Source organism: Babylonia areolata, chromosome 3, assembly GCF_041734735.1.
Source record: "Babylonia areolata isolate BAREFJ2019XMU chromosome 3, ASM4173473v1, whole genome shotgun sequence".
Classification (NCBI taxonomy): domain Eukaryota; kingdom Metazoa; phylum Mollusca; class Gastropoda; order Neogastropoda; family Buccinidae; genus Babylonia; species Babylonia areolata.
Window position 1 is genome coordinate 16,198,901 of NC_134878.1, and position 60,000 is coordinate 16,258,900.

The following is a 60,000-nucleotide window of genomic DNA, read 5'->3' on the forward strand; positions in this document are numbered from 1 at the left end:
GTTTCAGTTTCAGTTGCTCAAGGAGGCGTCACTGCGTTCGGACAAACCATATACGCTACACCACATCTGCCAAGCAGATGCCTGACCAGCAGCGTAACCCAACGCGCTTAGTCAGGCCTTGAGAAAAAAAAAAGCAAAAAAAAAACAAAGCGGGGGAATAAATAATAACAACAACAAAACCAAGAAAACAAACACCAAGACTGATGCGGTGTTATAATTCTTGCGTCAAAATCATTCAGCTTCTGCTACAGTTGTAGGGTGGGGGAAAAAAAGAAGGGGGAAAAAAGAAAAGAAAAAAAGAGAGAGCAGCTTGCAAGTTTGGATATCATCGCTACAGACTGTGCTTTTTTTTTCTTTGAAAGTGACGTGCACTAGTCCTTCTGTCTGTCTGTCTGTCTGTCTTCTCTCTCTCTCTCTCTCTCTCTCTCTCTCTCTATATATATATATATATAAGCACACCAGTGCTTAGCTATCATCCTCGGAAATCAAGAATTCTATTTTGTCTTGTCTTGTCTTGTCTTGTTTCTCTCTCTCTCTCTCTCTCTCTCTCTCTCTGCCTCTGTCTGTCTGTCTGTCTCTCTCTCGCTGTGTCTGTCTTTGTCTCTGTCTCTCTCTTTTGTTGATATCATGCACAAAACTGACCTGATGTTAAAAGTAATCCTCCAATCTGTTAAAAAGAAATTGTTTGTATAAGGCTTACAGATAATAAAGAAACAGTTCGAGATTCAAGCTGTTCGAGCGTGCGGACATATCCATATACGCTGCATCAGATGTATAGGCCCTATTTCACCAGTCTCTAGCTCTCGCCACCTTTCTCAGCAAAAGTGATGTAAAACTGAAATAAAAGTAAGCCCTACATATAAAAGGTACACACTTGTGATTCTGGATGAGGTGCAGAGAGAGGAAAACTTTCCCATTGTGTGTGTCCAGAAATCGGCAGTACTGAGAAAATCTTTAAGTTAACTCTCTCCATACGAACGGCGAAAGAGACGACGCTAACAGCGTTTCACCCCAATTACCACCATCAAAATATTGCAAGCGGAAGGCTCTTATACTGAAGAGGTGAATGTTGACAAAGAATACCACAATTCTGACGACGGAAGCTAAAGGTTGGGTCATTGAGACATCCACTGGACATCCGAGGGGTCTGTGTAGAGGAGAAGAGAGGACTGGCCGTACTGAGTGAGTTAAAACAACGAATGTCCTTCTCTTCCATTCCTTTCATAGAAAGACGAACTGAAATGAAACCTCACTTCCTAGCGACAGAGACAGAGAGTATAAAGCCCATGAGGTGAAGGTCGTTTTGTGATAGAAATAAATAAATAGATGAATAAATAAATAAATGAATAAATAAACCCGCGGATCATCAGACTTGACCATTCTGTTGTGAACTGAGCGAAGGTGCGTCTGCTGGTCAGTGGGTAAGAGGATGGGGGTGGGAGTGGGGGAGGGGGGGGGGTGAGGTGTGACGTGGGGCGGGGTTTTTGTAACAACGAGTACATGATTTTTTTTCGGAGAGAGACTGAGGCTGACAGAGAGTGAGAGACAGACAAAGACACAGACGGAGAGAGAGAGAGAGAGAGAGAAGACCAGACCAGACCAGACCAGACCAGACCAGACCAGATGATTTAATTAGATAGGCCATAGCCCCTACTGAAGGGTGTAAACAAAGTGAAGTAATCAATCAACCCTTTGTCAGTATAAAAGCAAATACAACATACTTAAGGTGTGAATACATTCATAATGCGCGCGCGCGCGCGCGCGCGTGTGTGTGTGTGTGTGTGTGTGTGTGACAGAGAGAGAGAGAGAGAGAGAATTGTGAATGAAAGCGTTTGCTTTTAAAGATCACGATTCGATTCTAAGACTGAATAGGCTTCGTGGACTGTTATCAAATAATAATGAATAACACACACACACACACACACACACACACACACACACACACACACACACACACACAGTGTGACACACACACACACACACACAAACACACACACACACAAACACTGTGACACACACACACACACACACACACTGTGACACACACGACACACACACACACACTGACACACTGTGATGCACGACACACGACACACACACACACACACACACACTGTGACACACACCCTCCCTCCTCCCCCCCCCCCCACACACACAGGAAGAGTCAGTCAGTCAGTCAGTAAGTCAGTCGGTGTGGCCCACGAACCACCAGACACAACCACCCTGTGATAGATACCAACAGAAGGGGGTGCGTCTGCTGGTTAGCAGCTGCGGAGACTGGCATCGTCATCGACTAACTCAGTTGATTTCTCTATCACTATAACCACTGAGACACATGCTTACATCTCACGACATACGTCTATGATCACAACCACTTGTTTTGTTGCTGTGTCTCTTTCTTCTTCTCAGTTCTTCGTTCGTGTGCCTGTGTGTGTGTGTGTGTGTGTGTGTGTGTGTGTGTGTGTGTGTGTGCCGTGGAAGCTGCTATACGTAGCCTAGGAATGAGTGTGTGGAGGAGGGGGATTAGAGGGGATGCAGGGAGGCCCGATGCAGGGTAATGTGTGTGTGTGTGTGTGTGTGTGTGTGTGTGTGTTTTGGGGCTCATGTACATTTATGTGTATTTGATTGTGCTTTCATATCTGTGAAACTGCATGTTTGGTGCATATCTGTTATGCATATGTGTGTGTATGTGTGAATGTGTGTCTGCATGTTTTACATTTATTTGCTTATTTATCATCATTATTGTCTTTTTATTTTATCTTATTTTATTTTGTTTTATTTTATTTTAATTAATTAATCAATTAATTAATAATCTATTTGTTTATTTATTTATTATTTTATTTTTGTACGCTTATAGTTGACTTCATCAAGTTTTTGCGCCTTATAATTAATATTATTATTATTAGTAGTAGTTCCCTTTTTATGTATTTATCTATTGTTTATTTATTTATTTACTTATTTCTTTTTATGTTATTTTATTTCATTTTATTTATTTATTTATTTATTATTTAAAAAAATACTATTATTATCCTTTTTTATTATTATCGTTTTATTTATTTATTTATTTTCATTTATTTTATTTTGAAATTTATTTATTTTTTTTTTTTCTCAAGGCCTGACTAAGCGCGTTGGGTTACGCTGCTGGTCAGGCATCTACTTCGCAGATGTGGTGTAGCGTATATGGATTTGTCCGAACGCAGTGACGCCCCCTTGAGTGACTGATATTGATACTGATACTCTTCGTTCGTGGGCTGCAACCCTTTTCTGCGAGCTCCCTTTTCTGCTGCAGCAGCTGACAGTTAGTCCTCACCAATCCGTAGCTGATTCTTGAGAGTGCTTCTCCATCTGTTGCGGTCATCTGCAAGGTCCTCTCACGACTCAGTGTTGATCTCAAGTGCCTTCATGTCACGTTTGCAAACGTCTTTGTATCTCATCTGTGGGCGGCCGATGCTTCTCTGCCCCGTGGCGAGCTCTCCATGAAGGATGTTTTTTGGGATGCGACCATCTTCCATGCGGCGAACGTGGCCCAGCCAGTGCAGCCGACGCTGTCTCAGCATGGTATACATGGTCGGGAGGCCAGCGCGAGTCAGGACTTCGGTGTTTGTCATCTAGTCTTGCCAGGAGATGCCGAGTATGCGCCGTAGGCTTCTCAGGTGGAAGGTACTGAGCCTTTTCTCCTGACGAGCATGTGTGGTCCACGCCTCACTGCCATACAGCAAGGTGCTGAGGTTGCAGGCTTTGTATACAGCCATCCTTGTCTTCGTGGTCAGCTTGGGATTTGCCCACACTCTTTGTGTGAGGCGGGCTAGCGTTGTGGCTGCCTTCCCGATCCTCTTGTCGATCTCGGTGTCAAGGGAGAGGTTGTCGGTGATGGTGGACCCAAGGTAAGTGAATTGATGGATGGCTTCAAGCTCGTAGACATCAATGGTGATGGTTGGTGGAGATGGCGTGTCTTGGACCAGGACATTTGTCTTCCTGAGACTGATGGTCAGACCGAAATCTTTGCAGGCCTGGGAAAAGCGGTCCATTAGTGACTGCAAGTCCCGCTAGGTATGGGTCACAACTGCGGCATCGTCAGCAAAGAGCATGTCTCTGATGAGGGCTTCGCAGACTTTTGTCCTTGCTCTGAGGCGGGCGAGATTGAAGAGCCTGCCATCTGATCTGCCGGGTCCGCAGGTAGATCCCTTCTTGCGCTGTGCTGAACGCATGTCTCAGGAGAAGAGCAAAGAAGATTCCAAACAGGGTGGGGGCAAGGACAGCCTTGTTTGACACCGCTGCGTACGTCGAAGGGCTTGGAAAGGTTACCATTAAACTGCACCGTCCCTTTCATGCTGGAATGGAAGGACTCAATCAAGCTGTGCAGTTTGGGAGGGGGGGGGGGGGGGGGCAACTGTCTTTGGAAGAGCCCTGAAAAGGTCGTCTCTGCTATCTCTCTGCTCGGAAACCGCACTGTGATTCCGGGTAAACGCATTCGGCCAGTTTCTGCAGGCGAATTAGGAGGACCCGAGCGTAGACTTTGCCTACAATGCTGAGAAGTGAGATGTCTCTGTAGTTGTTGCAGTCGCTCCTTTCACCCTTATTTTTGTAGAGGGTGATAATCTTGGCATCCCTCATGTCCTGCGGTACAGCTCCCTCATTCCAGCACTGACAGAGGACTGTGTGCAGAGGATGCAGAAGAGTAGTCTTGCAGTATTTAATGAGGTCTGGGGAAATTCCGTCACTGCCAGGTGCCTTGCCTGATGTCAGGCTGTTAATGGCCTTGCTGAGTTCGTCCTCAGTTGGTTCTGCGTCAAGTTCTTCCATGACCGGCATGCACTTGATGGCATCGAGGGCTGAGTTGGACACCATGTTTTCTGTGGAGTAGAGGTTGGAGTAGTGTTCTGCCCATTTGTCCATCTGCTGGCTAGGATCGTTGATTACTTCCCCAGTGGAGGATTTGAGGGGGGCAGTCTTGCTCTGTGTTGGTCCCAGTGCCTTCTTGATACCATCATACATCCCTCGGATGTTGCCTCTTTCAGCAGCATTCTGTATCTCTTCGCTGAGCTCTGTCCAGTGCTCATTTGCACATCGCCTGGCGTTAAACTGAACCTTACTCCTGGCGGCCCTGAGGATTTGCAGGTTCTTCTCACTGGGTGACCGTTTGTACTCAGTGAGTGCAGCGCGCTTGGCCTCAATGCTGGGAGTCATCTCTGATGATTTGGCCTCAAACCAGTCATGGACTTCGCGGTTTTCTTCCCAAAGGTGGCCATGGCAATGCGGTGCATGGTGTCTCATAGCGTTTCCCATCTTTCTGTGGCAGAGTCTCTGGGCTGCAATACATCGAATTCTCTCTCAAAGGCCTCTGCAAACTGTTCTACAAGGTCTGGCTGAAACATCTTGCTGACGTCAATGCAAGATTTGCCTTGTTTCTTTGAACAGTGGAACTTCTTTGGTTGCAGTCTGATCTTGCAGCATACCAGAGAGTGGTCCGTGTCGCAGTCTGCGCTGTGGTAAGAGCGAGTGTGGAGAAGGTTTTTGATGGCAGCTCGTCTTACTAGGATCAGATCCAGTTGTTGCCGATGTTTTGAGTGCGGGTGCCTCCAACAGACTTGTTGATAGAGCGGGTACTTACGGAATGGAGGTCAGCACAGATAAATCCAAAACCATGGTAAACAGCATGAACATGGCTCATGCCACTATTTTCATGAACGGAGAACAACTGGAAGATGTCGGGAACTTCAAATATCTAGGAGCAACCCTGACAAAAAATGAAAGCAGCAAAGCAGAAATAAGAATTCGCATTGGCACAGCCACTGCAGCCATGACCAAACTGAACAGAGTGTGGAAAAGTAACATCCGGTTCTCCACAAAATTCAAACTCTACAAAGCCCTGGTAGTCTCCATTGTACTGTATGGTTGCGAGGCATGGACACTGACGGCCGAAACTGAAAGGAAGATCCAGGCCTTCGAGAACAAATGCCTGAGGAAGCTCCTTCAAATTCCCTGGATCGAGCACAGGACCAATGAACATGTACGGAGCAGAATTGAGAACCTTGCTGGACCTCAGGAACCTCTCCTTTCAACTGTGAAGAGACGCAAGCTGATATGGTTTGGACACAACACTCGACACACCAGCTTGTCCAAAACAATCATGCAAGGCACCATCGAGGGCGGGAGAAGAAGAGGAAGACAGCGGAAGAACTGGCATGAGAACATCAAACAATGGACCGGACTCCACACACGTGAGCTGCTGCCGGCGGCTGCCGACAGACAGATGGAGAAGGGAGGTTGCGTCTGCGGTCCTCAGACTTCCCCCAACGACTACTTTGTAGTTATGGGCCTGATGTGAGGTGAGGTGAGGTGCCTCCAGGAGACTTTGTGTTGGGGCTTCGTCTTGAAGAAGGAGTTGGCGATGCACAGTTCATGGCAGGTACAAAACTAAAGTAGTCGCTGTCCATTCTCATTCATTTTTCCCACTCCAAAGGAACCGAGACAGGAGGGCCACGAATCGTTGTCTGCACCCACTCTGGCATTGAAGTCGCCCAGGAGAACAAGTTGTTCTGTCCTGGGGATGTTCCTTATGGCTGATGCGAGATTTTCGTAGAACTCATCCTTGGCGTCTGGAGAGCGGACAGTGTTGGGGCATATGCGCTGACAAGAGTGACATGTCCTTCGGAGGTGTTGAGGCGGAGAGTCAATAATCGTCCTGAACCGTCGCTGCCTGGTTCGATCATGTTCAGCAGGCTGTTCCTGACTGCAAAGCCTACTCCATACTCTCTTGGGGCATCAGAGCTCTTTCCTTGCCAGAAGAAGGTGCAGTCCCTCTCCTTCAGTGTTCCTGAGTCAGCCAGCCGTGTTTCCTGCAGAGTGGCAATGTCCACATTTAGTCTCTTCAGCTCGCTGTTTATGACGACCGTCTTTCTGGCGTCGCTGATGTCTTGTAGATCTTGGGAGAGCCCAGGCATCATTGTCCGGACATTCCAACAGGCCAGTTTCATTGTTGATCCGTTTCTTGAAGTTTTCTTTTTGCCTGGTCCAGAAATTAACGACCTGCTTGTCGGATATTCTCCTAATCTTCATACACCCATAGAAGAAGGCAGGTCGTGGCGGGACAGCACCTAACTGGCTGGGGGCTGCCCACCTTGGGCGGGCGGTAGCTGTCCAGTGGGACGCGAGGGTTCCTCCCACCGTCAGAAGCAACCCCTGGCGTCGGCTCTACGCCAATTGAGCGCTAACTTATAACCGGTAACTGTTGCTTAACGTGTTGTTCCGACGCTAGTGCTAGTAGCGAAGCTGGAGTGTCCTCTCCAGGTTTTAGATGCAAGGTGCAAGGTGTTTGTGGATGGATGGACGGATATAAGCCTGGGCAATGTAATATGGAAGACAGGCTGTTGCCCATGCAGCTTGTCCCCCAACCGCGTTAGGGGCCACACACAGGATTTTGTGTCAGGGTTTACTCCCTTAGCTAGGTGGCCGCAGGTAGCTCTCCAGAGCTGGCGCCCTTTGATGGGTCATTTAATTCCACCAGGGTGTCTAGCCACCCTCTTCACCATCCTCCTGAGAGGACTGGTGGGGGTGCTGGTTTAGTCGCCAGCAATTCGACCCTGTGACAGGTAGTACTGGGATCCAGGTTACCAGTAGCAGGTATATCTGTCTGACCTGCCTTTGCACAGCACATACTTACACAGCGAGTCAGTTACTAACCATACACATAACAACAGGAAGCAGGGGTTAAGTGAAACGGCACATTTGTAGTGACAGCGGTGTTGAGAAAAAAACGGAAGGGGAGGAGAGGGGTGTGTAGGGGGAGGGGGGGGGGGAACTTGACACTGTGGGAGGAAGGGGAGGAGAGGGGTGTGTAGGGGGAGGGGGGGAACTTGACACTGTGGGAGGAAGGGGAGGAGAGGGGTGTGTAGGGGGAGGGGGGGAACTTGACACTGTGGGAGGAAGGGGAGGAGAGGGGTGTGTAGGGGGAGGGGGGGACTGTGGGAGGAAGGGGAGGAGAGGGGTGTGTAGGGGGAAGGGGGTACTGTGGAAGGAAGGGGAGGAGAGGGGGTGTGTAGGGGGAGGGGGGGACTGTGGGAGGAAGGGGAGGAGAGGGGTGTGTTGGGGAATGGGGGGGGGGACTGTGGGAGGAAGGGGAGGAGAGGGGTGTGTAGGGGGAGGAGGGGGACTGTGGGAGGAAGGGGAGGAGAGGGGTGTGTAGGGGGAGGGGGGGACTGTGGGAGGGAGGGGAGGAGAGGGGTGTGTAGGGGGAGGGGGGGACTGTGGGAGGAAGGGGAGGAGAGATGTGTGTAGGGGGAGGGGGGACTGTGGGAGGAAGGGGAGGAGAGGGGTGTGTAGGGGGAGGGGGGGAACTTGACACTGTGGGAGGAAGGGGAGGAGAGGGGTGTGTAGGGGGAGGGGGGACTGTGGGAGGAAGGGGAGGAGAGGGGTGTGTATGGGGAGTGGGGGGGGACTGTGGGAGGAAGGGGAGGAGAGGGGTGTGTAGGGGGAGGGAGGGAACTTGACACTGTGGGAGGAAGGGGAGGAGAGGGGTGTGTAGGGGGAGGGGGGGACTGTGGGAGGGAGGGGAGGAGAGGGGTGTGTAGGGGGAGGGGGGGACTGTGGGAGGAAGGGGAGGAGAGGGGTGTGTAGGGGGAGGGGGGGAACTTGACACTGTGGGAGGAAGGGGAGGAGAGGGGTGTGTAGGGGGAGGGGGGACTGTGGGAGGAAGGGGAGGAGAGGGGTGTGTATGGGGAGTGGGGGGGGACTGTGGGAGGAAGGGGAGGAGAGGGGTGTGTAGGGGGAGGGGGGGGCTGTGGGAGGAAGGGGAGAGAGGGGTGTGTAGGGGGAGGGGGGAATGTGGGAGGAAGGGGAGGAGGCGGGTGTGGAAGGGGAGGGGGAAAGTGGAGAGGAAGAGGGGAAGAAGGGGAGTAATAAGGAGAAGTGGCGGGGGGAGGGGGGAAATCTCTCTCTCTCTCTCTCTTTCCCTCTCCTCCTCGTCTTTCTTCTTCTCCTTTCTTTCTCTCTTTCTCTCCCTCTGTCTCTCTTCCTTTGTTCTCCTCCCTATATATATATATATGTGTGTGTGTGTGTGTGTGTGTGTGTGTGTGTGTGTGTGTGTGTGTGTGTGTGTGTGGCTGTGTTTGTGCGTGTGTGTCTGTGTGTCCGTGTGTCTATCTCTCCCCTCCCCCATCTCTCTCTCTCTACCCTTTTTCCATCCCTCTATTCTCTGTCTTTCTCAGTGTCTCTCTCTCTCTCTCTTCCACTCTCTCTATCCTAACCCCGCCCACACACCCCCACCCCCGTCTTTCTCTTCTTCATTAAAAAAAAAAAAAAAAAAAGAAGAAGAAGAAGAAGAAGAGGAACGGAAAACTCATCGCTTAACTGCAGAACCCTGGCGGTACGTCAGTGTCTGCCTGTGCCTGCTGACGACTATGGTTTTCACTGTCAGTGAAGGGTTGTTGCTTCACTGATAAATTATAAAGACTAAGCCCACGAACAGGTGAGGGCTGTCAGTCACCACGATTTACCTGGACTCTTTCCTCCGGTGTGTGTGTTTGGGGGTGTGGGGGGGCGGGGGGGGGGGAGGTAGAGATGGGGAGGGGGGGAGTGCATTCTTTTGGTTCAGCAAAATCGATCACACCCGGCGTGCGCAAGGCTTAGATCATTCGCTCCAAATTCATGCCGCTACACTCACTCTCATTATTTCCACCAGACTTCGGTACGTCAGTGGATTGACAACAGATGTCTGGTTCTGGCTTCGCTTCATGTCAGGAAGACCCACAAAAGACATGGCTTCTCTCAGACAGTACAGCGGCAAGAGAAAATATGTGAGCAAAATCTGAGAAAAAAAAAATCAATAAAAATATTTATATATAAAAAGAATACTAAAAATAAAAATGAATAAATAAACGGAGACGTCATTTCTTTGACAGGTTGCGCCGACCTCAAGGAAGCCGCTGATCGTGCTAGCAGCATCAGCAGACTTGTTTCCCAACTTTAAAGAAAATAGAAAACATGCATCGTTTTGACTCCACTGGTGTCGGCCTAGAAACACTGCCCTTGGAGGTATTTTTCAGGGCAGTTCTTTTTTCTGTACCCCATATTAATTTCAGTCCACCAGTTCCCCCTCCCACCCCGCCCCCCCCCGCCGGCACCCTCCACCCCCCGCCCCACCCCCCTTTTTTTTCTTTTCGTTGTGATATCTACATGTTGCTTCAACGTGTGTGTTGAATACATGACTGAAGTTTATTCCTTCCAAGTATTATCAACATCTATGCGCCTTTAAACCACTGGCAAATCTTCTGATATCACTATCCACTATATAAACAACGTGACGTACGCAATCTGTCATGTTTCTTACACAAAGCATCAAGTTCAAATTTAGAGAAATTGTAACCTCGTAATATTTCATGAACTACTGTTTCTTATTTCTAGCATCATTTTGTTGAAATTTGATTTTGTTACTCGAATATTTTGTAATGGTATACACGATGTTCACTCACCCCTTCACTGATGAGGGGCCATGGCCTGATGAATAAACCATTCGCATTCTCTCTCTGTCTCTGTCTCTCGTTGTTTTTTTCTCCTTTTTTTCCCTGTCCCATTTTATTCCATCTTATCTGTTTTGCACCGTGTTCGTCAAGTTCCGCTAATTTTTATCAACTATGTCATTTGAGCTTTACAGCTAATGACATCAAACATTTCAGTGTACGGTGTACAGTGTTCGGTGCTCTCTCTCTCTCTCTCTCTCTCACACACACACACACACACACACACACACACACCGTGGTTCACACACACACGCACACATACACACACACACACTCCGTCACAAACGCCATGCGCCTCTCTTATCTGAGAACAATTCATAAGTTTTATGCATCAGTTCGTGATTATGAATAGTGTGGTTTACTGTATTCTGTTTATTCTATCGATTTTTTTGTCTGTTTGACGAACACGAATGCTGTCACTGACACCGTGATTGCTCCAACCTTTTGTTGTTTGTTTTTCTGTGCAGCAAATTTTCAAGCCGATGAGTGATTTCCCTTGTTATGACGTCACAATATGGTTGGCCGAGGAGAGGTGTGTTCACAACATCCTTGAATGCAAAGTAGGTTTGTTTTGCTTCTCCTTTGCAGGTTTTGGAGTATGTTCGGGTTGACAACTGTCCGCATTCTGCGTTTATTTTTCAATAGTTAAACGACAAATATCGTTTTCACTTCCATAAACCTCTCATTAAATTACATTTTCGTTATTTCCTGGCCAACAACTCAGCACATTCTGGTTGATGATTGAATTGATTCTGAAACGCAAAAAAAAAAAAATGTCCAGGGAGACATTTTGAGAAGCTTTTTATAATCTCCTTTTATTGACATTTTAGATATGAACAAATATAGGCTAAGGTATGCGTTTTCCCCCCTGAGAGTTGCAAACCGATGCAGTTACTTCTACGCTTTCTAAAAGGTATCGAGACAATAGGAAACAGTGCACATGATATTAGCCTTAAAATTCCTTTTAACCTTTGAAACTGTAGTTTGCCATCGAGTCGTCAATGTAGCTGGTATATTTTTTTTTCTAGAGGGTTGATTAACTTGGGCGTTGTTTACCTTCGCATTTATAATGTGTTGAAATTAAGTTAGACGAGTTTGTCTTCAAAATAGGAAGTTGTTGAAGAGGACAGTGCACTTCGATGATACATAAATTCATAACCTGAAGAGAAACACACTGTACATGTAATGGAGCTTTGATTTTGGGAGTGGCTTATCTTTGAATTTGTGTTGAGTATAAAACTTAGAAACTTTGCAACCCCCCGTCCCCCTCCACCTTTACCAACCCACACCCCCACCCCCACACCCCCTGCTGCTTTCACTAGTTTCAGTTTCAGTATTGGTTGTTCACTGAAATTAGTTTGCACAAATAATGTTCTGTAATAAATGATATTCAATTAAATGGTACATAACACAGAATAAAGCATTTCATCACAGTAATTAGCTACAAGATGAATCTAGCTTTTTGTTTTTGACCATTTTGGGTGTGCTTTGAACATTACATATTCACTGTTTCAGGCATGTGTCACCAGTCATGAACTGACCTGATAAGTGCATAGACATCTGTTCTTTGCGTTGTGTGTTTTTCTGCTGTGCTACTTTGTCTGCTACGCATTACCCTTTGTCCCATCTGAGTCATCATCACCATGGCTTCTTACGGCAGAGGCTCCTTCGATGGCTTTGACTCTTACCAGAGCAGCTCCACTTATAGAGGTAATTTTTAAACGTTTTTAATTCTGTAGTTAAACAGCATTTGTTAGTAGGTAGCAAGTAGAAAACTAAAGTCTGATCACCATGTGGGGCCACCGAACACAACAAACTCAATAATGACATTTTTTATCACAATAAACATTCATGATTTTTCTAACAGCAACATTGTTAATCACAATAAACTTGTCTGTGAAGACTTGATAGAACTCCCTCAGCTGTTGGATGTGGGTGGTTGTATTTTTGTGTGTGTTTTATTTATTTATAATTTTTTGTTTGGTTGGTTTGTTTTTGGTTTTTTTTGTTTGTTTTTTTGTTGTTGTTTTTTTTGCAAAGGGTATGCAGGTCAAAGATGTGTTTGATGGTACTTCTACCATCATGGAATCCAGCCGGTTCTTCAGCATCAAATTAATTGTTGTATACTTTACTCCTTTTCCTCCCTACCAACTTCACACACACACACACACACACACACACACACACACACACACACACACAGACATCACCACCAGTGTCAGTGGGTTTTTGTGTTGTTTTTTTAAAAACTTTTCTTTGAAGTTGTGATAGTCGCTTTTTCTTTCTTTCTTTCTTTTGATTTTTGTTATGCTCAAAATGTGACATGTAACAATTTTTACAGATAGTGGTGGATCTGAGTTCAGCAAGCTGTCACAGAAGATCAGCCAGAATATCCAGAAGATAACACAGAATGGTAAGTTCTTCCTTTCTCCTTCCCTCCCCATTTTTTGTTGTTGTTGTTACATGGATTTACTTTTCCTGGACTTACATTTCCTATTTAGTTATGTTGTGGATGGAAATTACCAAAACACATTAATTAATGGAGAGAGTTACCACTCTTTACTATTTGTTAATCATTTCATCTCCTGGCCTCATTGTTTGTTAATTTCCAGTTGAAAAACCACTGAGGCAACCATGTGTTTGTTCTGTATTGTACATGTGTTCTGTGTGGCTTGTTCATGATTAAAGAGGCTTGCCAGTCTTGAATAAAAGCTAATTTGTGTTTGCACATTTCTTCTGTCTTTGCTGCTGTGTGCACATGTCAAATGATCGGTATAACTATAAGGACAGGCCCGGCGCTTTCTTTTCTGAGGAAGTGTCTGGGTTTGCTCAAAATCCAGTGTATCTTTTATTTACCTGTGTGCTAGCTGAACCAGTAGTGTAAGCAGCACTGACTTGAAGTTGTGTACCTTGTGAATGGAGAGAGTTACCACTCTTTACTATTTGTTACACATTAATATGTGTTTATTTTATGGCATGAGTGGGTACCAGCGTTATATAGTAACAAGAACTTTAATATTTGCTTCTTTAAACTGTAGGTCATACTGTTGCTTGTGATTCAGATTGGCTTGGGAAGCTTACTGTTGAAAGAACTATCCTTTTTGACTCAGTTGTGTAAACAAAGTGAGTCTATGTTTTACCCCGGTGTTCGGTTGTGTGTGTGTGTGTCTTTGTGTCTGTGTGGCTGTACGTCCGTGGTAAACTTTAACATTGCCATTTTCTCTGCAAGTACTTTGTCAGTTGACACCAAATTAGGCATAAAAATAGGAAAAATTCAGTTCTTTCCAGTCATCTTGTTTAAAACAATATTGTACCTCTGGGATAGGCACAAAAAATAAAAAAAGAAGCCAAATTATATGCAAACTGCATTTACTGTTATATTTATATATTTTTTAATTCTGTAAACTTGGCACTTTGAATTTGATCTGATATTCTGACACAACAACAAGAGCAGTCATTATTGTCATTTTTTGTTCAAACAGGAACTTCTTTTGCTAAGCAGTGAAGTTTTGCAAACGTTTTGGTGCAGATAGTAAAACAGGGAAATTAATCTGTAATTAATGCTAGGGGACTTAATTTGCTTTAAACTGATCTTTCTCATCTTAATCATTACATTTTGAAATTATACTCAATACATAAAAAGTTTGTGTGTTTTACTCTCAGTGTACAGGTCTTTCACTATGTTCATTTGCCCAAGTGGTCTTTTTCGGAAAATACTAAAATCAGTGACGAGTGAACTTTATAGATCTATTGGCTGAGCCCTGAAGGTCATGGGCAAAAATCAATTGTGTACACATATTTTTACACATTCAAAGCGTGTGCTCATATTCTTCGCGAACGCGAACGATGCCATTTTGTTTCCAAGTTGTTGACCGTTCAATGCTATATTCAATCGACAGTACATGATAACGTGATGGGAAGTTGGAGAAGGAGACCGCTAAATATTTATTCAGAGAAAGATTTGTGAACACCTCATCACTTACTGGATTTTGCCCCAAACTGCCATAAAAATATCCACAGAATCAGTCGGAATTCACAGTTAATAATAAACCATGTGAGTTAATACCCTTGAATTGATGAAACGTAAAAATTTCCAGTCTTGACTTTTCTCAAAATGAAGTCCTTTTCACTTTATACGACATTTAGAAGTACTTGTACTTGGCTCTATGTGTTATTAGTTTAACAAAATACTCAATTTTCATATCAACTTTAAAACTATAAAACTAGAATGAACTTAAAAGAGAAATTAATCGGCTGTGTCAGCCGGGTGTAACTAACTGAAACTTGTACATCTATCTAGATCCAGAGAAAACGGCTAAATGTTGCAGTGTGATTGCGGCGATAGCCACGTCTCCTTTACCGTGGACTTAAAAAGAATTTTTAATTGCCCTTAAAGATTTTTTTGAATGCCCAAGATACACCAGAATAATATGATTTAAACAGCGTTCTCACCGCGAACACTGCAATCGATTTATCGCCCTTTAAAAAAGCATGTTTAAATATTATATTTTTGAAGGAGCCACGATAGTGTAATGGGTAAGACAGTTTCTTCTCACCTGAACACGCAGAGTTCGAATCTGCCGTTAGGACTTTTTTTCTTTTTCTTTTAACCCAAAGCTTTATAATAACAAATACAGAACACATTTTAACTTACTCAGTACGGCCAGTCCTCTCTTCTCCTCTACACAGACCCCTCGGATGTCCAGTGGGTGTCTGAATGACCCAACCTTTAGCTTCAGTCGTCAGAATTGTGGTATTCTTTGTCAACATTCACCTCTTCAGTATAAGAGCCTTCCGCTTGCAATATTTTGATGATGGTAATTGGGGTGAAACGCTGTTAACGTCATCTCTTTCGCCGTTTGTATGGAAAGAGTTAACGATTAGAATTTTTTTTTTTTTTTTTTAAGTGTATCACAAGTGAGTCTTGAAGGCCTTGCCTCTCTTGTTTTGTTTGTGTTAGTTTTATGCACATTCAGATGCTGCACAAGTGGCTAATTTTAGACAGAAGTCTGGGAGTTTTAATCCCATCAGAAGCCTGAATATCACTCCCTCTATGATTCTTGTTTCATTTGACTTTGTGGTTTGGTTTTGTGGTAAGCAAGTTTTCTCAGTTGTCATGTCTCATGTTCACAGTGAGTCAGGTGCGAAGGCTCGTTGCCCAGATTGGTACCCCACAGGATTCTGAGGAAGTGCGAACCAGAGTGTAAGTGTTTCTGACTGATAGACCACCCCATGCGTTCAGTATATATTCCCTTGTGTTTCAATGTTTGTGACTCTTTTCTGTGTTTAAAGTATGGAAATACATATGTAGATGTATTACTCTTCAGAGTTCAGTGAAGTTCGGGATGCTTTACTTTAAAACTTATCCTTTTGAACTTCTGTGTGTCTGTAATATTTTTGTGCAACTGTTATTTCTATTTTTGATCTTTGTCCACTAAAAAGCATATATATACTAAAATAATCAGAGGTCAGGGGGATTTTTATTGTAATTCCTAAGTTGGATTGGTGGGAGACAGGGAAGAGAATTTAAGCTGACTCCAGTTCCAGAAATTGTTAGTTGTGTGTATTCCAGTGAAGGTAGAATCATACCAAATACATGTTCACACATCTGTAATCATGCACTCTTCATGTGCCCCATACCTCACTCAGTCACACATGAATTATGCTAATAGTTATACCATGAGGAGGGAAGGATATAGATATTTTGATAGGACAGGGGAAATGCAAACTTTGTTTTTTGTTGAAAAAAATCGTCCAAGGATTTTTTTTCTTAACATGCTTATTGATAGTGTATGTTTTGTATCAGAGAGCAGACAATTCACTACACCAACCAGCTGCACAAAGAAACCAGTGCTCATCTGAAGGATTTGGCTCATCTGCCCCCACCTCCATCTGCTTCTGAACAAGTGAGTGCTTGACATGGACTGTGAGTCAAGAGATCAACATGTTGCTTTACCAGGAAAGTTTTGTTTGTGGACAGTAATCCTTTCATTACTGTAAATTTCATTTTGATAGTTGTGGCTCATAACTCAAATTACAGAATTCATCGTCTGGCAGCCTGTACATGCATTATAGCCAAATGCAGGATGACTAAACTGGCTAAACAAAAACATAGAAATGTTAAAAGAAAGAAAGTAAATTAGCCTGGGTCTTTTTTACCCATATTTGCTTTACAGATATATCATGCAGAATGACTAGTCACCTTTTGCACGAGTCTTATGAATTACTTTTTAAAAATCTTTGTGTTAATTACAAGATGTTAACAAATTCACGCACATATCATCATGATGAGCATCTGTTTTCAAGAGGAAGTGAATTCAGTCTCTTTGGTTAATTAGGCCATCAGACATGTTTGTGTAAGCCAGTTGGCTATCTCTGGTGGAAAGTGAACAAAATGTGAAACTTGGTAGTATTTGTTGGACAGATTAACTTCATGGAAAAAACAGCAACAACAAAAACGGAATCATACTTTGTCCTTTTGTCCATCCCCAGTCATTATCCAGCTCAAGGAAAAATGTTTTTCTCATCTCTGTTGGACCATACATTTCTTTTCCTGGAGCTCACTCTTTCTCAGCTGGTTTGACATCTGATGTCTCAGAAAGCAGAGCTGTCCTTAAGTCTTGTGTTTTGCTGGTTGTGGCGTGAACACTCACAGGTGTGCAGTAAGACAGGTAGCTGTTTTGAATCAAAGCATCATCGTTCTTTATAGAATGGCTTTTGAGTTTGAAGGTTGGCAGTTTTGCAGATGTGTATTTGTGTATGTTTTCGTCTGTTGAGAGGGCCAGAAGTAGAAGGCCCAGAGTGTCTGCGAATCGATTGCGATCGCGCCTTAATTTTAGCCCGGTCGCCCAATCGAGCCGTATAATTATGTGACCTGGTTGAAGACATAATTTGACAAAAAACAAGAATGCCAGAGAATTGACAGACAGAGAGAAAATACGAAAAAAAACTTAGCTGTATGAAGAGCACAAGAACAGGAGTCAAGATGGCTGCTGGAAAAAGAGGGCGCTAGTCAGGGGGGCAAAAGGGAGGTTACCTACTTCTGGGAGGTTAATGGCCGTACCTACTTTCGTTTTCTCCACATAGGCGGATAGTAGTTTGCACAGGACAGGAATGTCAGACCCCTGCCGGAGTCTGCACTAGTGGGTCATGGTACGTATGTTACTTGAACGTAATTTTAGGAAGAAAATTTCCTTTTTCTCCTCACAGCAACAATTGATGATACTATTTGAGTATGTTTCTTCTGTTGACTAAAATGAATACACCCATCCACTCCCACAATGACGTGGAAGTGTGTACTTTTGTATGTTTCTTCTGTTGACAGTGGAAAATGAGATATGTATTTGTATATATTTCTTTACTAAATTGAAGAATGCCTCCCCCACTTGCCACCCCTTCTTAGTAAGCGACAGTGGAAGATGAGACATGCATCTGCATGGTTTTATACTGAAATAAACACACTCTGTTCTGAACCACACACACATATGCACATGCTGCGACGATTGAGGCTGAGAATTGTTTGCTTACGTTTCTTCTGTTGGCAAAAATAAACACTTCCCCTCCATCCTGAATAGTGACAATGAAAGATGAGATGTGTATTTGCATATGTATCTTCTGTTGAACAAAATGAAGATTTCAGTTGTTTTTTTCTCTCCAACAGCGACAATGGAAGATGCAGAAAGAGCGCTTCACGGACGAGTTCAGCAACTTGTTGAAGGACTTCCAGATCGTTCAGAGAGATGCCGTGGAGAAGATGCGTGCCAGTGTGCAGCGAGCCAGAGCCCATTCCGGCATCAATCAGGTATCCACTACTTAAAACATTGAAGAGAGTAGTATAGGATTTGTGATGATTATACTGAGCTGGAACTTTTGTGCAACTTCTGTTGAAACATAACAGCAAGATTTCTAAACTGTATATATATTTTTTTGTTTTGACTGGTATTTATCATATTAGATACCTGTCTGTATAAGTATATATAGAAATATAAATGTATCTGTATATGTCTCTATATATATCTGCTAGGAATGGATCTGATGGGAGATATATACCTTAAAACCACTTTGGCAGTCCACAGAAATATCAGTGATATCGCTGTCAGTGCTGGCCAGGCAACTTTAATGCAGTAGTGAACTTAGTTTATTCACAGCACAGCCTGTTTGTCCCAGAACTTTCCTGTCTCAGTTTTGCTGATGAAAGTGATGGGAGGCCACCAAAATAAACAATTTGAAACTTTTAATTCAGAGTTTAAAAAAAAAAAAAAACCCACAAAAAAACAACCTTTCTACTGTATGTAACTAGAATCAGAAGAATATTTACTTACAAATCCAGTCTCAGTATTTGTTTCAAATCGATGTTAGTAGTTGGGTTTTTTTATTTGTTATTTTTTTTCTTAACCAAAAAATTGTTTTATTTAAAAAAAAAAAGGGTTTATTGAACATTGGCCATGGAGGACATTCAAAACCAGCAGACAGGAGGTTGTGTGTATGCGGGAGAGAGAGAGAGAGACAGACAGACAGACAGACAGACGAGGATAATTTGTCCATTAAGGCCATATCCCCACATGAACATGCAACAGAGGGAGGAGGAGACAAGAGAAAGACAGACTGACCAGTGGCCTAGAAAGTCTAGAACACCACGTGCAACACAAAAAAAGACAGCGGCCCCTTTGCCAGCTCTCTGAACACAGAGAATTCATCAACACAAGCAAGCTGCGATGTTCTGACAAACACTGTTGCCAGGATCATATTGTCACTAGTGACAGTGTGTTGATATTTATTACACATATTGTTGCACTTTGGCACATATTGTTGCTGGCGGGAGTGTCACTAGTGTCATAACTTTTTTTTAAAAATCAACTGTACCAGACAAAATGTGCTGCAATAATTCTTTTACTTTACCTTTTAAAAATCAAGTTTAATACATTTATAAATGACAAATAAAGGGGGGGGGGGGAGTCAAAAAGAAAGGAACAGTATGTCTGGAAGAAAAAAGGACAACTTTCAAATGACAAGAACCAAAAATTCAGCCTATTCTATATGCACATGCAAAGACATGCATTTTGATACATACGCATTACAAATATGCAGCTTCTCAGACATATCCATTAACATCATGCAAGTTCATTGACACTTAATAAATATTTTTAATCTTTGGTTTCAACTAAAGCTATATTTGGAAACCATTTTGCTTTGAAACTATTCATATCCCACATTATCATTGCATTGCATTTTTCAATGGAATAGCATGAAATAAGATAGTATTGAAAGGACTGTGTATTCGGTTAACATTTGTCAAGTTTGCATTTATGAATATACATTTTAATTACACGTACTCTATGGTGACCCACTGGTGTAGACACGCAGGGGTCTTATTCCCTGTTCTTTGTAAACTACTGCCCTGCTAACATTTTTCCCAAAAGAAGGATAAAATCAAAGACTGGATCTGTTGTTTGCGACAAAAGTAAGTTATAGTGTGCCAGCAGTGTCACCCCCCACCACCCACACTCTGTCCCCTTCCCTCCCCATCCCTTCACCCTCCCCCCTCCCCCCTCCCTTATCTCCCTTCCCGCTCTGTCCAAGGTCCACTCTTTGAGGTCGCGCCGACACCGCGCCACCCTCCCTCCTTCCACCACCCCCCCCTTCACCCCTACTCCCTAGTCGGCGCATTTGGTCCGCGACACACCGCGTCACCCGCCCCAGCTGTAGGAACACGTGCAGTTATGTGATGTCTGCCACAATCCCCGTGCTTGAAACAGACAAGCACGGCATGTTGGAACATCCCGTGTGGCGGCCTGTCTTTCAAGTCATTCCCCATCCCCCCTTTCTCGAACGCAGCTGACGTAGATGGCGAAAGTTAAGCTAGGGAGAATTTATGCTAATGGGAACTTTGATCATGCTGGCTAACAGGCCGAGAGTTGCATTGTCCTGTCTCCCCAATCTTTTTGTGATGTAAACGGGTGAACTTGTCGTCACAGAATGTTACAGAAACAAGTGGGTTGAATTGTAGCGAATCAGATCAGTCTGTTGAACTGGACGAATTGGGTTTAAGCAGTGAATCTGTCAGTCATTCACGTAGCGTCACTTGGACAAGCAAAGATTGGTTATTTCAGTTAGACTAGTTGGGGGAGTGAGTGTTGTAGCTTGCATAAGTATGCATAGTATGTTGTGGGAAGGGATAAAACCAGTCAGCACAGCCAGTTCTTGGCTGTCTCCCAGAAAAACTGACTGACACAGGGTGACTGACTGATCAGTGATGTGAGGAGCAAGGAAATCCTTGTTGGGCTGTGTGCTGCTTTAGGTGTAGGGTGAACTTTTTACTGTGCGCTGCTTGTAGGAAGTACTTGAAGTAGGCAGTGTGTGCTGCTTTAGTGTGTGTGGCTTAAATAAAATTGCTTTTGCTAAGTAGGGTGAACTGCTTAGTGTGTGTGCTGATTTCCCATGTATATTGTAAAAGTAAACACTCTATAAAAACCACTCCATGTGGCCCTGCTATTGATGTGAGGAGAGAGTGAGTGAGTGCATCATTAGTTGATCCCATACCCCCCCTGCATAACTCCCCTCTCTCTTGGAATCGAACCAACCACACACTCAGTTTTTACAAGTAGATAGAAGGTTATTTTTTGTTCCTCTAGTCTACCGTTAAGTCGTTTAGACAGCGGTCACTAAATCAAAGTGTTGCAAAGAGTCTGCTCCTTGTAGATGTTTATTAATGAAGTGAACCCTGGTTTGTTCCAGTCTCCTTTCCAGGACACGTACGAGCAGCAAAATGACATCATGACTCCTCCAGGGTAAGGTGGTTTTTTTTTTTGTATTTAACTGCATACAATACTTACATGAAACATACAAATAAATGAAACTTGCTTTTCCAAGTTGATTTTTAGATGGCTTACAAAAATGTGCTTTTTGTGTGTTTGTGAAAGTTTGCTTGCCATATACACATACATATATTCCAGTTGTTGAGATTTAAAAAAAAATTAGATCACATTAATTTTACAGCCCAAGCTGTCTAACAGCATCTCAAGTCTTTCAATTTCAAAGAGAGCATATCTGACTTACATACTGAAATCCACAGTTTTAGAAGAAAAAGCTGTCTTTAACTTTCTGCCAACATGCACCATCAGCTTCGGTCTTGGATGTAACATCAGTGCACACTTGATTTGTTAATGGTAGCAGAGTGTGCTGCAGCCACCTTGTTTAATTGCATGTGTTGTAGTCGTCGTTCAACCTGTAGAAAGTTTGTGGTTCTTTCACAGAGTATACTTTGCCTCCCCAGGGTAAGTGTGTGATGCTTTCAGTACATAGCGTTGCAATGCGTACACTACACTGCAGGTATTTAGAATGGTAACACATCAAAATCCTGCCCAATCTATGCATGGTTGCATGGCAAGATTTCATATGAAAGCTTTCATCACATCGTAAGACTTTTTTTTTCTTTTCTGTTTTTGTGCATGAAAGTAATTGATTTGAAAACTAGAACAGCAATCCCGTATTTCATTCATTTTCTTTTTTACTTAAGGTAAACAACCATTTCGTTTCCAAATTCAAGATTGAAATGAAAATTGTAACGCCTGCAGTATTCTTTGTGAAACCCACTTACTCCATTGGTGGAAAAGAAAAAAAAATCATACTAATGATGAGACTTTGACAGTGTTCCGTTCTTTAGAAACTTTAGTAGGATGTTTTTCATTATGGTTCTTGTTACAGTTTGTGTGCACTTCTTACTGTGAACATGGGACGGCACACTTCTTTTTATTTAAACAAAGAAAAAAACAAAAATAAAATAAAGGAAAAATATTGCTGCCATTCTAGATACCTGTGGTGGCACTGATAGTTGGGGGTGTAAAAAGACTAATGGTTTTGAAACTAACATTCTGATTGTGATTCTGGAATTAATACTCCAAAGTCCAATCCCATTGCTGAGGGTTAGTTTTGTGAGGGCTGGTTGTTGGTTTTCTCCCACAATATTTTGTTGTTGTATTTTCCTCCCAATTAAATTTTAATTTACCTGTGCAGTTCTTGTGCAAAGAACTGTCAGTGTTATCGTGGGATTGACCCTGTCCTCGATTTCTTTCAAGTATGTTTTGTTGGATTAAAAAAAACCTCCATTTCGATAGTGATACCCTTTCTTTTTGGTACCTGCATATATTTGTACCAGTATATTATTTTCCATGTCTTGATTGAAACGCTGTGAACCCATACAGAGCTCTTGTTAGGTGATACATCCAATGTGCATCATGCTTGGTTTGCATTTAAGTGACAGGTGGAATGTTTGTCTCCATTGTTCAAACCTTCCCCCCACACTCCCCCCGCCCTCCCCTCTCTCTCTCTCTCTTTTCCTTTTATTCAAATTTCATTTATTTATTTTTTGTTACTTGAAGCTTCTGGCAGCCAAAAAGAAAAAAAAAATCATTTTATGCCTGCATTGTTCTTTTTTGCACTTTTTGTTTTATGACCTGTTGAACAGATTTTCAGTGAAATATTTTAAAAATAGATCCTAACAAAACCTTTCAGACTTGATATATATATATATATATATATATATATATATATATATGTATACACATATATATACACACACACATATTCTTCCTATCTTTTTTTTTTCTTTTTTTAAGCAAGTGAAATGGTGCTGGTGTGATTTGCCACTCAGGCAGCTAATGATACCCATACGTATGCAGTATATCATGATGTATGAGTTGCATGAAGATATGAAATATGTTTGAATAGCTTGCTGCTCCTGCTCTTACCTGTACTTACACTCCCTACCACCCCTCCCATTCCTGCTGCTCATACTCTTTTTTCTCTCTACTTAGATATAAAATTTGTTCCTTGGTCTGTATTTGTCAGCAGAAATCTTTTTTTTTTCTTTTTTCTGTTTTTTTTAGACCCACAGACAACTTACATCATATAAATTTGATAGAAATTCTGTTTGGTATATGTTTTTGAACCTAAATGAATATTTTTTTATCACCTTAAAACAAAGAGCAACAGCGACAGAACAAAAAGGGAGCAAGGCATTGAAAAGTGCAAATACACCAGTAAAAAAGTGGGTTGATTTGGAAAGAAAACTGAAGTTTAGTCGAAGGTTAAGACCAAGGAGGAGGAAGGATTAAATCAGTGTTGAGATTTTCTCCAGTGTTGAGTTGCAAAAATCCAGAATTTTCCTGTCTCTCTTAATTTGATATGCTGAATTTTTACTTTTGAAAATTTTCACTGCTGAAACTCATCAGTGCTGAGTTGCACAAGTCACTTTTCCTAAGGCTATGGTAATTTGGTATACTAAGTTTTTACTTTAGAAAATTCTTGTGGCAAGATCTCAACAGGGCTAGGTTGCTCAAGTCAGGAATTTTCCTTCTTGCTTCTAAATCTCCGCAGGGCTGGCTTGCACAAGTCAGGAATTTTCCTAAGACTGTGGTAATTTGGTAAACTTAATTTTTACACAGGAAAATTCTTAACACTGAACAAACTTGACTCTGCTGAAAACGCTTGTGCCACCCAGCCCAGGTCCTGCACAAAGGGAGCACAGTGTTTGGATCGCTGCCCACACTGGTGGTGGTTGCTGTGTCATCCTTTGTTGGGGACTTCTGTGAGGCTGGCGACCCTTGGCAAGAAATCCCACAAGGAAATGGGGCTGTTTAGAATTTAGTCTTCTTCCTTCCTTCCCCCTTTTCTTTAATTTCATTTTTATTTAACTTTGAAGAAATGTGCTCAGTTTTTTGTTGTTGTTGTTGTTTTTGTTGCTTTTCCTTGGTTTGAATCGGTTGGAAAGAATCTACAGACGGGAGTTGATAGATGGTGAGAGTGACTAGAACCAGATGCTTTGGGAGATTAACTGATTTCTGTTCTTTGTGCACTGACAGGAATGTTTGACTTTAATTGTCAGTGATTGTTAGAGTTTGTCTCTTCCCCCGTGCCACATCCACATCCGGCCCCTATTACATCTGTTATACTTTTTAACAGATTTCTTTCAGTTTCCGTAACATCTAAAACTTTTTGGCAGTTGTGTTGTGCCAACAATGTGTTATATGGTTTTTATTGTTGTGTTAATATTTATTAACATTGATTCTTTTAACATTTTAAGAATAAAAAAGTACAAATAAAAGATTGTTTAAAGAAAGAAAAAAAACAATGGGAAGCTGATAACTCATTAATTTAGTTTCAAAGGAAATGGATTTTTAGATTCCTGTCAGGAAAATCTAAATTTTAACAAAAACGTTTGACCATTCAGCTCTTGAGATGTTATGAACACTTATCATACACATTGTTCAGCAGCAGTTATCCAGTCATTCTGTGACAGTTTGTTGAAAATATCTTAATATGTCTTGAGAAAAACCTTGTTAAAAAAATAAAAAGACCTGAGTATATAGTAATCCAGACTATGGAAAAAAAACTTAAAAACTTTGGGAAAAAAAAAAAAAATCTGATGTTTGTAATTGAACATACCTTTAATGTGTAATAGTTATTTCCCAGTCAGCCATTTTCCTTTCAGCTTACTTTGTTGCTCTTTCATGATTTTCTCAGTTCTCTCTCTCTCTCTTTCTCTTATCTTTCTCTCTCTCTCTCATCTTTTCTTTAATCACCTACTGTTAATTGTTCCTACTGTTCCAGTTTCTGGCGCATTTCTTTGTTTTCCTAAAACTCAAGAAATTAGTGATTCACACACCCACTTTGCTGTGTGCCCATTAATGTTGTACCATGTCTTTAAGTTCGTGTGACAGTGTGAGTGATGCTGAAGTTTTTGTTTTTTGTTTTGAATTATTATCCTTGACATGCTGTTTCTTATGATCTTGAGAGTGAGCTTAAGCATTGTTTATTTCTTCTTATTTATGACTATTATATATGTGTAGATATACAAAGATTTTTTTCTTTCTGGGATTCAGGTATTCCCAGACCCGTGAGGTGTTACAGATGGAACAGGATGTTGATCTGGACCTCCTCCGAGAGCGAGAAGATGCCATTAAAAAACTGGAGGTAAAAGAAATAATGGTATTGTTCACAACTGATAGCATGTTAGTGTGTTTGCCTGCTGCTTGAAGCACGGTCCAAGTATCTGATCAGCATGTGCTAAATCTTGTTAGTCAATTTGTTCAGCGTCTGTACAGCTGTGCCAAGGTTTTGCCTGCTTTAAGATTGCTACACGCTTATATGCAAAAAATTTCAGTTGGTCAGTGATCAGTCCATCTCTTCTTCTTCTGCAAGTGAGATCAAATTTTTCCATTGGTGCTTGTATCACTGAGCTGGTTCTTCAGCCTGCCCCTGCGAGAGTGATTTCGGGATCTCACTGAAGAGAGAGAAGAAGAGAGGACACACTGAAGGACAGTCTCCTACTTGGGATTGTACTTTTGATTTGGCACAGATGTTAGACAGGAAGCCCGCATATCAAACTTTTTTTTAAGAACAATATTTTGCTTGTGTTCTTCCACTAGACATTGGGGGACGAATGTAGAAATTGGAAGAGATTATGTCAACAGACAGAAGGCATTGCACATATCAAAAACTGTAGCTTGTAAATGACTTGCAAAAGGAATGGGATTTATAGCTTGTAAAATTATGTAAATGTCTTTGCGCTGATGAAAGAATTGATTATCAGCATAAAAAAATCTAAAAGTTGAAAGTAGTGTGGACTGACCCACCTCTTGTGGTGTGCAGAATGACATCATGGATGTGAACACCATCTTCAAGGACCTGGGCATGCTTGTGCATGAACAAGGAGAGGTCTTAGGTAAGTGTGCATTTGTATTATGCAGTAGGTATATAAACCTTATTGTCAGCTTTCCAGTGCTCAGCTTTATATCTTAGACTGACATAAGCTTACAGTTGGGCCACCAGCAAAGTGCTAGCTGTATGATCAATAGTTTCAGTAGTTTCTCCATTCCAGTGGGAAGTCATTTACAACTTAGTCTTTTGTGAAGGACTATGACTTAAACTAGGAGGCAAGATTGCACTGGCTCAGTGCTGCAGCCTTGGGGGCTAGTTGGCCTTTGGGAAGCATCCCAATGCTGACTGTCCTAAAAGCCTCTTGGCCAAGAGAATAGGGATGTAACTTGGGCAAGACACTCTCCACTATAAACAAATTCTAGCCCAGATAGTTGGGACAGCAGTTACCTCCTGTGCTGTAGTGATTGTCATTGTCAGACACGACTGACTGTCATACAAATATAATGTTGCACATTATGGATAATAAAGTTTGTGTGCTTTATGAGGATGTTTGTATGCTTCTGTTGAAGCATGTTCTAAATAATTGCAGGAGCTCATCAGTATACATCTGTAGGACTGGCAGAACTGAAATATAACAGCCACTGATACAAGTATGCATAGCATACTTCCAGATTTGCTCCCACTGCTTCTTCAAAGAAAAAGAAAGAAAGAAAGGCATCCAAACATCATCAGACATAAAATTGACTGTGAATGGATCTGATTTATACTTTACAAAAACATTTTCATCTAGGTGATTATGTATGAGTATAACAATGAGAGATGGAACTATCTTGTTTTATGATTCATTTGAACTCAAAGGTGATGACAACAACAGTGATTAAACTGACAGGAATGTTCACCACTTTCTTCAGTTCATCCGTCCAATCAGACATCATTTTTGAGCAGGTGACCATGATTGACAATGAAGGCACTGTACTTTCACGCAATCTGAGAAGACGGGGAGGAGAGGTAGAGGAGTGGTGTGAGACGATAAAGTTTGAAGTCCAGACAGGGCAGTGTAACGGGGCATGGCTCCGACAGTCTGTGAACTGTCTCTTCACAGTATTAAACTGCCAGTATGACAACAGCCAAAAATCCAAGATTATCATGAAACCCAGAGTTGACAGACAATAGAGGGGAATCTCATGTTTTTAGATTTTTTTCACACTTTTTGTCACCGATCAGTTTGACTGATTTTTTTTAGAGGAAGCAAACTAGATGAACAGCAGACCATTTATTGGATCAGTAACAACAAGGAGGAAGGGAATATCATCAGAAGGCTTTTCCTTTAAAGGGAGACACTCTTTGGTGTAAGAAAAGCTAGACGGCTAACTTTCTGAGAAATTTACTTTTTATCTTGACCGAACCTAGATATGTTGTTGCTGGGACAGTTATTCACCATGACTACAAGAGTTATTATTTTTATCATAAACTTAGAAGCCATTTTATTTTCTTCTACAGGTATAATAAGACAATAAGCATGCTATTTCTAGCTGTCTTTTGTTTTTCTTTGTGATTGTTTTTTGTGTTTTCGTTATGTGTGTCATTCTGTGGAAACGGAAATCGACTTCTTTAATGCATAAAAATTATTATTTTCACTTTGAAATGCTTGAATAGTCATCTATATTCAAAATACTTGGGGGGGGGGATTTAGAATCCACATTCATTTTACTTCACAAAAAACCTTTCCTAACATTCTGTATCTCCTGCAGTTTTTGTGCTGGAATTTTTTTTTAATGATTTATTACCCTCGAATCCTCAAAAATTCCTGGCAAAGGGAGAGCACTTTTTTTCTTTTCTTTTTTTTCCTACAGATTTCTCTGCCACTAAACAGGTTAAGTGCCTGATTTTCTTGTGTGGTTTTTTTTCCGCTCTCTCATGTTCTTTCACTGTTGTGCATTACAGATAGTATAGAGGCCAACATTGACAATGCCCAGATGTCGGTACAAGAGGGAACACAGCAACTAAGCAAAGCGAGGGATTACCAGGTTTGTATGGCAGTTGTGTGTCCATAGACTCTTTGACTTGTAAATATGACGTGTTGACAAACTGGATTTTTTGTTTCTTGTGAAGCATGTGTTTTGAGTTTACAGCATGATTTTGTTTTTTGGTGGACAGTTTTAATTTGCATCCATCGTTGTTGTTGTTTGCAGTTAGTCTTGTTGTCACTAACGAACTAATTTGCATCAGCCAGTTTGAAAGACAAGCTGAAGACACAAGTGATGTTGTCTTGGTAATGACACTAATGAACTAATTTGCATCAGCCAGTTTGAAATACAAGCTGAAGACACAGTGATGTTGTCTTGGTAATGACATTAATGAACTAATTTGCATCAGCCAGTTTGAAAGACAAGCTGAAGACATGAGTGATGTTGTCTTGGTAATGACATTAATGAACTAATTTGCATCAGCCAGTTTGAAAGACAAGCTGAAGACATGAGTGATGTTGTCTTGGTAATGTCATTAATGAACTAATTTGCATCAGCCAGTTTGAAAGACATGCTGAAGACGTGTGATATTGCGTGAAAACTCTTGCCTTTTGCAAGACTGTTGTGGAAGTTTGAAAGAAGTGTTAAGTGGCTAACTTGGGTGTGTACAGATGGGATGGTTTGTGCATGCCTTTTTGCATTCCATCTGTTCAACACTGTTCTGTTTTTATGTTGAGTGCTGTTCAATTTTTGTGTCAGTTTTTTTTATACAAAAAACAACTTTTTAGTCTCATTTCAAAGTGCATAGTGTTGTATAATTATGCGCTCAAGAAAATTTAAATGATAACATAATAACTTTTATAAAATGATAATAAAAAATATTGTTCCAATATAATACCTGTTATCTTAACTGTGAGAATTGATCATCTATGCCACTGTACATGGTCAAAGCCTACATGCACCGAGGATGGAGATGCTTGGTCTGGCCCAGTTGTCTGAACAGTTATTGTCAACTGTAATGAAGTTTCTGAACTGTGTCTTTAATTTGCATATGTTGAATCAGTGCACTGCTGATCACCAGTGGAGTGACTTGGTAGCAGTGCAGGATTTTGGTTGAGTGGCTTCTTGGTGGCATGGTGTAGTTCCCAGTGGATTATAGGCACTGACAGAACAAACCAGTTACCTGAGAGTGGTGGGCATATATGAACAAAGTGAGACAGTTGAGAGCAATATGGCATAAAACTGGGGCAGCAAGGGAAAAAATATCCTTTGGTTTTTTGGTCATTCAGATAATAAAGTGATTTTGCTTTTGTTAGTCTTCATACATTATGAATGCTGTGAAGTTAATAATTTTGCAGTTTGAAAATCTCTGGTTATTTTGATTTTATCAACTGAAGCTACATTTGAATTATAAAAATGAAAAGTATGACGAAGTGTTGAACAGACTAATCTGATTTAGACAGTATTCTCTCCTTTGTTTTCAGAGCTCAAGGCCTGATTAAGCACGTTGGGTTACTCTGCTGGTCAGGCATCTGCTCAGCAGATGTGATGTAGCGTAGATAGATTTGTCATAATGTAGTGTGCCTCCTTGAGTAACTGAACTGACTTGTTTTCAGTTCTTCTGATTAAAAAAAGATATATAAATAAATGGGAATCAAAACAGGTTTTGATTGACTGGTACATTCTGAATATTATTCTCGGCATTTATTTCATCAAGTAATAACTTATTAAGTAAGTTGATTAGTGCATTTTGAATTTTCTCATTTATTTTCATGATTGGATCTTGAGTTTTGAATGTCAACCACATGTTTTTTGGATGGGTTTTATGTGTGTGTGTGTGTGTTTCTTTTGGTTTAAGGTTTTGTTTTATTTCCCCCCAAGGTGGTGGTGTCACAAAGCATTGGAAAAAAAAAATGCACTGACAGGCAAATGCACTGACAGGCAAATGCACTGACAGGAGTGGGGGTGGGGGGAGGGGTGGGGGATAAAGGATTAACCCTAGACCAGTTTACAAGTTCACACATATTAGGTCAGTAGCTGAGCCTTCCAAAGCGAGATGTTCCTGGTTCAGTTCCTGCACCAGGGTCAGGAATGTTTGTCCCCACTGACCTGGAAGACTGGTCAGGTACCCTTACTGATACTGGTCTGTGGAGTCAACCAGTTATGGGAGGTCTCTCTTTGTGCAATATGATCTTGGAGCAAGTGTGAGAAACCACTGCAAGAAAGATGTTGATTATTTGCAAGTGAAGTTACAGGACAAAAATTCACTTTTGATACATAGGATACAGCTACATGCACATTTGTTTAGACATGGTGGATAGCACATTCCATGGGGCTCAACTGTACTTTTTTCTCTTTTTTTTTTTAACCCCCTCGTACACTGATTTTTTTTTTTTTTTTAAACTGTAATCACCTGTTGTGTTTTGAAGAAGTTAGACTATTGTTAGACTTCTTAGTGTAGGTGATATTTTATCACATTTAGTCACCAGTCTGGTCTGACGAATGTTTGTCAGTTGTATTTCATCTTGTTACAGTGTTTTAGAAACTTGTTTTGATGTGAAATTTTTAACCCATGGCAGAATGGGCTAGGGTCAGACTTTTGATCCAATGTTTTTCATGATGAGGGTTGTAGGCCATGTTTTGGCATGGTGCTAAGTCCTTGGCAAAGGCACTTTACTCCACTTTTCCTCACTCCACCAGCTGTGAATGGGTTCCTGACATTGGTCAGGGAAGATTCCATAAACAGCAAAAGGAAAGGATGGATCCTGCCTTCCCGTGCCGAGCCCTTGACAAAGTGGATATGAATTCACTTCCCCTGTGGCCGTAAAAGGCTGTTGGACTTTTAAACCTTAAGTTTTTATCTTGTGAAACCTCATGGCATATTCCATCATCCATGGTAAAACACCTCGGTGAAATTGTTGGTGGAATGAAAGGACACAGCTGGAAATTCATCCACCGTTTGGCACAAAACATTCTTCTGGAGTCTTTTACAAGCAGGTGGAAAAAGTCGAGGAGACTGAAGAAGAAGCTGTTGTTGTTTGCTCTGCTCCTCCTCCTCCTCCGCCCACCTCCACAGTCAGAAAAGTAGTTCTTTGGTTTATTTGTCCTTTCCTCCTTTCCTTGTCTTATTTCTTCTTTTTTTTTTCTTTTTGTAAACAGTGCATGAAAATGTGTGTGTGTGTGTGTGTTGCAGTCCAAAGCCCGACGAAAGAAGTGCTGCCTGTTAATCGTTGTGCTTGTTATTCTGGCCATAATTGCCATCATCATTGCTGTGGCAGTCTCACAAAACAAATAGCTGCATGCTTCCCACGTGAGACTTGGCATGGGTTTTTTCCCCGTTTGGTTTGTAGAATGTTGCCTGTCTTGATTTTTGGTTGCGTTGTGTTAGCTTTCTTTCTTTCTTTGATCTCCATTTTTTGTTGGTGTGTTGTATGTGTGCGCCTTGTGCGTGTCTGTTCCATTTTCTGCATCTTTTGAATGTGTATGTCAAGTGTGCATTTGGGTTTGTTTTGATTGGCAATTTTCTTCCTGTCTTGCTGGCTTGTAAATGTTTTGTTTTGTTTTTTTCTCTATATCCATTTCTGGCTTTTGTTTTTTGTTGTCGTTTCCTTTTGTTGTTACTGGTTTGTTTTTGGTTCTTTCTCTTGATTTTATTATAAGAAAACTCAGATGGGTGCAGTAGCCAAATGGTTAGAGCATTGGACTTCAAAACTGAGGGTCCTGGGTTTGAACTTGATGTAGCAGCCCATTCAAATCCCTGATGGTATTTGCCTTGGGTTAAATCTGTGTAGACTAGCCTAGAGTGACACCTGGGGGTAAATTGACTAGTCGGAATTTACCCCTCCAAGTTGAATTTAACCTCAGAATGGATAATGGGGTCATTCTAGGCACTAGAAATGACATCAAGGGGTCAGTTTGGCTCAGAATTTACCCCCTACCCCTTTCTAGTTGACATTAATTTTCTGTGAAAGGGAATTTTATCCCAGTCCAGATTGATTCCCATCCCATCCCACTTGGTAGTGAAGCCTGTCCATCTTCTGATGAGATATTTTGAGCAAGCTAGAATCAGACCTTCCTTTCACTGCCTTTTCTCCTCTAAAATATACATTTCATGTAATCTGCTGCTGATTTTTTTCTGTTTACATGGTTTTTATTTTATATCCCATTTTTTATTCTGGCCTAGGAATCCTTATACAGACTTTGCTGGAATGACCTGAGGTGTAGTTTGGTCTTGTCAAACCTCAGCTCCTCTTCCCCAATTCAGAATCAAACCCCAGTGGGGAGGAGGGCTGTTTACTCCAGACCTTAATTAACTCACTCAGTACGTCCAGTCCTCTCTTCTCCTCTACACAGACCCCTCGGATGTCCAGTGGGTGTCCGAATGACCCAACCTTTAGCTTCCGTTGTCAGAATTGTGGTATTCTTTGTCAACATTCACCTCTTCAGTATAAGAGCCTTCCGCTTGCAATATTTTGATGATGGTAATTGGGATGAAACGCTGTTAACGTCGTCTCTTTCGCCGTTCGTATGGAGAGAGTTAACAAAGAATCCTGAAGCAAAAGCTGCCCCAAAAAACAATTACTGGTGGCAAAGGGTGGAAGTGGAAACTGGAGCCCAGGCAGCTAAAGTCCAAATGGTGAAAGTCCATAGCCATCATGAAACACCCACTTCTCTTGTATCTGCCACCCTGAAATCATGAGTGAGGCCAGTATAAGCCAGGTCAGAGAGTCACCCTCAGCCTTTTTTGGGAGGGTCCAGTGCCACTTGCCTTGTGTCCATCATGTCATAATGTGGAAGAAAGGGTGTGTCAGTGCAAGGTAGCCAAGAGCTCCCACTCCCTTTGTTGCTGCCATGTTGTTATGTGGAGGAGGTGGGGGTGATCAGTGCAAGCTAGCCAAGAGCTAACCCTTCCTTTGTTGCCACCATGTGTTGTGGAAGGAGGGGGGTAGGTGGGGCATACAATTTTACTAAAAGCAACCACTGCCTATGTTTCCACTGTGTTGTATAGAGATGGGGGTTCAGTACAACCTTTCCAAGAGCAGTAACTGCCTTGTTTCTGCCTTGTAATGTATAGAGGTGGGAAGTTCAGTATAACCTTACTTGGAGCAGCCACTGCCCTTGTTTCTGCCTTGTAATGTAAAGAGGTGGGGAGTTCAGTATAACCTTGGAGCACTGCCTTGTTTCTGCCTTGTAATGTATAGAGGTGGGGAGTTCAGTATAACCTTACTTGGAGCACTGCCCTTGTTTCTGCCTTGTAATGTATAGAGGTGGGGAGTTCAGTATAACCTTACTTGGATTACTGCCCTTGTTTCTGCCTTGTAATGTGTAGAGGTGGGGAGTTCAGTATAACCTTACTTGGAGCAGCCACTGCCCTTGTTTCTGCCTTGTAAATGTATAGAGGTGGGGAGTTCAGTATAACCTTACTTGAAGCACTGCCCTTGTTTCTGCCTTGTAATGTATAGAGGTGGGGAGTTCAGTATAACCTTACTTGGAGCAGCCACTGCCCTTGTTTCTGCCTTGTAATGTATAGAGGTGGGGAGTTCAGTACAACCTAACTTGGAGCGCTGCCCTTGTTTCTGCCTTGTAATGTATAGAGGTGGGGAGTTCAGTATAACCTTACTTGGAGCAGCCACTGCCCTTGTTTCCGCCTTGTGATCAATAGAGGTGGGGAGTTCAGTACAACCTAACTTGGAGCACTGCCCTTGCCTCTGCCTTGTAATGTATAGAGGTGGGGAGTTCAGTATAACCTTACTTGGAGCACTGCCCTTGTCTCTGCCTTGTAATGTATAGAGGTGGGGAGTTCAGTACAACCTAACTCGGAGCACTGCCCTTGTCTCTGCCTTGTAATGAGAGGTGGGGAGTTCAGTATAAATTTGCCTAGTGCAACCACTCGGGGGTAAAAAAATGAAAAGGCTGCTACATCTTGGTACAAAGGAATATAAGAATGCCAGTGACACTTGATACATGCGTGTTCCACATGTGTATGTACTCACAGAGACTGTGGCATGGGGTACTCTGGTTTCAGACCCTACCCACTTTTTTGTTTTGTTTATTCTGTTTTGTTATTGCTTTTGTTTGTTCAATCCTGTTAATTAACAAGTGTGTAACTATAGTACAGTGGACCTGTTACAGTGGTGATGATGCTCAAGAGAATGTGACTGATAATCTTCAAAATACCGTTTATGGGGAATAACAATCAACTAACCAACCAGTTTTATGCAATTTAAAATGCACTGATGTTTCAGCGTTCATTTTATGAGCACTCAAAATTTTTCAACAGTGCATTCAAAATTTAAATTTTACTTTTTATTTTTTTTTACTTGAACTTTCACTCTTTTCAGCCATACCCACTTGAAAATTACTTGGTCTAGAGAATGAAATTACTTTGTTCTCCTTTGGATGAGATGGGTTAACTTGAGGATAAAATACCGGATCTTTGATGTATTTGATCTTCTGCATGTTTACGCACACATTTGGACAAGGTCCCATGTACAGCATGCACTTGGCACACATAAAAAAACAAACACAGCAACAAAAGGGTTGTTCCTGGCAAAATTCTGCAGAAAAACCCACTTGATAGGAAAACAAATATAAATTGCAGGCAAGAAAAATACAACCAAAAAAAAACACAAAAAAACCCCAAAAGAATGGTGGCACTCTCAGTGTAGCGATGTGCTCTCCCTGGGGAGAGCAGCCCGAATTTCAAACAAAGAAATGTGTTGTGACAAAAAGAGTAATACAGTACAATAGAAAGGTAGGCACATTTGTTGAACTGGGAGGTCAGGGGAAAAAAAACATAACCCACCAGATGCTGTTGGGATTTTAGAAAGGTCCCTGAGATTATAAGTCCAATCCTCTGACCATTTCATTATCGCACCAATTTGTTAATGTGATGGTTGTGTGGTCTTAAACGAACAAGCAAATGACCTGGATACATGTAGATTTTATATATATATATATAAAAAAAAAAGGCTTGAAATTCTAATTCTGCTGTCGGTGTCATTGTGTGTCACCATCAGAACATGTGCAGTGGATTTTAAATTTGTGTTAAAGTTTATTTCTAAATAAATATCTGGTGTATAGAGGAAATTTTAAACAGTCAGGTAAGCAAATGCTCTGGAAGCACAGAAAATTTTCAGACATGACCTGTTTGAAGTCGAGTATCTATCGGTGCAATGCTGTGAATGAATATACATGTGTTATTTCTATGTCTGTGTGCAGAAAAAGTCTCGTCGGAAGATGTGCATCCTGTTTTTGATCTTGCTGGTGGCAGTAGGCATTTTGGCACTGGTTATCTGGGGAGCCACGAGATAAATTAGGGTGTTTTATTTTATTTTTATTTGTAGGCATTCACGATACTGTCTGGTATGTTAATTTATCATCACATTCACTTTTTTCCATTGAAAATTCAAAAGTTTTGATCCTGTTCTCGGGATAAAATGTCATGGATCAATGTTAGAGCCTGTTGTGTATGTGTGTGTGTGTGTTTGAGGCTGTATTGTCGGCCTCACTCCATGTATTGACATTGGAGTGCACTGATTCTGTACCAAACCGTGGTCATGTTAGTCAGGCTGCCTCCTGCCTTTCACACACTGTAATCTGTCAACAAGTCCTTGGTCAGTTTTAATCATGTTTTGTGTTTAGAATTCATATCTGTCATTTTCCCAGTTTCCTGTCATCCCCGAGAAAAAACAAAAAAAAACCCCAGAAACCATTAAAGCCCTTTATTTCACGAACTATGTTTTGGAGCCCTTGAGCAACAGAATGCAAAAACTCTGATGTTTGTGCACCATATCTGCTCATACTGTCCACCATTTTTATAATAAAGAAGGAATTGGTAAAACAGTAAGCCAAATTACACTCAGTGAACATTAGAGAAGGGATTCGCTGTGTTTTTCTTTCTACTGTTTTATTACATTATTTGTGGGGAGAATTGAAACGCATTTGATTTCTTGTTTTTTGGCACAGAGAATATTAGAATATGTGGAAGGTAATTTTAGGCACATAATGTTAGAATCTGTGGAAAGCATCTTTTTCTGGACTTGTACAGTTGTAACTATGGTGTATTTATTCCTGTTAATGCTTGATACAAATTTAGAAAAAAGCATTGTTCAAACATGGTTCATCGCATTCACTCCATTGTCTTAGAGTGGATTTGTATCCGACATCATTTATGCTTTGTACAGATATATGTTCCAAAGGGATTCCATTAGATTTTGAAATTGTTTGCATTAGTTTATGTAAGTCTGTTTCTTTGTGATGTATTTAACAGTAGTTGTTGATGTACATTTTCTTGAAATTTGTCTGTGAGAAAATCTCAACGAAATATATAGCAACATAGTAGTTTATTTTATTCCAGACAAAATACTTGTCCATTGACTGTATAAACACAGGGTTCATACAGGTTTTGCAAGACTTTAAAAACTATGGAAAGAAAATAACAAACAAAAGGCAAAGAAGCTTATTTATATGAACAGTTTTGATTATTGGAATGTTTTTTCAAAGCAATTTAAGATTGTTCGACAGAACAGGTTATCTTTTTCAGTGAAAGTCATTTATATACCAAGTCATGCAAGGAACAGTCTACAGTCAGAAATATATAATTCCTTTTCATCCAGTGGTGCACTATTATTTTGGCATGCAATATGTGTGGGAATCAGCCTTTCACCAAAGAGCTCATGGCAGTGTTTGGGGATGCATGGCTGCCAATAGATGAAAGCTTTTTTTGTACAGTCTGAATGGTTGGTACGCAGAGAAAATTATTTATATACCAAGTCTTGCATGGAACTTAAGTCTGCAGTCAGAATTAAATAATTTGTTTTCATCCAGGGGTGCACTGTTATTATTATTATTGTACCTTTGCCACATGCAGTTGAGGATACATTAAAATTGTTATTACATTAAAATTTTCAAAACGTGACAAGGAAATTTTAGGTGAAGATTAAGATTAGAGACATGTCACATAGTCTTTGATTGCAACATACTTGAAGTAATGCAAACATATTTTTACAGAATACCTTTTTAGTTGTTAAATTTTTATGTTTTTCATTGTTTGGCTGGGAGTTAATTCTTTTTATTTATTTATTTATGTAATGGAAATCCATGAGTTTTTTTGTTCCTCCTACAAGACCTTCACATATCTTTAGCAGTTTATAAACCACAACCTTTTCATTGTACAGGATTAGAGTGAGGGTTTTACAAATACTGATTGAGAACATGGTTTTCCGATCACTATGATTCTAAAATAAAAGTATATATGCAGTCAGAACAGAATGAAGTGGATCCAGGGTATCAAAGTGTACTAGATAGTGTACCTGTAGCTCTGGCTTCTTGGATGAGATCATTTGCCTGATAATGTACTTATTGCATGATACTGGGAAGGGAGAGGGGGAATATGTACATAGTGTACTGCATTATGTGTTCCACCAGTATGTTAGATAGAGCAGTTGGCTGCAATGTCTTATCCGAATCAGTACTTGGCAATACAGTTCTGATGAGTCGTTTGTGAACTAACAGAAAGAAAAATTGCTTTTATGTCAGCACTACTTGTGTTACTTTGATAAGATATGGCAGAAGAAAGAAAAATGCTGCTGTAAATCAGTATATTGGAAAGCAACCCATTTAGTATTGAAAGTCCGCTGTTTTTGTAGTAGTACAATAGAAATGTTTTATATTATGCACTTTTACATTCAGCATTGTCTATTTTTTCTATATGTCTGTTGTTTTTTTAGTTCAGGTTGCATCAGCTGAGACTCTTGTCAGGTTTTTGGTCTACATTCTTTGCACATGACTGTTTCAGTAGATTCCCGTTTTGATATATATCAACCAATATTTTGTACATAGCAACAAGAAGTTCAGAATGGGAAGAATCAGTTAATTGAAAATATATCTAACAATGCAGTGAGGCTATGTTTTGGAAGGCCCTCTCAGTATATGTGCATAGGTTTTCAGTTTAAAATATCTTATGCAGAAACAGAACAAGGATCACCTTGTAGTTCGCAGAGGGAACATGCAGCTGTCAAAAGTTGTTAATGTGAATATTTGTTTGAAGGTATGCCTTCTGTAATATCAAAAATGATGTAAACATCCTGTTTGATTTGTCTGTATGAATCATGTTGTCAATGTCATTGCTTTTGGACACGGATAAATGGTTTTGCCCGACTGCTTTTTATTTTTAATAAGCCTTCTGTTCCACAAGAGGTGAGGGGCTGCAAAAGAATCTAAGTGCTGACTTTTTTTTTTTCTTCTTCCAAGTGTTTCAGTGCTTTGAAAGTAAAGTCTAAAATTGTTTTTAAATTGGCTGTTTAAATCCTCTATTGTTTTGGAAAGGGAAGTTCCTATTTTCTTTACTTGATGAACTAAATTTGTCATGTGAAGCCTTTGGTTCAGCTGGCAAAGCTGTTTTCCCATTCCAATGAGAATAGATTTTCAAGGTGGGCTAAAGTTCGACAGTGTTGTATGAACTGCCCTACCCATATCAGAGGTTTCTGGTTACAGCTGAGACTGTATTTTCTTCAGAATGTGGACTTATGGTTATCGGCAGTCGTGGCAAAACCATACAAGTGTCATTCAGATCAACTGGTTTGTAAACTTTATTTGTTCTGACTGACTGAATCATATGTGCAATAATATGACAGATGTGGTTTGATTGATAAAAGAATTTGTCATTGTTGGTACAATTTAAATCGCACTAGAATTTTATCAGTTTTTATTCATATATACATATTATGAAGTTATTTGCTTTTATGTTCCATTGTGGGTTTTTTTTGTTTGTCTGTGACACGACTGGTACCCAGAGAAGACGTCAAGACACCAACATGTCATGACAGCCACAACACGACGCATTTGATTGTGATGTCACAGCAGCAAGACAAATGACATCCAACATGTGATATCATAAATGACATATCAGACGTGACATAGATGACATTAACATCAGACATGTGACATGACAGACAGATGACATTAACATCAGACATGACAGACAGATGACATTAACATCAGACATGTGGCATCACGACAGGCGTGGACAGACGGATATTACAGACATGACACTAGACTTGGACATCTCCTGACATAGACATGATAGTCACATGACATCAGACTTGAGGAATCATGATACATAGAATTTGCTACTATCATGCAGAATCTGGTAGGATTTGTAGAATCATGCAGAACTATGATCTGATAACATCAAGACTTTATTGGCTTCAAATAGAATTCAATCATCAGCCGCCAACACACACACGCGCACCTCTGCAAGGAATCTGCTAAGATCCGAATCTGCCTGGATTCCAGATTCATGGAACTAGCAGTCAAGCCGTTTTCTTTAGGATATGTGGATTGTGAACCCAGATCCGCCCATGCCCCATCGCACAGCCCCAGACAGTCTGGGCACACTTAGCCAGTGAGCTATGTTATGGATTTTCCCATGCTTTTCCCTCCCTCTCTCTCTCCCTCCCATCCTCGTGGATGATAAGGCATAGCGGAGTCCAGGTCCACTGTGCAGCAGCCTTATGCTGTAAAGCTGGCAACATTCATTTCTAAAACAAAAACAAAAAAAAACAGCACAATAAGATCACCTCACCTTTCAAGACAGAAAAATGTGTCAGATAAGAATGACCTGCAAGGATCCTGCAGAGCAAACATCACAGACTTATGTGGCAAGTTTGGTTTTTGTGATGTTGTTCGTACCACATTGACTACAATGGGCCATCTCACGACTGAAAAACGAATTACCAAAAAAAATTGCTTTTATACCCAGCAGACAGCAAAAAGGTCATTTCAGGGCTGTTAACCTGTCAAGATCTACGAGATCTCGTATTCAACACGGTACTCGTGGAGCCAGCTGAAAAATGTTTGCACCCAACATGTACATACCAGCAACTGATCTACATATGTTAACGTTATGTGCAAGGCACACACACACCTGGGAGCTTCATCTTTCAGGAAGTAGGAATGAGGCCCCTGCTTGCTGGCTCCTTGTTCCAGGTGCAACTGATTTTGGATCATGCAGTGCCATATCAGGACTGACAACATTGTCAAATATTGACCCAAACACATATATAATACACAAAATTACATCCAAACACAGGCAAAAACCAGTGGCCAGCTCCAAGGTGCAAGTACTAGTACAAATTCCAAATTTTCCAGTTAAACTCGCATTTTCTGTGAAGCACAACACATCTTATCCCTCCCAAACGTCCCAGCCTTGCCAACAGACCTAGCACTCCACACAGATGACACTATGCTGCTTTTCTTGCAAGTGGCAACGATCAGAACTGGTTAGGGTTATGAAGGAGGAGGAATTTATGTTGTCCTGTCACACATACTGATGAAAGCAGACATCTCAAGTTGAACGGCGAGTTGGAGGAAAACTGGGTAAATGGAGGTGGAATTGTGGCTGGAGAAACCTGGTCAACACACAAACAACGGGGGTGATCTCCAACAAAGACCACATGCCCCACAAAGCAGATGCTGCTGACAAAGTAGGGTCATGTTCAACAGCTCAGAGAATTGAAACTGAAGATGGCGACCAAGGAGGTGATCACTAACAAGGCCACCACCCTTACAGGCAATAGTAAAGTAGAAGGGCGATTGCCAACACAAAAATCATAATTATGTCCCTTACAGGACCACCACCACAGAAAGTTAAAGATGGTTACCAAGGGGGGGGGGGGGGGGGTGGGGGGGGGCATTAACAGGACCATCACTCTGAGAAGGGGATGGTGATGAAGGGGGGATTCACCAAAAGAACCCCCACATATATATTGTGATAAGGTGGGAGGGGGGATTCACCAACAGAACCCCCACATATAGTGATAAGGTGGGAGGGGGGATTCACCAACAGAACCCCCACATATATATTGTGATAAGGTGGGAGGGGGGATTCACCAACAGAACCCCCACATATATATAGGGGGATTCACCAACAGAACCCCCACATATATATTGTGATAAGGTGGGAGGGGGGATTCACCAACAGAACCCCCACATATATATATATATGGGGATTCACCAACAGAACCCCCACATATATATTGTGATAAGGTGGGAGGGGGGATTCGCCAACAGAATCCCCGCAAACAGCAGATTGTGATGAAGGTGTTCACCAACAGAACCCCCATCGTCAAAACTGAGTCAAGGAAAAACTGATCACGCAGCGAGAGCTTTCAACCTGAAGAAATTTTTTTTTTTTTTTTTACACAAATCAGCGAAAGCAGGAGGGGTGGATTCACCAACAGTACCACCACATTTAGATAGCGATAAGGTGGAAGGGGGGATTCACCAACAGAATCCCCACACATAGCAGATTGTGATGAAAATGGGAGGGGGTGTTCACCAACAGAACCCCCATTCTCAAAAGGGAGGAAAAGCTGATCACGCAGCGAGAGCTTTCCACCTTAACAAAAAAAAAAAAAAAATCCTTTCTTTTTCACACAAAAATCAGTGAAGGTGGGAGGGGTGGGGATTCACCAACAGAACGACCACACACATAGCAGACGGTGATGGGAGGGGGATCACCAACAGAACTACCTCACTGATCGTGATGAAGGTGGGTGGTCACTAACAGGTGATGGTAGCCGAGGGCTGAAACTCCCATCAGTATCAATCCAGTGTAACCTGAAAAGACACTCAAAAGAAATGTCCAGTCATATTCATGCACATAAACTTGGGCATGCCTCAATGTTGACCATTCTGTCAAACTTTTCCCTGGAGGACTAAAAAAGAAAAATGTATCCTTAACACAAACAATTGATAATACATAAAATCATTTACAAAAACTGTAATATAAAGCCCATTAAGGTCAGGTGACAACTTGCACATTTTTACAATTTTAGATGTAAAAAAAACAAAACAAAAAAATGAAACACAGAATGAGCCCAGCCAACCACAACAGGGCCATTTCAGGGCTTTAAACCTATCTCTGTTACATGTTGCCATGTCTTCCAGCAGGACACAGGATCATGTCATACGTTCAGGCAGTCGGGCCAAAACCAAGCCAAATCGCACTCAAACATCGGAAATGCAGGCTCTGCCAACTCAGACTGATAATTTGCCACATACAGGTCACTATGTCCACATAAAACAAACAAACAAACGTTCCGGCCAGGTCTCCGATGTCGGCAGACCACGATCGTCAGTGCTCCGTACATTTTTGCTAAAAAACTGTGAAAGTAATATACCTAAGACATCAATTCAATGTTAACCAGCACAGTCTGTGAGTGAGGTATTGCGGTGTGTATTGTGTTTATCTAAATAACATCTTCTGTGTGGAGAACGAAAAAAAAAAAAATTCATTGGAAAGGAGTTTTTCAGTGCTTAAGCGATCATGGCGGCGGGAATGCCGGCCCCGCCAGTAGCCCCAGTTTATGTTACGGCGCGTGCACTGCCAGACTATGAGTCGCTGCCTACAGTCTACGATGTATGTGTAGCTGCGGAAGCGGTTTGTGGGCGTGAGACAATCCGTGGTGCTCAGCGTGTACGTGGTCTGGCGGATTTATCCGAAAACAAATGAAACCAGAGACAAGCTCTTGTTGGAGGGGTTCTTGTTCAGGGGAGCACGTGTCTCTCTCCTGGACAAAAATCCTTTCGTTATCAGAGACCAGACTGATGAAAAACCAACCACCAAACTGTGGATAAACAATGTACCTCTCAGTGTGGACAACAAAGACATTGAAGCCGCACTGCAGAAGCTAGGAGTGGAGATCAGATCCTCACTTCGAAATGAGCTAGCGAGAAACCCTGATGGACGGCTGACACGTTTCGAGACTGGCCGCAGGTTTGTGTTCATCTCTGTGCCGAGCACACCTCTGCGACCAGTCTTAAAACTTGGTGTGTTCACCGCGGCTCTCTACCATAAGGAGCAAAAACAAAAACTTGTAAAATGTAGCAAGTGTCTACAGGACGGACATCTGGCAGCAAACTGTGAGGGAGAGGTGGTGTGCAGGGGATGTCTGCAACAGGGACACAAAATGTGTGACTGCCCCTCTGTTGTGCCCCCAGCTCCAGAGGAGGAGGGAACAGCAGCAGAGCAGTCTGAAGAAACCAGCGAGCACAAAGAAGTGGGTGAGGAAATGTCCAGTGCTCAGAGCAGCACCACACCAACACACGGTGTGCAGCTGCCATCCAGCACGCGCCAGCGATGCGGCAAAGAAAACCAGCCACGCGAAGCCTGCTCATGGCACAGCGAGCAGCGCCGGAAAAAAGAGGGAAAGGAGCGAGTCTCCCCCAACCACAAGTCTTCTTCCAGAAAACAAAAGGCCCGCTGTCCTGACGCAGCCAGAACACAACGGAGAGGCACAGGCGGAAAGCATGTCGGAGGAGGGGGGTAACACTTGACACGTGTTCTCTCCCAACCAGCCTGACCACTCCCTCACGACCTTTGGCTTTGATTAATGGACTTTTGATTAACGATTGACGATTATAAATTCCGCATCAGAAAGTTGAAAAATTGATACCACCTTTTCAAATATGAATAATGACATATGCATTGGTACTCTAAATGTTCGAGGGCTTAGAAATAACCTAAAAAGGAAAGTAGTATTTGACTTCCTCAAAAAACAAAAGTTAGACATTGCATGTTTGCAGGAAACATACGTGACAGATGATATATTGTCCCAAATTAATGTGCAGTGGTCTGGAAGTGTATTCTATAGCGTAGGTACTAATAGAAGCAATGGACTTGTAATTCTAATTTCCAGCCATAAACAGATTCATGCAGAACTCATTGAAGCAACAGAGAGAATATTGTTAATAAGAATTGGACACGACAACAAATCAACTGTCATAGCTAATTGCTACGCACCCAATACGACCGTTGACAAAATATCATTCATTAACCAACTCGGCAACTTGTTACACAAGCAAGATTATGACCACCTGTGGGTTCTGGGTGATTTTAACACAACAATCCATGCTCTAGATAACATAGCCGGCACGCCTCACTCACAACGAGAAAAAGAAGCCCTTCTAGAAATGTTATCCTCTTTTGACTTGGAAGATACGTGGAGGTCTATCCATCCAGATGCCAAAGAATACACTTGGTCAAGATCTGCTCCTTTTACAGCTAGAAGAATTGATTATATTTTCAGCGACACTACCTCCATTACACTTGTGAAGAAAGTAGACATTGAATTATTCCCTCACTCAGACCATAAACTTGTGAAAGCGATATTTAGTCCAAATAAGTTTCAAAGAGGTCCAGGATATTGGAAATTTAACAACTCACTCCTATCTCAGGAACGGTTTCTAGAAGAAACAAGCACATTTATAGATTCGCATTTTTCACAATCTCAAGAAGGAAACCCTCAAAAGACCTGGGAAATGTTTAAGGTTAGATACAAGTCATTTTGCATAAGCTATTCAAAAACCGCCAAAAATCGATCTCCCAATAAACACGCCAAAATCAAAATGCTAAACGAAATAGAACAAAAACTACATCAGAACATTCATGATAAAGATATGTTAATGAAAGCTGGGCAACTAAGAAAAGAAATAGAACTACAAGAATTAAAAGAAGCTAGAGGTGCTCAGATCCGCTCAAGAGCCAAATGGATAGAAGATGGTGAAAAAAACACAAAATATTTCCTCCGCCTTGAAAAGATCAAAGGAGCTGCGAACATTATAACATCTCTAGGCATAGACGAAAACATGACAGACAATTCACAGAAAATATTGAACCAGATCGAGAAATTTTACACAAACCTATACAAGAAGGACATATCCATAGGAAGAGGAAGACATATAAAAGACCATTTCCTGAGTAATGAAGATTATCCAGTACTTACAGAAGAAGAAAAAGACCAATGTGACAAAGAAATAACTTTGGATGAGCTGACACTAGCCCTTACTAATTTAAACAAAGACTCTGCACCCGGTAGTGATGGCTTGACACCAGCATTCTACAAAACGTTCTGGGACAAATTAAAAATACCATTCTATCGTTGTATTACAGATGCACTTAAGAAAGGAGAACTACCTTCTTCAATGAAAAAAGGAATCATAACTTTAATACACAAAGGCAATGACTTGGACAGAAATAACCTCGCAAATTATAGACCAATTACTCTTACAAACAGAGACTACAAGATATTTACGAAAGCGCTGGCCATGAGACTCCAAAATGTAATCAAATCAGTTGTAAATGAAGATCAAGTAGGTTTCATAAAAGGTAGAAACATCGCAGTCCATTTGAGATTTTTCGATGATCTCACAAAATATCTGAATACAAACAATCAACCAGGGACTCTCATTGCCCTTGATTTCTCCAAGGCTTTTGATACATTGTCAAAAAAATGTATCATCGAAGCCTTAGATATTTTTAACTTTGGCCCAAGATTCACAAATTGTGTTTCGACCATAATGAACAAGACACTAAGCTGTGTTCATAATGGTGGATGGTTGTCTGATTGGTTTCTAACAGAAAGAGGGATCAGACAGGGATGCCCCCTCAGCCCTCTTCTTTTTGTACTTGCAGTAGAAATACTGGCGATAAGAATTAGAAGTAATAAAGATATTCAAGGGATTGACCTAACTCCGCTCGACAATGTGTGCAACCATAGCAACAACTCTAAACTAAAACAGTTTGCAGATGATACAACACTAACCCTTAAAGATGAACAAGATATTCAAATAGCTACAGATATTGTAACGCAGTTCGAGGAGTATTCAGGTCTGAAGTTAAATAAAAATAAATCTGAGGGCATGTGGCTAGGGTCAAGAAAACATGAAACAGGTGTAATAAATGGCATTCCCATGGGATCTGACAGACTGAAACTTCTGGGACTATATTTCTCCGCAGAAATGGAAATTTCGGAAATCGAAGAAAACTGGAAATCCAGAGTTGAAAAAATAACTAAGGTGATAAAACAATGGGAACGCAGAAACCCCTCTCTATATGGTAAAGTTATTCTGGCAAAAACTTTTCTACTGTCACAATTCTCTCACGTCCTACAGGTAGCGTCTTTACCAGTTAAAGTTCTGAACACCATTAACACATTAATGTACAGATTTCTTTGGAAAAAAAAGTTTAATAATAAAAAAGCATTTGAAAAAATAAAAAGAGGCGTTCTCAGCCTCGACAAAGAAGATGGTGGTTTAAACATGATCAACATCGAACACCAGCAGCAAATGTTCTTGGTGAAATGGGCAACCAGACTCCTTAAAGAGACAAAATCTCACTGGAGCATTCTGGCGAGACACAACATGTCTCCCTTTCAAGATAGTCATAGCAGTTTCAAGTGTAACGTTTCACCCAAAGAAATTAAAAAACTGGAAAAAGTGCAGTCAGTCTTTTGGAGAGATGTAATAAAAACGGTGGCCATCTTTAACGAAGACAGACCGATAGAAAACATAAAAACAGAACCGCTATGGAATAACAGAAATATAAGATACAAAGGAAATGCGCTGCACTTTCCCAAATGGAGTAAAGGCGGCATCCGTGTCGTTCAGGACCTTTGGCGGCACGGAAATATAATGACGTATGAAGAAATAGTGCGTAAATTAGGCGCTGACCCTGGCCTTCTTTCTGAATACAATGCCATAATAAACTCAATCCCACAAACATGGAAACTCCATCTAGCTAATGATGTCCACAACGATGAAAATCCAAACGACATTGCAACAAAAGAGGGGTACCTCAATACCTTGTCAAATAAACAAATCAGGAAAACATTCGCCCGAAAACAAAACCATGAAATATGTGCAGCCCAGTTTTGGAAACGTAAGCTAGACATCAATATAAACGACTACTTCAAATTAGCATACGAATGTACGAAAGAATCACGCCTGAGGTTACTTCACTTCAAATTCATACACAATATCTACCCAACGAATATTCTGCTTGCTAAAATGGGTGTAACGGACACAAACAGATGTAACTGGTGCCAAGAAACCGATTACATTGAACATGCCTTTTACTCCTGCCCCAAACTTTTATCCTTTTGGAAACATGTGAAACAACTCATTCTCACACGTTACGATACGCTGATTCCCATGGATGAAAAAGTAGCTCTGTTTGGTACAACAAAAATGGACATTCCAACTGATGAAAAACGAAAGGAAATCAATACGATATTGTTAATAGCAAAACTGTCCATCTCCAAATTTAAATACGGCAAGTGCAAAAATCTTGACCTTATCTTTGAATCAGAACTCACCCTACGTAACCTATGATCAGTATCCGTTAAGATACCAGAACACTGCGTCAGGCCCACAAAAAATCCTGAGGGTAGTATTCAGTGTGCACATACATATTATAGTACTTAGGTGTAGAGCTTGTGGAGAGGGAGGGGATTGAGTGAGTAAAGGAGACAGAGAGAGAGAGTGAGAGGGTGTGTGTGTGTATGTATACCATGCTTCTCTTTCAGGGAATATGATTTTGTGTGAAGCCATCATGTATGTGTAATATATGTTGCATGGTCTTGTAGGTGTTTGAACATGCCATTGGGAAGAAGACAGATTAAAAACATTAGGAAAGAAAAAAAAAGAAAAGACAACAGAAAGGAGAAAAATGATGATGGAAGGAAAAAAAGAAAAAAAAAGAGACAAAAAAACCACAAAAAACGAAAGACAAAAAAAAAAAAAAAAAAGAACCTTCCAGGGATGCTGAAACTATCCTGCTCACTTGCAGAACTTTTAGGCATCCACTGATTTCTCCTAAAAAAAAAAAAAAGTAAAAAAAAACCCCAAAAAACCAAACAAACAAAAACAAAACAAAACCAAAAAAAAACAAGCTCAAGACAAACCTATCGCTATCAGACTGTTTGATGGGTAGCCACACAGATGGTGGTGTTCTTGATTACACCACTGATTGATGATGGTGTTCTTGATTACACCACCGTTCGAAAGGGATACTGTGGTAATGCAGGCAACTGGTAGAGCTTGAAATTGATTATGTACCTCACAGCAACAACTTAAAATTGATCATGTATCTCCACAGCAACAGCCTCAAATTGCTTATGTACCTCAGAGCACCAGCCTCCAAATGATTATGTATTTTGCGTAGCAACAGCCCCAAAGTGTTTATGTACCTCTCCACAGCAACAGCCTCCAATTGATTATGTATTTTGCATAGCAACAGCCCCAAAGTGTTCATGTACCTCAGAGCACCAGCCTCCAATTGATTATGTATTTTGCATAGCAACAGCCCCAGATTGTTTATCTACCTCCACAGCAACAGCCTCCAATTGATTATGTATTTTGCATAGCAACAGCCCCAAATTGTTTATGTACCTCCACAGCAACAGCCTCCAATTGATTATGTATTTTGCATAGCAACAGCCCCAAATTGTTTATGTACCTCCACAGCAACAGCCTCCAATTGATTATGTATTTTGCATAGCAACAAAACAAAACAGTTTCAGTTTCAGTAGCTCAAGGAGGCGTCACTGCGTTCGGACAAATCCATATACACTACACCACATCTGCCAAGCAGATGCCTGACATGCAGCGCAACCCAACGTGCTTAGTCAGGCCTTGAGAAGCAAAAAAGGTAAATAAATAATAGATAAATACATTAAAAAAAGAACTACTACTAATAATAATATGTATAAGGCACAAAAACTTGATGAAGTCAACTATAAGCATACATAAATAAATAAATATTTTTTAAAAAAGTAATAATAATAATAATAATAATAATAATATATGAATAAATAAAAAAGACAAAAATGATGATAAATAAGCAAATAAATGTAAAGCATGCAGACTGGCACACATTCACACATACACACACATATGCATAACAGATAAGCACCAAACATTCAGTTTCACAGATATGAAAGCACAGTCAAATACACATAAACGTACATGAGCCCCAACACACACACACACACACACACACACACACACACACACATTACCCTGCAACAGCCCCTGATTGTTTATGTACCTCCACAGCAACAGCCTCCAATTGATTATGTATTTTGCATAGCAACAGCCCCAAATTGTTTATGTACCTCCACAGCAACAGCCTCCAATTGATTATGTATTTTGCATAGCAACTGCCCCAAATTGTTTATGTACCTCCACAGCAACAGCCTCCAATTGATTATGTATTTTGCATAGCAACAGCCCCAAATTGTTTATGTACCTCCACAGCAACAGCCTCCAATTGATTATGTATTTTGCATAGCAACAGCCCCAGATTGTTTATGTACCTCCACAGCAACAGCCTCCAATTGATTATGTATTTTGCATAGCAACAGTCCCAAATTGTTTATGTACCTCCACAGCAACAGCCTCCAATTGATTATGTATTTTGCATAGCAACTGCCCCAAATTGTTTATATACCTCCACAGCAACAGCCTCAAACTGACAATGCACCTCTCCACAGCAACAGCCTTCAATTAATCAACAGCCTGAAATTGGTTATGTATCTCCACACAACTTTTGCTTTGAATTGTTTATATATCTCCACACAACTTTTGCATCAAATTGTTTATGTATCTCCACAGCAACAGTCTTAAATTGTTTATGTACCTCTCCACAGCAAGTCTCAAATACTCAAATTGTTTATGTACCTCTCCACAGCAAGTCTCAAATACTCAAACTGTTTATGTTCCTTTCCACAACAACATCCTTAAATCAATATATGTACCTCAACAGCAACAGCCTCAAATTGATTATGTACCTCTCCATAGCAATATCCTCAAATTGATTCATGTAAATCCACAGCAACAGCATCCAACTGATTTATGTACCTCCACAGCATCCAACTGATTTATGTACCTCCACAGCAACAGCATCAAATTGATTTATGTACCTCTGCACAGCAACAGCATCCAATTGATTTATGTACCTCTCCACAGCAACAGCATCCAACTGATTTATGTACCTCCACAGCAACAGCATCCAATTGATTTATGTACCTCTCCACAGCAACAGCATCCAACTGATTTATGTACCTCCACAGCAACAGCATCCAACTGATTTATGTACCTCTCCACAGCAACAGCATCTAACTGATTTATGTACCTCCACAGCATCCAACTGATTTATGTACCTCCACAGCAACAGCATCAAATTGATTCATGTACCTCTCCACAGCAACAGCATCCAACTGATTTATGTACCTCCACAGCAACAGCATCCAATTGATTTATGTACCTCCACAGCATCCAATTGATTTATGTACCTCCACAGCAGCAGCATCAAATTGATTCATGTGTCTCTCCACAGCAACAGCATCAAATTGATTTATGTACCTCTCCACAGCAGCAGCATCAAATTGATTCATGTATCTCTCCACTGCAACAGCGTCATATTGATTTATGTTTGTGTTGGTGGGAGAGGGGGGGGAGAGGGGAGGGGGGAACAGTTTGTGTGATTGTGGGATATAAATTTCCCATTCAGTGACGTTTAACAAGACTTCTTGACAGGATGGCTGCTGCTTCTTTTTTTCCAGTTTTTTTTCTCTCATAATTCCTTTGTTTGATGAAGTACATATCACACCTGAGTCTTGAAGACCTTGCCTCTCTTGTTTTTAGTTTGGTTTGGGTTTCCTTTTTTAATACAATTTGAAAAAAAGAAAAAGAAAAAAAAAATCTTAACACAACTTTAATGTAATCCCCATCATATAATATTTCTATCATATTACTGCTGGATTATTACAGCCATAGAAATATTTTTGTGGCATGCATTTTTTGGTTGGGAGATCAGTATTTTTTTCTCATGGTACCTGTCAGTGTTGAATTCCAAGGAGCACACAGGGTGAACTTTATTTCCCTAAACAAAACAGGGTGAAATGGCTGATGCTTCAGAGAGTACAGGCTATTCTCCTAAATCAAACAGGGTGAAATGGCAGATGTTTCAGAGAGTACTTTATTTTCTTAAATTAAACAGGGTGAAATGGTGGATGTTTCAAAGAGTACAGGCTATTTTCCTAAATTAAACAGGGTGAAATGGCAGATGTTTCAGAGAGTACAGGCTATTCTCCTAAATCAAACAGGGTGAAATGGCAGATGTTTCAGAGAGTACTTTATTTTCCTAAATTAAACAGGGTGAAATGGTGGATGTTTCAGAGAGTACAGGCTATTTTCCTAAATTAAACAGGGTGAAATGGCAGATGTTTCAGAGAGTACTTACTATTTTCCTGAATTAAACAGGGTGAAATGGCAGATGTTTCAGAGAGTACTTACTATTTTCCTGAATTAAACAGGGTGAAATGACAGATGTTTAAGAGAGTACTTGATTTTCCTACATCAAACAGGGTGAAATGGCAGATGTTTCAGAGAGTACTTACTATTTTCCTGAATTAAACAGGGTGAAATGACAGATGTTTCAGACAGTACTTGATTTTCCTACATCAAACAGGGTGAAACGGCAGATGTTTCAGAGAACACTTTATTTTACTAAATTAAACAGGGTGAAATGACAGATGTTTCAGAGAGTACATAATTTTCCTACATCAAACAGGGTGAAATGACAGATGTTTCAGAGAGTACTTACTATTTTCCTGAATTAAACAGGGTGAAATGACAGATGTTTCAGACAGTACTTGATTTTCCTACATTAAACAGGGTGAAATGACAGACGTTTCAGAGAGTACTTACTATTTTCCTGAATTAAACAGGGTGAAATGGCAGATGTTTCAGAGAGTACTTGATTTTCCTACATCAAACAGGGTGAAATGGCAGATGTTTCAGAGAACACTTTATTTTACTAAATTAAACAGGGTGAAATGAAAGATGTTTCAGAGAATACTATTTTCCTACATTGAACAGGGTGAAATGGCAGATTTTTCAAAGAGAATTTCTATTTTTCCTAAATTAAACGGGGTGAAATGGCAGATGTTTCAAAGAGTACTTTATTTTCTCAAATTAGACAGGGAGAAATAGAAGATTTTCAGATTCAGGAAAAGATGGAAGAGCTCAGGAACTGCTCTCTTCCAAAGACAGTGAAAGATGTCAACTTATTCACTGGATTTGCAGGACTGTACAGGAAGTTCATTCCTAACTTTGCACCCTTAGCTAAGCCCTTGCATGGCATTACACCTGGTTATGTTCCCACCAATCGGATTTCAAAGTAAAGAGGCCAGTGCACAAATGGTCATGGTCATTATAAGGTGATGAGTCTGCCATCACATATCTAACATAAATGGAAAGAACATCAGGAAGCATTTGAGACTCTCACTGAGGCTCTTTACACTGCTCCAGTGTGAGGATTGCTGACAACGTGAAACCTTTCAAACTTCTCTGTGATACTATTTGTATTTCTTTTTATCACAACAGATTTCTCTGTGTGAAATTCGGGCTGCTCTCCCCAGGGAGAGCGCGTTGCTACACTACAGCGCCACCCCTTTTTTTGTATTTTTTCCTGCGTGCAGTTTTATTTGTTTTTCCTATCGCAGTGGATTTTTCTACAGAATTTTGACAGGAACAACCCTTTTGTTGCCGTGGGTTCTTTTACGTGCGCTAAGTGCATGCTGCACACAGGACCTCGGTTTATCGTCTCATCCGAATGACTAGCGTCCAGACCACCACTCAAGGTCTAGTGGAGGAGGAGAAAATATCGGCGGCTGAGCCGTGATTTGAACCAGCGCGCTCAGATTCTCTCGCTTCCTAGGTGGACGCGTTACCTCTAGGCCATCACTCTAGTGGCACAAGTCTGGAAGCAATATTGTACCAGGAACAAGAAGGCAAACTTAGAGATAGCACATGGTATAAGATGTCTTAACAAGACTGAACTGAACTACCTGGCTCATAAAACAACTTTTGATCCTAAAGTGGGCAATGTCTGAAAAATTCAATGATTATGGATCAGAAGTCATGGTAACCCTATACATGATACAATGATTATACATAACTCACAAAATCATACATGACTGGTGTACAAAACAAAAACAAGAATGCCAGCTGGCAATTTTCATGTCCCTGGCATAAAGAAAAAGAAGAAAAAAAGAAAACGCACATTCATCATGTTCAAAAAGAGAGAAGATTTTGGTGAAGGCAGAAAATTCACAATAACTGTGGGAGTTCCATTCCCCGCAGCTTGTCAGTGGTCTATCACATACACAACTGAGTCTTGGCTTTGAGTCTCTATAAGAACCAATACATAACATTCTATAAAATGAAACATGAAAATAGTCTGCTGCCCAGCTTCATTCATCATTCACATCACAAAATACCACACATGACCTGGGATGACCATGGATCCAAGACCAAAAATCCCCAAACAAGAGTCCCAGGGTTATCGACTGCACTGTAGCACATGGCCTCCAAGCCAGTCCATCACGTGTGTGGAATCTTCTCTCTTTCTCAAGTTGTCAACCTGCTGACAAAGTCAGGTGTCATTTTCCTTCAAACATAGAACAAGTATACATACACAGGGTTCACACACACACACAAAAATTAAGGACCATTCAATACAATGCATATTTTCATAAAATGTCAAATCAAGAGATGATTTAAGTTAAGCAGGTTATCATTCTAATAATTCCAACATTCATGTAGCTCCTCTGCACACACACACACACACACACATTTGCTTACTAATAATCACATAAATACATTCGCATACACTGATTTCTATCACAAAGTGCCAAAGCATTTATACATCACAATGCTCAACTATCCAGGTATGACCTGGGATGAATCCAGGATGGTGAATCACCAGACAGGAGTCCGAGGGTTATGTACTGCACTGCATCACACAACTTCCAACCTAGTCCAAAAAAAATTTCTCTGTGTGTGTGTGTGTTTGTGTGTATGTGTATGTGTGTGTGTCTTTCTCTGTCTCTCTCCCTCCCTCTCTCCCTCCCCCCTTTCTCTCGGCAGCCTGGTTTGTCATTGGGGTCAGACCCTTCTCTGGGTTCACTTTCACTGGGTCTGTGCTCAGACCCAGTTTTCTGGCTGGTTCAGGGGCCGTTTGGATTTCATCCTAATTTGGAAGAGGTGTGGGGAATGGTGAATCCCTTTTCTTTTTTTCTCTCTCTCTTTTTTTGCCATTCATTTTCCACACTTTGTCTTCCTAAGAACACAGATCTGATCGATGCAACTGTTCTTACGGATGATGTACTCATCAGATTTTTCAGAGATCCAAGAGGATCCCAATCTGTCATCCCAATCTGCCTAAGAGAAGGGAATTTCCTCGTTTGCATCTAGTGAGGGGAATCCATTTCTGCTGCACACATGAGACCTCTGTGACCCTGGGCTGTTTGTTGTCACACACAAAGCCTGTGTGACCCTGGGCTATTTACTGCACAGTCCCCTATGTAGTTTTTTTTTCAATGAGAGGGACAGATGGAGGAAAAGTGTAGGGTCTTACTGGGGTCTTGGCTTGTCCTCCTGTTGTCCGCCTGGCATTCCCGTTGGCTCCCTGAGGCTGGCTTGGGTGGCCGGGTCGGTGACTGGGTGACAGCTCTCTCCCTGTCATCCTAGGACTGTGCAGTAGCTCCCTGTACCTCCCTGGCTGAATTGTTCCCTCTGTTGTGCTGGTAGCTCCTTGTCTTGCCATTACCTACTGGTGTCTCACTGGGTGCTTTCATGGTTGCTGTCACTGTTGCTGCTTGCCCACTACTGTGCATCGCTGTGAAGCTTCACTCCTGCAACCCACACCCCAGTTCAAATAATTATTCATTTATTGGGAGACTAATATCAGATGGATAAGGAGGCATGTTGCAAAATCATAGTAAACAGCAATGATTCAATGAAATATGTGAAGCAACGCCTTCATTGTTCACATGTGATTTCTACCCATTTCAAACGTAAGTTATTTTACAAATGCAGGAGAAAGGACATCCTACACAATGTTTCAAAGATTTTTTTTTTTTTTTTTTTTAACAGAAAGTGCTGGGTTCTGAGTGGCAACTGGCATCTAACCAAACAGGAAGCTCAGATTTTAGGTATCTAAAACTCCTCACATAAAAAAATAAAACTTTCGAATCTGAACATCAGAAAATAAGTAAAGACTCAAACCAAAACTGTGTGTTGGGATGAAAACGTTTCCTCCAATATCTTGTCAACATACATCAATTTTAAATATTGAAGTTTGTTGACAAGATATTGTAGGCAACGATTTCAGTGTTCGAATGTGCAGGCAAATGTTGGAAATGGAATTGAATCTATTAATGTTTTCACTATTCTAATGTGCAGGCAAATGTTGGAATTGAATCTATTAATGTTTTCATTGTTCCAATGTGCAGGCAAATGTTGGAATTGAATCTTTTAATGTTTTCACTGTTCTAATGTGCAGGCAAATGTTGAAATTGAATCTATTAATGTTTTAACCCTTTCCTGACTGTATCATGTATTCCATACTTTGAAATTTCATAACACAAACTCTGGACATCAGTTGAACACAACACACAAAAACCAATATCCTGCTAGGATGGTGGATAAAGGGCCAAAGGAAGGATATTTCATTACTTTTTTTTTCTTATTCATTTCCTCCTTGAGTCTTCCATCCGAACATTTTCTTCACACAACTAAATTTTCAGTAAACATACCTTTCTCTTTCTTCTTCTTCTAGAAATATGATACACAGAGCTAGAAAACCGCTAAGTCCACATTACATGCACACAGTTTCAGTTTTATGGTGGTGTCGGGTGTCCAGACATTCAGTTCATATATGCTAAACCACATCTGCTGAAAAAAAAAAAAAATCAAAACAACTGATAAAAGCAGGAAATGTCTGACATTCGCATAAACTGAACATGCTGATCAGGCCTTGAGACTCAAGACTATGCTGGATTTGTGTAAAACGTTTATATCAAAATTATATGTACTAATAAAACAAACTAAATGTGTAAATACATAAACATATACCAATACAGTAAAGATAAACTGAAGGCAAGTGATTGAAATAAAACATGAATGGAAAAGGGCCACACTCAAGGAACCCGTGCACACCCACACATGCACACACTAACACAAGCATGCAAATGCACACACAGAAACACCCCATACACATGCATGGAGTTGATCTTAATTCATTCCCATTTTGATGGTGCACCAGCACTCAGAAGTGAAACCAGTTTGATGTGCACTTCAAAAGGCAGAATTCCATATTTTGGGGGTTGATAGCCATCTGGCAATTAAAGGGAACTAACCTTTCCGGTAAAGTTAGTCATTTACCCGTATGCATTGACCTCCCTTCCTCTAACGCTGATATCTTTGGAGATCTAATGGCTTGTTTCTGGAATTATGCGACAGACACTATGTGAGCCATAATCATGTTTGCTTTTTTTTTTTTTTTGCAGAGATAACTTTCACAGGGGACTTATCTACTATACATATGATCTGGTCTTGAAATCTTTTGCACAAAACTGTCAGCTTCAATGCGTTAGAATTGCACAGCTCAAAAACTAAATTGCTGTGACCATTACTTCACATTGGTGGGTCTTTACTTAGAGATAATAAACAATGGTCAGTTACTCTGATTTAAAAAAAAAATTCACTGTGTTAACAGCAAAGCCTGAGCTTCTAAGAAGTTTACATGACTATTCTCTTATTTTTCTCTTAAAAGTCTAAATCAGTGCCTCAGCTACAAATGAAAGGCACAAAGTAACATGCTTGGGATGAGTTTGTCTTTCATGAAATTATGCACTAAGTGATAAGGCCTTGGCACAAAGCATTCTGCAAATAAAATTCAGCTACCTCTTTTGCCTCTTTCCAATAACATGTTCTTAAAAACGATACATTCCATATCCTGATTTCCTGTCCAAGAACTTGTGCAACTCCAGTGCTGATTTATCCATTAGCACTCACTGGCTGTTATAACTTACACCGTGTCTTATTTGTTACAGGTGATAATAAAAAATGAGTAGAAAATTTGTCTATACTTGTTCTGTCAAGTTGTCATAAAATTTCATTCTAATCAGCCTATAATGTATCATATGCGCAAGAAAAAGGTGCAAACAAATTTCTCAATCCCCTCTCCAAACAACACCCCAACAGTATACACAAAATATTTAAAACCAATGAAAATACTTTAAAAGATTCCCAATACTTAAAAACCAGTCACATGCCCCCCTCCCCCTCCACACAACACCTAAAAATATATATATAAATATATATACCAAGATTTGTTTAGGACAGATATAGTTTTAAAAGGCACATCTTTAGATTAATTTAAAAGTTGACACTAACATCAGATATATGGTGGCATATTGTTATGATAGAGACACTGGTAACAGAGACAAGTAATTCTGTATTGAATTCTAGCCTTCACAGGAAGCCAGTGAAGTGTTCCAAACAGTGATGTTGTACTCTAATGCCTAGGCTTACGGAGCACAAGTCAGGAGCGAGTTTCAGAGTTGTGTGGACATGTCAGACATGTGCATGCATGTGGCCTATCATGGACTTTAACTAATTTTATACCTATCCACAAAAGAAATGATTTTTTGTCTGACATGCTTGTAATAACAAAACGTAAACCTGGCACTTCTGTAAGACAATGAGACCTGTCTTTCCATCAGTAAGGATAAAACTGGGTCAGTCACTTGTTTACTGTGGCAAGCTGAATTTTTGACAAGAATGCATTACTGCTTAAAAAAAAAATCAAAAAAAAAAAAAAAAAAAATCATGTGCAAAATGAATTGAATGGATTTGGCAGGTGATCAGTGCTGATCACATTTTGTTTCATGAACCCAATCAGCCAAATCCAATTTGAAAGCTTTCAGTGGTCTAAAACAGCAATGCCTCGACTCCACTCTCATCAATGTGAAGGGCTGTTGGTAGACTGCAGGCTGGGGGAGGCTCCAGAGAATGTTGCAGACCATTTTGGAGTTCATGTCACCACTGTCTATCATCTACAGGAGCATTTTAGTACCACAGGAACAAGCGTCCGACCCCGGAGTGACCACAGCCAGAAAGACAGCCTACTTTATCACCATAATCTGCAACATCGGTTTGAAACAGCTGAGGAATAGAAACACTGTTGGAAATCAAGGGAGACCTGTCAGTGGAGAAACGTGCCATTGGCTGGCTGAGCGTGGCCTGCACAACTGATGTCCCGCCAAGGGTCCCATCCTTACAAGACATCACAGGGTGGCCAGACTGCAGTATGCACGAGACCGCCAGCAGTGGACTCATTGGAAGTGGAGAAACATTCTGTTTACAGATGAAAGTCACTTTTGTATTGACAATCCTGACGGGCAAATTCAGGCTTTATCAGTGAGTGTGCTTGGGAGAAACCCTCGGGTGGTCCAAGTGTGATGATGTGGTATGGCACTGGTCTTGATGTACATCTGGGACCAGTGTTTTTTGGTTTTGTTTTTCCAGAATATTGGCCCTGGAAGAGAAAATGGTGTGAATGCTGAGCAGTCTGTTGAACAGGTGCTTCATCCTCATGTTTTGCAATACTTACATGGTTACAGGAGCACATAAAATCAGATTCTCCAGCAAGACAATGCCCAGGCACACACTGCGAGACACACACAAGCATTCTTGCAGCTGCAAGGAATCAACACAATGGTCTGGCCAGCTCTCAGCCCTGATTTAAAGCCAACTGAACATTTCTGGGATCTTCTTCAACAACAGGTCAACCAGATCCGCCCAAGGCTGGCAACAGTGGCCCAGCTGCAGCACAGTCTTCAAGTGGCTTGGAACAATATTCCAAGAGCAGCGATAAATGATTTGGTGTGCTTGATGCCTCGCAGGGTTCAGGCCATTACTGATGCCAATGGTGGACACATTCGTTACTGATCTACCCTGTAGCCAACTGCCAAGAAACTTTTGTTGGTGACTGTCCCTTCTAAAAGTCTGCCTGTGTGCCACTATGTGGCAGTGAATTTGAATAATGTGATCTGATGACAAAAAAGAAAAAAAAAGAAAAGAAAAAGGAATGTGTTTAAACCAACTGAATTAAATGAAAACAAAAAATCACATTTCTTTTGAGGATGAGTATAGTTGTCTGGGACAAAAGTATCTTCTTCACTCCTCCCGCCCTACTCTACCAGCTCTACCCATCACTGATCTACATCTCGCAGTCAATATTCCCAGTTATCACTAACTCTATGCAAATAATACTTATTCAGCTCAGTTGCTCTTGCAGCAAGCTCCTGCTAAAAATTTTTTTTCTCAATTTTGTGTGTGTGTGTGTGTGTGTGTGTGTGTGTGTGTGTGTGTGTGTGTTGTGTGTGTGTGTGTGTGTGTGTGTGTGTGTGTGTGTGTGTGTGTGTGTGTGTGTGCTGAATCTCATTTTTACATTTCGCTGAAAACTGAAATCCAGGAATTCGCTAAATGGGACTGGGAGCTCTGATTATTGAAAACCTTGGAAATAATGCAACATTAAGTGTATACTCTGAAGAAAAAATGACATTTATATACTATACCATGTGAACTTTTTTTCTCTGCTACATGTTCACCTTTATCTTAAAGTCTTGACATTGAAAACAAAAAATTACCACCTGACGCTGGAAAGATTTCCATATTATACTTCATGTTCAACTTATTTTGTTAACCAAATCAAAGGAGGTGAGAGAGAAAGAGGGGATTGGGGGGGAAGGGGAAGTCTTTCCTAAAGTGAATAGTGTATACATATAATGATACATGTACTAATTTTACATTAAACATATTACAATGATCACAAAAGTAACTAACAAAAGTTTATCACACACACACACACATATATAAACATATATATATATATATATTTATATATATGATGTCCTTTGTCATGATCACAAAAAAAGGGCTACATGGCATGATTAAGAAACCAATAATATTTAATTATGACTAAATTTAAAAAACCAACAACAAAAACAAAAACAAAAAACTTATAATATGGCTGTGCTCATACAAGTCATAAACATTAGCTTTTTTTTTTTTTTTTTTTTTTTTTTTGAGAGGGGTACAGCAAAGGTTAAATTTCAGGCTTCCCTCTATTCGAAGTTGTTGCTGTTATTTGCATGTGT

General features: G+C 40.9%; 1 protein-coding gene and 1 long non-coding RNA gene across 6 annotated transcripts in view; one reads left to right on the forward strand and one right to left on the reverse strand.

Moving 5' to 3' along the window:
* The first annotated feature begins 11,003 nt into the window (after positions 1–11,003).
* On the forward strand, positions 11,004–38,892 carry LOC143279771 (syntaxin-7-like). Of its 4 annotated transcripts, none has more exons than XM_076583910.1 (13): positions 11,004–11,077; positions 12,033–12,227; positions 12,859–12,930; positions 15,651–15,720; positions 16,324–16,423; positions 18,178–18,318; positions 21,252–21,304; positions 21,770–21,790; positions 25,397–25,487; positions 26,166–26,238; positions 28,119–28,201; positions 31,335–31,483; positions 35,363–38,892. In XM_076583910.1, the coding sequence occupies exons 2-12, from the start codon at positions 12,161–12,163 to the stop codon at positions 31,434–31,436; spliced, it is 873 nt and encodes a 290-aa protein (XP_076440025.1). In that variant the 5' UTR covers positions 11,004–11,077; positions 12,033–12,160; the 3' UTR covers positions 31,437–31,483; positions 35,363–38,892. The 4 variants fall into 4 exon arrangements, with proteins under 4 accessions (XP_076440025.1, XP_076440024.1, XP_076440026.1 ...); XM_076583909.1 differs by having other exon boundaries at positions 31,335–31,451; XM_076583911.1 differs by lacking the exon at positions 31,335–31,483.
* An 11,647-nt stretch (positions 38,893–50,539) lies between these two features.
* LOC143280472 (uncharacterized) overlaps positions 50,540–60,000 on the reverse strand; it is a 10,100-nt gene continuing 639 nt past the window's right edge. For both annotated transcript variants that reach the window (XR_013055018.1, XR_013055019.1), the window contains exons 2-3: positions 54,411–54,687; positions 50,540–53,414 (exon numbers count right to left, since the gene is read on the reverse strand). This is a non-coding gene — a long non-coding RNA (uncharacterized LOC143280472). The remainder of the gene's footprint in view (positions 53,415–54,410; positions 54,688–60,000) is intronic.

What these genes read in the sequence shown, in the direction of transcription:
- LOC143279771 (XM_076583910.1), top strand. Translation starts at nt 12,161, where the DNA reads ATGGCTTCTTACGGCAGAGGCTCCTTCGATGGCTTTGACTCTTACCAG. An exon ending in GACATCATGACTCCTCCAGG is followed by an intron (nt 21,305 to 21,769) that starts GTAAGGTGGTTT and finishes GTTCTTTCACAG; the next exon opens with AGTATACTTTGCCTCCCCAG. An exon ending in ATGCCATTAAAAAACTGGAG is followed by an intron (nt 25,488 to 26,165) that starts GTAAAAGAAATA and finishes TGTGGTGTGCAG; the next exon opens with AATGACATCATGGATGTGAA.